Source organism: Monodelphis domestica, chromosome 3 (assembly GCF_027887165.1).
Source record: "Monodelphis domestica isolate mMonDom1 chromosome 3, mMonDom1.pri, whole genome shotgun sequence".
NCBI lineage: Eukaryota > Metazoa > Chordata > Mammalia > Didelphimorphia > Didelphidae > Monodelphis > Monodelphis domestica.
The window spans coordinates 62,386,484-62,454,540 of record NC_077229.1 but is presented as its reverse complement, the minus strand read 5'-3'; the positions used below and the strand labels follow the sequence as shown (position 1 = coordinate 62,454,540).

At 42.8% G+C, this 68,057-nt stretch overlaps 3 protein-coding genes across 6 annotated transcripts; all 3 read right to left on the bottom strand.

The window, feature by feature from the left end:
* Nucleotides 1-15,778: 15,778 nt before the first annotated feature.
* ACTL9 (actin like 9) lies at nt 15,779-17,237 on the bottom strand. Its single transcript, XM_001377210.4, has one exon. The coding sequence runs from the start codon at nt 17,096-17,098 to the stop codon at nt 15,842-15,844; it is 1,257 nt and encodes a 418-aa protein (XP_001377247.1). The 5' UTR covers nt 17,099-17,237; the 3' UTR covers nt 15,779-15,841.
* A 21,217-nt stretch (nt 17,238-38,454) lies between these two features.
* On the bottom strand, nt 38,455-45,076 carry TGFBR3L (transforming growth factor beta receptor 3 like). Its single transcript, XM_056820953.1, has 7 exons — nt 44,978-45,076; nt 41,411-41,522; nt 40,767-40,900; nt 40,008-40,307; nt 39,651-39,792; nt 39,298-39,444; nt 38,455-39,110 (listed from the first exon to the last, which is right to left on the bottom strand). The coding sequence occupies exons 1-7, from the start codon at nt 45,074-45,076 to the stop codon at nt 39,055-39,057; spliced, it is 990 nt and encodes a 329-aa protein (XP_056676931.1). The 3' UTR covers nt 38,455-39,054.
* MAP2K7 (mitogen-activated protein kinase kinase 7) lies at nt 42,481-58,289 on the bottom strand. Of its 4 annotated transcripts, none has more exons than XM_016432295.2 (12): nt 58,029-58,249; nt 56,668-56,715; nt 51,057-51,198; nt 50,643-50,709; nt 50,330-50,443; nt 49,980-50,099; nt 49,505-49,612; nt 48,988-49,167; nt 48,559-48,639; nt 47,964-48,120; nt 46,055-46,100; nt 42,481-45,957 (listed from the first exon to the last, which is right to left on the bottom strand). In XM_016432295.2, the coding sequence occupies exons 1-12, from the start codon at nt 58,150-58,152 to the stop codon at nt 45,852-45,854; spliced, it is 1,293 nt and encodes a 430-aa protein (XP_016287781.2). In that variant the 5' UTR covers nt 58,153-58,249; the 3' UTR covers nt 42,481-45,851. The 4 variants fall into 4 exon arrangements, with proteins under 4 accessions (XP_016287781.2, XP_001377259.3, XP_003340802.2 ...); XM_001377222.5 differs by having other exon boundaries at nt 47,964-48,106; nt 58,029-58,245; XM_003340754.4 differs by lacking the exon at nt 56,668-56,715 and having other exon boundaries at nt 47,964-48,106; nt 58,029-58,289.
* Between the last annotated feature and the right edge of the window lie 9,768 nt (nt 58,290-68,057).

The window sequence follows — 68,057 nt, the reverse complement described above, 5'->3', positions numbered from 1 at the left end:
TGGACACCAGGAGCCATTGCACATCAGAAACAAGAGACTAGGGACCAAGAGCTCTTTGTAGCCCTCCCATCAGACTCATGGTTCCCTCGTTCCAGGCCTCTCCTCTTCAAGGCTCTCCAGAAATGGTCTCCCCAAAGGCGCAGGCCCAGAAAACCTAAATAGATTGCTGAACATCGAAACGTCGTGATAAAAGCCTCGGACGCCCTTCTAGTGCCAATTGTGAGAGCTTCTCCGCCCTCCTGGTCCAGTCTAAACCCATCGAGACCCTTGGACCGGGTGTGACTGCCATCTGCTGGACAGAGTAGGAGCTGCCCGAGATCGGGAACTGGGACCCAGGCTCTGCGCCCCCCTCCCTCGCCAGCCAGGGCTAGGGCGCGAGTGTGTTCAGAAGTGCCGGAGCGGTGGGCACCTCTCTGGGGGGGACGCCATCATTCAAGGCGGGCTCCGTGTGGGAGTTGGAAGGGACCTTAGTGATCCCCCCGCCCAAATAATCCTAATGAGTCCATGGAGGAGGGGAGCGGGCGGGTAAGAAGAAAAGGCACGAGCGAGGATGGGTTTAATGCCCAACAGCCCCAATCGCTTGCGTAATAACTATTCCGTTAAACTGCTTTAGGGGAAATATTCACCTCAGGGGTTGGCTGTGTACCTCTGCTTCGTTTTATTTGTTAGGTCAAAACAACGTTTAGCAATAAAAGGGCAATCAGGAAATGAATGGGAAGCGTGCGTAAGGGGCACTCCCAGCCCCTCCGATTAGCGAAGCAGAAGGAAGAAGATGTAGGTTCTCCTCCTGACTCAGCCACTCCTGCCATGTGTCTGATCAAGTCCATTCACTCATCGGCTAGATGTTTGGATAGACCGATCTCTGTGGGCTGTGGCTCTCCTCTCTCAATTAGTCTCTGGTCCTCCTCATCCCAATGGTCCTCCTCAGTCAGTCAGTCACTCCGTAGGTACGCATTTGTGCCAGGTATGGTGCCAAACACTGGGGTCAGAGAGACAAAAACGGGCCAGTCTTTAAGGACACACGTCCATATGTAGACACATGTAAAATAGGTACCGGGTGTTGGGGAAGGAAGGCAGTAGGAGCCAGGATCAGGCCTGACAATATGTCATTGAAGGAAGCAGAAAGAGTTTGAGGAAAGCTAAGGTACCAAGCCAAGGGATGAGGATGATAAGGGAAAGGATAGAGCTATCCTTGGCCTCCTGGAACCAGGGAACCTATCGAGATGAGGGATTTCTTGAAGAACTTTCCAGGGGGCATTTCCAGGGGGCATTGAGAGCCAGACCTAGAGATGGGAGGTTCTGGGTTCAAGTCTGGTCTCAAACACTTCCTAGCTGGGTATCCCTGGGCAAGACACTTCACCCCCATTACCTAGCCCTTACTGTTCTTCTGCCTTAGAACCAATACATCATATTGATTCTAAGATAGAAGGTAAGGATTATTAAAAAAGAAAGAAAAAGAAGAGGGCAACTGGGTGGCTTAGTGGATTGAGAGCTAGACCTATATATGGGAGGTCCTGGGTTCAAATCTGATCTCAAACACTTCCTAGCTGGGTGTTCCTGGACAAGTCACTTTACCCCCATTGCCTAGCCCTTACCACTCTTCTGCCTTGGAACCAATACACAATATTGCTTCTAGAATAGAACATAAAGGTTAAAAGAAAGAACTTCTTTCCAGGATAGCACCAGTCCTCTTCTCTGACCCCACAATATACTTAAAGCTCATCTAATATTTCAGTACCTAAGTAGCCCAGAGAATAGAATGCCAGACTTCTCATTAGGAAGGACTCATCTTCCTGAGTTCTAGCCTCAGATTTGTGTGACCCTGGAAAATTCACTTAATCCTGTTTTGTTTTGTTTTGTTTTTAACCCTTACCCTCCGTCTTGGAGTCAATACTGTGTATTGGCTCCAAGGCAGAAGAGTGGTAAGGGCTAGGCAATGGGGGTTAAGTGACTTGCCCAGGGTCACACAGCTGGGAAGTGTCACTTAATCCTGTTTGCCTTAGTTTCCTCATCTGTAAATTGAGCAGGAGAAGGAAATGGCCAATCACTCTAGTATCTTTGTCAAGAAAACCCTAAATAGTGTCAAGAAGAGTCAGACACAACTGAAAACAACCAAACAACAAAAAACATTTCACCATTGATTTTCCAGACTCCAAGTCCTTTGTAGTCCTGGTTTCCAGATTAACCTGGAAAAACAAGGCTTATTCTGGAAAACAATTGGGAACTCTGTTCCAAATGCCATTAAAATGCACCAACACTTAGTATTGACTCCAAGATGGAAAATAAGAGTTTAAGAAGAAGGAGAAGAAAGGAGATGGTTTGGGAAAAACCTGGGAAGACATTGATGTAGAGTGAAGGGAGAAGAACCAAGAGAAGATGATAACAACAATATTGTAGAGATAATTAAATTTGAAAGATTTAGTAACTGATCAACCCAATCAACCCCCTTCATGATTCTAAAGGACTCCTGAGGACACATACTATCCCCTCCAGATAGAGTGCTGATGGACCCTAAGGGCACACTGAAGCATTTGGAAAAGTAGGGGGAGAATATGGTTAATTGAGGAATTTGTTTTGCTTGACTGTACATATTTATAATAAGTCTTAGTTGTTGGGTTTTTTCACCTTCCCAGTGAGTGGAAAATGGACAGAATTTGAAACTGAAAATAAAATTAAATCAAATTTAAAAAGAAAGAAAAACAACTCCTCTGTCCATAACCACTTTTCTACACTCTTCATGAAGTTCTAACATTGGCTGTGACTTGAGACAGGAATTGGCTATTGTATATTTGAGGTTGAAAGCTAGAGAAGAAGAAAAAAGAGAGATAAAAGACCAAGGACTAGAGACTAGAGACCAAACACTAAGAACTAGAAGCCAGGCAACAAAGACAGGAAACTGGGAATCTGGGGCCAAATACCACAGATAGAACAAAAAGCAAATATATGGTCACTGGGCAGCTAGATGGCTAAGTGGATATAGACCCAGGTGTGAAGATGGGAGGTCCTGGGTTCAAATGTGTCTAGGGAACTTCCTAGCTGTATAGCCCTGGGCAAGTTACTTAACTCCAGTTGCCTAGTCCTTACCACTCTTCTGCCTTGGAACCAAAATTTAGTATTGATTCTAAGACAGAAGGTAAGGGTTTAGGGGGAAAAAAGAAGAAAGAAAAGAGAGTAAATGGAAAGTGTTTTACAAAAACTGCTGGGAAAACTGGAAAGCAGTTTGGCAAAAACTAAGTATAGACCAGCATCTCACACCATATACCAAGATATGGTCAAAATGGGTATATGATTTAGACATAAAGGAGGTTGCCATAAGCAAATTGGGAGAGTATGTCAGATCTATGGTTAAGGGAAGAATTTGTGACCAAACATGAGTTAGAAAGCATTGTGAAATGAATAATTTTGAATATATTAAATTGAAGAATTTTTTGCATAAACAAGGCTAATACAGGCAAGATTAGAGGGAAAGCAGAAAGCTGGGGGAAATCTTTTATAGCAAATGTCTCTGATAAAGGCCTCATTTCTTAAATGTATAGAGAACTGAGCAAAATTTATAAGAATACAAATCATTTTCCATTGACAAATGTTCAAAGATATGAATAGGTAATTTTCAGATGAAGAAAGCAAAGTTATCTACATTCATATGATAAGATGTTCTAAATACCTATTGATTAGAGAAATGAAAAATTAAAACAACTCTGAGGTACCATATCTATCAAATTGGCTAGTATGACAAAAAAGGAAAATGACAAATGCCAGAGGAGATATGGGAAATTGGGACATCAACACATTGTTAGTGGAGTTGTGAACTGATGCAACCATTCTGGAAAGCAATTAGGAACTATGCCTAAAGGGCAACAAAACCATGTATACCTTTTGGCCCAGGAATACCATTATTAGGTCTACATCCCAAAGAGATTAAAAAGGAAAGGAAAAAGGGTGATGGAATACTATTGTGCCATAAGTAATGATGAACTGGAGGATTTCTATATGAATTGGAAGAACCTCCAGGAACTGATGCAGAGTGAAATGAGCAGAACCAAGAGAACCTTGTGCACAGAAATGAAACATTATGGAATAATCCAATGTAGTGGACTTTACTACTACAGGACAATCCCAAGGGACTTATGAGAAAGAAGGCTATCACTTATGACATCACTTGTTTATATGGGCACATGATTTTAGGTTTGGCTTTAAAAGATTGCTCTATTGCCAAAATGAATAATTTGGAAACAGATATAAGTAATAACATTTGTAAAACCCAATGGAAGTGCTTATTGGCTCCAGGAGGAGGGGAGGTAAGACAAGAGGGAAAGAAAATGAATCATGTAAACGTGGGGAAAAAAATTTTTTAAGGAAAAAGGACCTGTTTGGTTTTGTTTATCAAATATTATTTTTTCCAATTACACATAGGAACAATTTTTGATAATTGTTTCCTGACATTTTGTGATTCAGATTCTCTCTCTCCCTCCCTCCCTCCCTCTCTCCCTGGGGCAGTAAATAGTTTGATACAGATTATTCCAGTGTTTTCATGCAGTACATATTTCCATATTCTCCAGGTTATGACTGAATACATATATCACATATGCAATTAAAACTCTTGAAGGAAATAAAGTGGGAGATAGCATGTTTTGATCAACAATCCAATTCCAACAGTTCTTTCTCTGGCTATGGAGAGTATTTTTTTTCTCATGAGTCTCTTGGGGTTATCTTGAAACCTTATTTTGCTGATAGTTTAGTCCTTCCTCCATAGTTGATCATTGTACAATATTTCAGTTATTGCATACACTGTTCTCCTGGTTCTACTCACTTCACTTTGCACAATTTGTACAAATCTTTCTAGGTTTTTCTAAACTCATCCTGTTCATCATTTCTTATGATGTAATCATTTCCCGCAGCTTGTTCAGCCATTCCTCAACTAATGAACACTCCAACAGTTTCCAGTTCTTTGAAAAATATTTATTGTACAAAAATATTGTCTAATAAATATTTATAGAAACTCTTTCAGACAGACAGACAGACAGACAGAGACAGAGAGACAGAGATAGACAGAGAGATGAAAGATAAGCAGAATATGTGTCCCCAGGATGAGCCTCTGGCAACTGAAGGATGCCCCAGAAACATTTGCCTAGGATCCTCTAGGCTAGCCACCTTTTTCATCTTGCCCTCTACTCTCACCTTCCTTCTTTTGCTCCCCATTCCCTCTCAACAGTTTCTCAGGGCCCCAGTTATAGCCTTTTCTCCAACCCTATGCAAAAAATAGTTCCACTGAAGTTCCCCACCCACCTCCTGCTCTAGCCCCTGCCACCCTGACCCCCCCACACCCCACACCCACAAAGGTGTGTAGTAAAGTGAGTAGTTTATATTCTGTTTGCACCCTTGCTTAGAGCCCCACATTAAATGATAGAAGGAGGGAAATAGGGAGAGCTAAAATAAGGAGCTAGTTCTCACTCCTGGTCTAGAGCACTTTTTCTTCTTGTCATCACAAAATCATAGAATGGACAAGCTTAGAGATCATCTTGTCTCTCCTTTTCTTTTCTTTTCTTTTCTTTTCTTTTCTTTTCTTACTTCCTTTCTTCCTTCCTTTCTTCCTTCCTTCCTTCCTTCCTTCCTTCCCTCCTTCCCTCCTTCCCTCCTTCCCTCCTTCCCTCCTTCCTTCCTTCCTTCCTTCCTTCCTTCCTTCCTTCCTTCCTTCCTTCCTTCCTTTCTTTCTTTCTTTCTTTCTTTCTTTCTTTCTTTCTTTCTTTCTTTCTTTCTTTCTTTCTTTCTTTCTTTCTTTCTTTCTTTCTTTCTTTCTTTCTTTCTTTCTTTCTTTCTTCCTTCCTTCCTTCCTTCCTTCCTTTCTTTCTTTCTTTCTTTCTTTCTTTCTTTCTTTCTTTCTTTCTTTCTTTCTAGGAGGAACCTTGAGAAGGAGAAACCCTGAGGAGGGAAGAGAATGTTTCTCAGGGTCATCAAGTGAATCCACTGGAAAGCAGGAATTCAAGCTCAAGTCCTTGGATTCCAAATGGATTGTTGACTGAGTGGTGCAATGGAAAAAACACTAGCTCAGAAGTCAGAGGCCCTGAATTCCAATCCCCCCTTTGTTATTCATTGCCTCAGTGACATCCCTGAAATCATTTTGTTTCTCTGGGCTGAAATTTCTTCATCTCTATACTGAAGGAGTTGGCCCAGATGGCCTCTGAAATCATACTTCTAGAGTAATGATCCTCTTTATAACTTCCATCTGTGTCACCTTAGGAAAGTCCCTTGAGGCCATTTTCCTCATCTATAAAATGAGGGGGTTGGACTAAGTAGCCTCTAAAGTCCCTTCCAGTTCAAGTTATGATCTAGTGATATTTCATCCATAATGAAAGCAGAGAGATGGCCCCAAAGGGAAAAATGATTTGTATTTCAGTGTTCTTTTCATACAAATGTCAAAAGTAAGGTCATAACTAAGGCAGGGTGACTATAGCTTTGCCTTAGGGCACTGAATTTGGAGTGTTGATATAACTTGCAGTCTTCACCTGTATAAAAAAAAAGTAGAACTTAACACTTGGGAAACAAAAAATAATTAGGTAAAATAGAAAGCTATCATATGGAGGATTAGAGACAGACAGGGACAGAAACATGGAAACAGAAACTGGAAAAAAAGAGAAAATTGGAGAAAAGGAGAGATAGAGAATCCAGTCATCTCTTCACATCAGTCACTCCTTTATCTATCCTCAACTGAGAGCAAATTATGTGCTGCTATATTCAGTTACAAAAATTCCTAGTAGTAGCTTTGGTCAAAACAAGGGGATACCCGCATCAGTGACATTTTGCAGATTCTTCTGCAGAATTGTTAGAGGAGGTTGGCAAACTGTGGAACATTCTTTGAGCTGAGGAAAGCAGCTCCCCCACTCCACCCCCATAGCTGTCTGAGCAAGGCAGAGTGTGGAGGGGGAGGCAAATGTGACAGCCACTGGGGGCTGGAAACTTGCAAAACAGACATGAACTCAGTTATGAAGGGCAAGCAAGAAAATGTGCCCTAGAGACACCCCAGTCTGAGAGTTCACACCTGAATGAAGAATTTCAGATCTAGAAGATAGCTGGTCACCTAACCCAACCCACATCCACAGGATAACAACTACCCAAACAAATGACCCCTTCCTTAGTAACAAGAGAATCCTACCCACTTTTTACTCTCTTTATCTATCTTTAAAATGATCACATCTCCTTCCTTTACCTTAGTTATTCATTTACTATACTAGTTACTATATTTTCTTACAATAAAGCTTGTTTCCTTGAGATAGAGTCAATTTGAGCTATCAATCAATTCTTTGGATGAGACCCAATTAGCACCATTATTTCTGGACTCGGCAAGAGACCCAATCATGTTAACCATAACATAACCATAACCATAACAATACACACTATTGATTCTAAGATGTAAGATAAGGTTTAAAAAAAAAAAGAGCAAGCAAGATAGTCCCTGTCCTCAAGGAATTTACACTGGAATGGAGGGAAACATGATGTATGGGGTACTAGACTAAGGGAAAGGTATCTAAGCAGGGGCATGATTAGAAATTATTTGGAAAGTACCTAGAAGTCTGGCTCTAGAAAGAAAGGCAAAATCTCACCTCTGGAAGCCAAGTATAAAATCCAAGTTTCTGGTGGGGTAGAGGTAAAAGAAGAATAGAATCAGGGTGACAGGACATCTAGCCTCTGGCCACCATCTTCCTAGACCACTAATTCCACTGTGAGACAGCTCTCATCATTAGGAAACTTTTCCTGACATTAAGCTCTGATTGCCCTCATTGCACTTTCCATTCATTCCTTCTGGTTCTACCCTATGGGGCCAAGCAGAACAGGTCCAATCTATCTTCCAGGTGATTGCCTTCCAAATACTTGAAGACAAAACCTTCATTCTTTCCCTAAATCTTCTCTTCTCCTATCTAAGCATCCCCAATTCTTTTCAACAGATCCGCAATGACAAAATCTTTGTCTTTCACCATCCTTCATCCTCTCCTCAGGATAATCTCTGACTTATCAATGCTCTTCCTGAAGTGTTCAGAATTGAATTCACTGTTGGTGGAGCTGAGAACTGATCCAGCCATTTTGGAGAACAATCTAGAATTAAGCCCATAGAGTTATATAATTGTGTATACCCTTAGATCCAGCAGTACCACTATTGGACCTATTTTCCAAAGTGATCAGGGAAAAAGAAAAAGAACCTCTATGTTCTAAAATATTTAGAGCAGCTCTCTTGGTGGTGGCAAAGAACTGGAAATTAAAGGGATGCCCATCAATTGGGGAATGGCTGAACAAATTGTGGCATGTTAATATGATAGAATATTACTGCAATATTAGAACTGATGAGCAGGTTAACTAAAAATATATCTATGGAGAGACAACTAGGTGGCTCAGTGGATTGAGAGTCAGGCCTAAAGATGGGAAATCCTGGGTTCAAATCTGGCCTCAGACACTTCCTACCTGTGTGCAAGTCACTGACCGCCTATTGCTGACCCCTTACTGCTCTTCTGCCTTGGGATCAATATAGAGTATTGATTCTAAGACAGAGTGTAAGGGTTAAAAAAATGGAAAGACCTACATGAAACTGTGAAAAGCCAATGAGTAGAAACAAGAGAACATAATCTACAGCTAAAGAATTCTTCTTTGAATGACTTCTGAATGTTCACTCCCAGAGAAAGAAATGATAAATAGAAAGAGGAAAGACATCGTTTATATATATATAATGTTATTTTTGTCAAATGATTCCTTCTCTAGTGTGGAGAAAGGAAGGAGAGAGGAAGATATTTGGGAATTTTAATGTAACTAACAAACTAAATGGTAATACAAAAGAACTGAAGATGCTGCGTCAGCTATTGTCTGAGCAGGGGGGACTCCCAGTCCTGCTTCTTTTGATCACAAGAGCCCAAGATCACTCACACTCACAGCCTCGGCTGCCATAGGACACTATGGATTCATATTGATCATGCTCCTCACCCAGGCAGGATTATCTATGGGTGCCATGTCTGAAATGCTCTCCCTCCTTACCTCGTCTTTTAGAATCCCTTCAAAGCTCAAGTATTACCTTCCACGTTAATACGCAACAGAATACTCAAGACCAGGATACAAGGAACAGGCAAAAACCAACTCAGTTCAATTCACCTGGAATCAGTCAGCAAGAAATCTAATTTATTTATTTATTTATTAAGCCATTTATTAAGTGCTTACTGTATGCTGTGCCCTGTTCTGAGTATTAGAGATATTAAAGCAAAAGTGAAGCAGTCCTTGCCCTCGAAGAGCTTACAGTCTAAAGAGAGAGACAACACAAACACAAATGGGTCTTGCTTTCATGAATGAATGGTTTAGTGAATATATATATATATATATGCATATATATATGTATATAGTGAATAGTTGCTGAAAGGGGCAGATAAAGAACATTTGTTTAAGGAAAAATCACAACATCAGCTTGTGAAGAAACAACCTCTCAAATAAAATTTGGAGAGGTGCAAACCAAAGAATTGCCCCACCAATGACGGTAGACAGAGGACCTGTTTGAGAACAGAACAACGACTAAAGTAATACAAACTCCAGGGCATTGTGGTCTATCATTCATTCACATGTGACCATTTTTAGAGTTTTAAAAATTATAAATGGCAAAAATATGTCAAGAAACTGTTTGGGGGCTGTGTGAAGACTATTCAATATTATTATGTAGGAAGATTATGTAATAAATGTTGGATTCATACCTGAAAGAAAGATGGATTATTTGGGTTTTACTTCATAAGGTAAAGGTGAGTCACAAGACCATTAGGAGGCCCTGATGTGGAGTATTAGAAGCTGTGAAGGAGCCAGAAGAAGCTTGAAAGAGCTACTGTTAGAAGAAGAAGCAGGAAAGTAAACTGAGTCCAGGAGGAATCACAAGAAGTTAGGGCAGAAACCAGAAAGTTTCTCTCTATTGACATCTTGCACTAGATTCCTCATAGACATCTCGCCATATTCAAACAGAACTCATTATCCTTTTTCCCAAAGCCTCTCTTCTTCTTTTTTTTTTAAACCATTACTTTCCATCTTGGAATAAATACTCTATACAGGTTCCAAGGCAGAAGAGTGCTAAGGGCTAGGCAATGGGGGTCAAGTGACTTGCCCAGGGTCACCCAGCTGGGAAGTGTCTGAGGCCAAATTTGAACCCAGGACCTCCTGTCTCTAGGCCTGTAAACTAACTAGTTTAATTGAACTAAATCAACAAGTGAGCAGGGAGGTTGCAATGGGGAAAAGGGAAGCAGTAGCAGAACCCCAACAGTACCATTCCAGCAGGAGGCTGGAAAGGGTTAATAATATCCAGTCTCTGGGTTTATTAGCTCTGGTCTGAGACCATACCCATCAAACCAGTTTTCATTCACTGATCGGTGGACAGTCAATGAGAGGCTGCTTTGCCCAGTGGAAGAGTGGCAAGAATCAAAAGGAGAGCAGTTAGCAGAGAGACAGCTTCCTATGGGGCGGCTTGGCTCCTGAAGGGACCAAGAAATGAGGGCTTTCAGCCCAGAGTTGTGAATAAACGTGTGTGCAAGTTTCTCCCCTCATGCTAGGTTTCGGGGGTGCCCACTCTCCCCAGCTGACCCCGGGTGCCATTTTGGGAGAGTATGATCTAGATTTCTTGGTAGACTGTGACATCCATCCTGCTCTAGTCTTCTGTTGAATAAATGCCCCGATAAGTCTTCCTTATGCCTTTCTCTCTTAGTGAATATTTTCTGTTTAAGGATGGTGGGAATAGCCAGGGGAGTCAGTGGCACCTCCTTCATTGGTCTCCTGTTAATGCAATTCTGGTATGCTTACTGTGTGCGAGTCTGCTTTGAACTGGCTCCTGAAATTTTCCACTGAAGCAGCACACTTACCATTCTACCTTTCCCCTCCTGCTTCATTTGTTGAGGACACTTTCGCCTTTTGTTACTGGTCCACACCCCTGACTCCCATATTTAATTTAATCTAATTGCTGAGCCTTCACCCAAGGGTGTATCCCAGTGTGCATCCAGGCTACCTCAGATAGCCTAGAGGTGGATGCAACTCTATCCCTAACCCAATGGCTATTCACTTGTACATTCCTTCCTATCCCATACCTAATGAGGACAGCAATAAACCAATCCTCATGTGATGGGACAATTTAGTTGAACTCCATTCTAAACTGGCAGGATGCGGGGTAATGTTGGGTAATTGTGTAGAAATGGGAAGCACAGTATCATTCTCAACTCCTGTCTCTTACCCCCAATCTGTCAATATCACAGTTATCTTTCAGATGTAAGATTTAAAATTAATATCAATAGGGGCAGCTGGGTAGCTCAGTGGATGGAGAGCCAGGCCTAGAGATGGGAGGTCCTGGGTTCCAATCTGGCCTCAGACACTTCCCAACTATGTGACCTTGGGCAAGTCACTTAACCCCCATTGCTGAGCCCTTACCACTCTTCTGCCTTGGAACCAATGCACAGCATTGGTGAGGGTTTAAAAAAATTAATATCAATATCTCCTGAAACTGGCTTTCACAGATCTCTCAAATACGCCCTCCCCCCCCCATTGTCATCTCCTATCTGGACTATTGCAATAGCTGCTGGTCCATCTGCCTGCTTCCAGAATCTCCAGTCCAGTCTCCAGTCAGCCACCAAAGTGATTTCCCTAAAGCAAAGAAAGGTAGAATCTGTCACTCGCCTTCTCCATAAACTGCAGTGGTTCCCTAGCACCTCCAGGTTTGCTGTTCAGAGCCCTTCATAAGCTGGCAAACCCACCCACATCCTAATCTTTTGAGTCTTTTTACACTTTACTCCCAAACATCTACTCTTTAATCTAATGACTCTGGCCAGGTTGCTCCACAAACAAGAAGCTTTATCTCTCTGCTCCAGGCATGCCTGACATGCTCTCTTGCCTTATCTCAGCTTCTTGGCTTCCCAGGCTTCCTTCAAGTACCAAATGAAATCCTTTCTTCTAAAGGAAGACTTTTAGGGCAGCTGGGTAGCTCAGTGGATTGAGAGCCAGGTTTAGAGACAGGAGGTCCTAGGTTCAAGTCTAGCCTCAGACACTTCCTAGCTGGGAGACCCTGGGCAAGTCACTTAACCCCCATTGGCTAGCCCTTACCACTCTTCTACCTTGGAACCAATACACAGTATTAATTCCAAGATGGAAGGTAAGGAAAAAATAAAGGCTTTTCCAATTCCTCTTAATTTTAATACCTTCCCTCTTTTAATTATTCCTTATTTATCCTGTACATATTTGTCTGCCTGCTGACTCCATTATTAGATTGTGAGTTCCTTGAGGGCCAGTGCTGTCTTTTGCCTCTTAACACAGTGTCTGACACATAGTAGGTACTCAATAAATTTTATTATATGAGAACTTATTTTTCATATTCTATATTAATTTCTATGTAAGGGCTGTGAATGAGAGAGAATTACTATGTATTTCTGCCTGGGTTCTGGGTCAGACTCTCTGCTTTTTTTCATTTTCTTTGACCTTAGGAATTTCAATGAATGTCTTCCTTTTATTTTTTTTGTCAGAACAAATTTATTATCAAATTTATTCTATTTCAGTCAAAGACTGTGTATTTTACCTCCAATTAACACTATTTATTTGTTGTAGTTCCATTAAATGGAAGGTATGATATGAAAATTTAATTCCCAGGGATCATATACACCTAATGTATAACAGTACCACACTCTTTAAGTCCTGCCTCCTTCCTTTATTTTTTTCTCCTTCCTTTTATTTTTTTCAATTACTTGTAGAAACAATTTTTTAACAATTGCTTTCTGACCTTCTACAATCCAAATTCTCTCTTACTTCCCCCTGCTTGCTATCCCAGTGTTGTCATGCTTATTCCTCATGTCATGAAAGATATACATTATACAAGTAAGAAAAAACTCATGAAGGAAATAAAGTCAGAAATGGCACGGTTTGATCTGCATTCCCACTCTGACAGTTCCTTCTATGGCTGTGGACAGCACTTTCCACCAAGAGATCCTTGGGGTTGTCCTACTAATAGTTTAACATAGTTTAATAGTTTGCAGGATTGTCTTCCTTTTGCCAGCATTTGGTTAATAGAAAAGTGAGACAAGGATTCTCCTTCTGTTGATGTGACCTTCATCATGTGGAGACGAGGAGGGTTTGATGGACCACCTCCTAATTGGCTCTTTACCAATTAAAGATGTCTTGGGATGTTCAGGGGAGGGACCAAAACTCTATTTATAGATCTGCCTGATGGAGTTTTTTTTGGAAACTGGTCTTCTATGGGAAGATCACCTAACCCTGTCTGCCTCAGTTTCCTCATCTGTCAAATGAACTGGAAAAGGAAATGGCAAACCATTCCAGGATCTTTGCCAAGAAAACTCCAAATGAGGTCATAAAGAGTCAGACACAACAGAAAAAACAACAAAGCAGCAAAAAAGCCATATACATGTTGTCTCCCCTTACGGAATGTAAACACTCTGAGGGCATTTTTATCTGTGAAATCCAAATTCTTAGCATAGTGTCTGGAAAATAGTAGGCATTAAATAAATTCTTATTGACTGATTAGCATTGAGCCCTAACTACTTCCTTATTTTTTTAGTCAGGCATACTTCTTTTTTCTTTCATCAAGAATGTTTAGAAGTCCTTCATTCAAATAAAAGTTCACATTCTCTCTCTGTAGGACAATGATCAGCTTTGCAGGACAAGTTATTTATGGTGATAAGTCTTTATCTTTTGCTTATTGTAATACTGCATTCCAAGATCTCCTTTGTTTTTAGTAGTAGATACTAGGTCTTGTGTGATTCTGACAGTGATCTCTTGATACCTGAACTGTTGTTTGTTTTGTTTTGTTTTTTTGGGTACTTAGTACTTTTTCCTTTGATAAGGGAGCTTTAGATTTTTAACTCTGATATTCCTGGAATTTTTTCTTTTTCTTTTTGCATTTTCTTTCAAGAAATAATTTGTAAATTCCATCTTTATATTTTTCTCTGATCTAATAGATTGGGAAGTTTTCATTATCCTTTTTTAATCATGGCTTTCAACAACTCCAATGATTTTTGGGTTAACTTTCCTTGACCCATTTCCCAGGTAAACAAACTTTTTAATCACTAATTTCTTTCATTAAAAAAATTTAATAGATATTTTTTTTACCAATTACATACAATAACCATTTTTCATATAAATTTTCTGAAATTATATGGTTCAGATTGTCTCCTTCCCTCCCAGAGATGGCAAGCAATCTGATCTGGGCTACATACATACCATCAAGGCATGCTTCTTAATTGACCTTTCCAAGAGAAGCCATGGAAACAGAGATATAAAACTGAGCTGAAAAAGATAAGTCACTAGATTATCATTTGTTTTTGCTCTGCCAATGAACCGAGGGACTAGAGGCATCCCTTTCAGACAAGGAGTTCCAACGATGACAAGAACTTCAAAACAGGCTATGGTTTGCCTCGAGAGAAACTGAAGGCATAAAGATAGATTCTGGGAAAAAATAGCACCATATATCAAGTCCATGTAACTGCTAGGGAGATCGGGCTTGGACATGAGCTTGAAACCACACCTGAGAAAGAGGGAAGAACTTTCTGGGAAGGGCATAGTGAGCCCTAATGATAGGCTTGTGTGAATGTGCTCCAAATAAAAAAAATTCAGAGAGAAATGGGGGCCTTGGGGTAGAGTGGATTTGGAGTCAGATGAACTGAGTTCAGATCCTAGATGTTATACCACAGCTGTATGACTTCAGGCAAGTCCTTCCCTTCAAGTCTGAGTGTTCAAATATGTAAAGTGGGAATGGAGATGGGAGGGAATGAACTAGATCAGTGATGGCAAACCTTTTAGAGACCAAGTGCCCAAACGGTAACCCTGATGCTGCATGTGAGCCCCCCATGTTATCCCAGACAGGGGAGGGAGGAAGTATTCTCACTAGTCTGCTTGGCAGAGGGATGGGTGATATGAGAAATGTCCTCAGGTGTGGTAGAGGGCGGGGCAGCTCCCTCTGGCACATATGCCATAGGTTCACCAATACAGGACTAGATAATCATTAAGGTCCCTTCCAGTTTTAAATCTACAATCCTAGTGTGATGAGGCTAATGCATTCCATGCAACTTGTAACTGAGTGCTCCCATGTCACTTCCAGGAACACATGTGCTCAAGACTTGAAGGACTTGGGGATGATGAAGAAATCTTAAGATGGCAACAGGGAGAAGATGTTGTACCAAAGCAGGTCAGTCACCAAACCTAGAAGAGCAGTCCACTGAGCAGACCTTAAAAGGGGACTCTACCCTCTGGTGCTCTCTCTTCCTGTCTATCCAATGTGCTGGCACTCTGAGGAGGCTCTCTCTTAGACTTCACATGATTAGAGAGACGACTCCTGCCTACCTCTAGTACCAACTTGCTCAGGACATCAAGTGTATATGCTGGCTAGAGGATCCTGAAACTGTCATTCAAAGCCCTGGCTGTCTCTTCAGCTTTGTTTTTCTTCCCTGGAGCACGGGTGACTAAACAGAGATTCTGAGATGGGTGTTTCCAGCCTTGAAGGCATCCTTGCGAATTCCAGAGGTCAGGAGCTCCTGGGTCCCTCAGTCAGACGAGACCCTAAGAGGTTAAGCAATTTACCCAAGGTCATTCAAGAAGTAACCAAGGCAGGATTCAAACCTGGATCCTCTTACTCCAAATTCAGTGCCCTTTCCAGCATACCAAGCTGCCTCTCTGAGACAGAAGCCTGTGCTTCTGAGGGCAGAGGAGCAATAAGAGGAGGATATGAAGAGAATAGAAAAGTCTGGGGACAGAGGTACAATATGAGGGGACAGAGCAGGGGCTTGGCTTGGGACGCATAGAGCTTCTTCCTTTATTGCTTCCTTGTTACCCACCCGAATACCCGCTGGCGTCAATAACACTTCTGATAGACAATGTATGGTCCTTGCTCCTCATACTGGTTCCGCTGGATCCAGCAAGATTGAAAAGCCCGGAGAGAAGCAAGGATGGAGCCTCCGATCCATACGGAATAGTTCCTCAGGGGCTGGGCACACACAGACTTGAAGGTCTGGGGAGGTGCCCCCTGGAGTAGCTCCTTGGAGAAGCGCTGCTCTAGTCCTGGGAAGAGGGAAGAGCCGCCGCACAGCAGGACATTCTGGGAAATGTCTTCACGAGCCTCACTGGGGACCTTCCTCAGGCTTTCTTTGGCCATGTCAGGGATGCCCAATGGCACCAGGCCCGGCATCTCTGGGGGGTTGAAGAGCAGCTCAGGGCACTGGAAACGCTCTTTGCCAAGGCTGATGACCTTACCGTCAGGCAGCCGGAAGTTCTCTCGGATGGCCTTGGTAGGCAGGTTCTGCTCGGCGACGAAGTCATCGGCCACGTAGCAGCACTGGTGTTTGATGCTTTCTAGAATCAAGGTGTCCCGCTCCCCGAAGGGGTAGCCGGCGCCCCGAAGCATCTCTGCCAGGAAGGCCGTCAGGTGGGACCCAGCCAAATCCAGGCGCTCGGTGGCGTGGGGCAGGTTATAGCCCTGGTACACGGGGACAGTGTGCGTCACGCCGTGGCCCGAATCCACCACCAGCCCGCTGACCAGCCCGTGGGCATAGACGGACAGCACCGACTGGTAGGCCACGTACATGCCCGGGGAGTGAAGGGACTCGAACACCACCTCCACCAGTTTTTCCCGATTGGTGGTGGGGCTAAACGGTGGGTCAGAGAGGAGGAGAGGGTGATCCTCGGGAGCCACCCCCAGGTCATTATAGAAGACGTAGTGCCAAAGGGTCTCTGCCGCCTCCCAGTCCACGATGATGCCGTTCCTCAAAGGCTGGATGAGGCTGAGGCCTGGGTGCCCTCGAGCGCATTCCCCAATGAACGTGGGGAGCTGGGGGCGGCTCGCCGTCGAAGCCTTTTCCGGCAAGTGCCCCAGCACCGTGGCCACAGTGGACACGGGCTTCGCCTGTCCGGCAAAGCCGGACTTGCACGTCCCCGTGCCCATGTCGATGACCACAGCCCCCGTCTTCTCGATGAGCCCGTCTCCCAGCACAAAGGGCATCTCTATGTCCACCGGCAAGCTCACGTCATCTAGTATGGTGCTGGTCTGGGGGTGTCCCTTGTGGAATCTGGGAGCGTGGCCGATAACCGGGGACTCATTGCAGTGCACGTCCATGGCTGCCGGAGGCACTCGGCAACCGAGCCAGGACTGGGGTAGTGTTTGGGCTTATCTGGGCCGGAGCTGGAGGAGAACAGGCCAAAGCCGTGGAAGACTAAGGAGGAAGGAATTAAGGACAGTTTTCATACTATTGCGGAATTATGACATCACTCCCACCCACCCCTCCCCCGCTTCTCTTCACAATGGGAAGGGGCCACCTCTCTCTCTTCCCCCCTGCCGTTGGGCTTCTCAAACTCTGAGCCTCTCTTCCTGTGGCATCTTGCCACCCAGTGGCTGCCAGTCAAAGGCTAATGACCTAAGCAATGACATCATTGGGGGAAGCAGTGTGGGAGGGTGTCTTGTGTGGGCACCGTCCAGGCCCCGTCTCTTCCACTTAACTCTCCGTGTGACTCAGTTTCTCCCTCTGTAAAATGTTGGATTAGTTGGCCTCAGACATCCCTTTTGGCGCTAAATCTGTGATTCTAGAACTTGAGTGTGCTGGGGAGAGAATAGACGAAAGCCCGCTCACAGCCATCTCAGAACTCCTGAGTAATACAGCCATGCTTCATTTTATTGAGATTTGCTTTATGGCGCTTTAAAGATACTGTGCTTTTAACAAATGGAGGGTTTGTGGCAGCCCTGCTTCAAACAACTCTATTAGCACTATCTTTTCCTTTCTTTTTTAAACCTTGCCTTTCGTCTTGGAATCAATCCTGGGTATTGGTTCCAAGGTAGAAGAGGGGTAAGGGCTAGGCAATGAGGGTTAAGTGACTTGCCCAGAGTCTCCCAGCTAGGAAGTATCTGAGGCCAGATTGGAACCCAGGACCTCCCGTCTCTAGGCCTGGCTCTCCATCTACTGAGTTACCCAGCTGCCCTCAGAACTATCTTTTCAACAGCATGCACTCTATAATAATGAAAATCAATATAAATAAATAATATTTAATAAATAAATAAATAAATAAATAAATAAAATTAATAAAATTAATTTAAATGCTACATGTAATATTTAGAAATTGTTTTGTTAAATAATATTAGTAAAAAAATGGTTGTGGTCGCCATTTATAAAATTAACTTAAGTCTGGAGGATGATAGCAGCTTTTTTTTTTTTTTAAACCCTTACCTTCCGTCTTGGAGTCAATACTGTGTATTGGCTCCAAGGCAGAAGAGTGGTAAGGGCTAGGCAATGGGGGTCAAGTGACTTGCCCAGGGTCACACAGCTGGGAAGTGGCTGAGGCCAGTTTTGAACCTAGGACCTCCCGTCTCTAGGACTGGCTCTTAATCCACTGAGCTACCCAGCTGCCCCGATAGCAGCTTTTAACAATTTAATTTACTATAAATATAGTATAAAAATGAAATAAGGAAGGAAGTAGAACATTTATTCCCTAGCCTTTCACTCTAAAGTCTGGTCCAGAGAATTTCAGCTTGCTCCCCAACAAGGTTCTGATCTCCACGTGGAAGTCTCTTCAGAGCAAAAGTCTTACCAGCCCACAAAGATGTCTTCCACCTGGGCCACCACTGCCAAATGGAATAGAAGAATCAATCCCAGAAAACTCACACCAAAAACCAGATCGCCTCTACGGTCTCATCTTTTATAGGCCTTTTCTCCACTTCACTTCCTGTCTCTCTGAGCTGGTCTATTACATCTCAGGAACCAATCAAAGTCTCTCTGCCCCTTAGTTCCGGGTCATGTTCCTGGAGCTCCTAACCTGTGACCTCTGTTTGGATTGGTCCAGCCACACTAATGGGATGGGTCAGAGGAGAAGAAAGTTCACGACCCTGGGAGGAAGGGGGTTCCCTTTACACAGCTCACAGCGTGTCTCTTTGCCCTTTGGTAATTCTCACAATATTTCAGACTTCGTCAGCATTATTATTATTATATCTGTTGTGGTGATGTGATTGGCGATCTCTGATGTTACTATTGTCATTGTTTTGGGACACCATGAGCCTTGTTCATATTAAATGGAGAATTTATTTATTTTATTATTTATTTCTTAAAATATGTTTCCATGCATGTAAAACCCAGTGGAAATGCCCGTTGGCTACGGGAAGGGGTGGAGGGAAGGGAAGGGAAGGAAAGAATATGATTCTTGTAACCAAGGAATAATGTTCTAAACTGACTAAATAAATTTTTCAAAAAATAAAAAATAAAATGTTTCCATAGTTACATGATTCATGTTCTCTCCCTCCCCTCTTCCCTCCCCCATCCCAGAACTGACAAGCAGTTCCACTGGGTTATACATGTATTATCATTCAACACCTATTTCCATATTATTCATTTTTACAATAGAGCCATCTTTTAAAACCAGAACCCCAGACCCTATACCCATATTAACAAGTGTTTTCTTCAGCGTTTCTCTTCCCACAGTTCTTCCTCTTGATGTGGACGACGTTCTTTCTCCTAAGTCCCTTGGGATTGTTCTGGATCACTGCATTGCTGCTAGTAGCAAAACAAGATGGAGAATTTAATCAATAAATTTTGGATGTCATCTGACTGCTCCACCCACCAGTGGTTCCCAGTCTTCCTCTTCTCAGGTCTCCTATTCTCTGAGACACAATATTGAAATTGAACCAATTAATAAACCTACAATGACATCTAAGTGTTCTCGTGAAAGGAAGATTCAACCGATGTGATAAATTTCATTATTGTCTTATTTTTTAAATTGTCACAGTCACTCCAGCCTTCAGCTGTCACCACACTAATCAGTCAGCAGCCATCGATATGGAGGCAAGACCCTCCTCCAAGAAAAATGTTATGATTCACTGAAGGCTCAGATGATGGGTAACATTTTTTAGCAATAAAGTGTTTTTTTTTTAATTAAAAATATTCTTTTTTTTTTAAACCCTCACCTTTCGTCTTGGAATTAATATTGTGCATTGTGTTTTGTGCAATTGTGCATTGGTTCCAAGGCAGAAGAACGGTAAGGGCTAGGCAGTGGGGGGTCAAGTGACTTGCCCAGGGTCACACAGCTGGGAAGTGTCTGAGGTCAGATTTGAACCCAAGACCTCCCATCTCTAGGCCTGGCTCTCCATCCATTGAGCTACCCAGCTGCCCCCTATATATATATTTATATACTTATATATATATACTTAATATATATTAATATATACTTATATATATAATATATACTTATATATACTTAATATATATTAATATATACTTATATATAATATATACATATATATACTTAATATATATTAATATATACTTATATATATAATATATACTTATATATATATAATATATACTTTAAAAAAAAGATATAACACTATTGAACTGGGAATTGGGAGGCTATCCATCAACTGGGAAATAGCTGCACAAGTTTTAGTGTATGATTGTGATAAATACTACTGCTCTGTAAGAAATGAAGAGTAGGTTAATTTTTTTTTAATTTGGAAAGATCTATTTGAAATAATGAAGAGTGAGATGAGTAGAACCAAAAAGGCTTTATACAGAGCTACAGAATTAATGTTTGAAGAATAATCTGTAAGGGCAGCTAGGTGTCTTAATGGACTAAGAGCTTCATCTAGATGGAAAGTCCTGGGCTTAAATTTGTCCTTGGATACTTCTTAGCTGTGTGGCCTTGGGCAAGTCACAATCTCCATTGTCTAGTTCTTATATTCCTCAGCCTTAGAACCAGTACAAAGTATTGATTCTAAGATGGAAGGTAAAGGTATAAAAAAAGAAACAAACTCAGAAATGTCCACCTCCAGGGAAAGAACTGATAAAGAGAAACACAAAAGATATAACGTTTATACATATTTTTTGGTTGGTTGATGCCTTCTATGGTGTGGGAAAAGGGTGAGGGCCTGAGAGGCCTGGGAATTAACTTTTTGAAATCATCTCACTTATCATTCCTTATAGCACAATAGTATTCCATCACCAACATGTACCACAATTTGTCCAGCCATTCCCAATTGATGAACATCCCTTTGATTCCCAATTTTTTACCACTACAAAAAAGAACTGTGATTGTTTTTTTTTTTAACATTAAAGACATTTGCAGAAGAAAAAAATATTTTTTTATTATCTCTTTGGGATACAGACCCAGTAGTAGTAGTACTACAGGATCAAACGGTATGCCCCGTTTTATGGTCCTTTGGGCATAGCTCCAAATTGCCCTCCAAAATGATTGGATCAGGAATTAATTTTTTACAGTATAAATAATTTTTTTAAAAGATCTAACCCTATCACACACCTAATAGACTACAGTAGAGTGGAAACATCACTTTAATATGCACTGGGAAGCCCAGAAATTCGTGTCACTTGCTTTATTGTGATATTCACCTTATTGCAGTGATCCGGAACCAGTCTTGCAACATCTCTGAGGAATGCCTGTAGAATGAAATTCTTCATAGCCTGGCCCTTCCTAAGCAGTCTTCCTGCCTTCTTGGACATTAGATTGCATGTATTCCATCGTCCATTGCTGTTCTCACACAGGATCCCAATTCTGCACCTTTTTGCTGACTGTCCCCCATGAGCAGAATTTCTCCCTCTAGGATTCTCTGGCTTCCAACCAGTCTTAGCTCAAAAGCAACCTTTGCAAGAGGACACCTTTGGTCTCCCTGGAAGGTCTGCCTTTCCTCTGCTATTACCTTCCTTTTCTTCTGCAGATGTCTTGTAGGTACATAGTTGTTTTCACGGTCTCTCCACGGTTAGAATGGAAGCTTCTAGAAGACAGGAGAGTGATTTTTGTTTTTCTTCCGTCCCTATCCTTAGCTCAGTGCATAGCCCATAGGAGGTATTTAATAGTTCTTGTTAGACAATCAGCTGGTGCAGGTCTGGAATAAAAAAAGACCTGAATTCTTCAGATACTTTCTCCTGACCAAGTCATTTTACCTGTCTGCCTCAGTTTTCTCATATGTAAAATGGGGCTATAAACAGTACTTATCTCCCAGGGTTGTAGTGAGGCTCAACTGAGATAATATTTGTAAAGTACTTTGCCAAATAAATGCGAGTGATTACTATTCTTTTTACATGTAACTAATAAGCATTTATTATAATTGCAGATTAAGCTATTTAAAGTCACCAAAGTTTTAATTTTAGACTCTTATTGTATTGCCTGGAGGAATTGCAGGGTGGTTACTTAATGTTCACTATCACTTTCTATCCTCCATATCTAAAGTATGCCAATCCTTTAGCACTGTATTGTAACAACAAGTGGAATACAGAATTTCTCAGAACGTAATTGCTACAAATGGAAACACTCAAAATAACCTTAAATATATTCCTTCAAAGTTAATATAGGATGTATTAATAGGTCTACTTATGCTTAAGAAAGAGAGTATGTGAATTTTATGGAACTATTATGGGAAATCCCTTGGGCAACCAATATTTAGGGACAACCCAAAGTGTTATGAAAAAATCTTTCCATTTTAATTTTTGTGAATATATCCATGTCGTCATCTGCATGATGCATGAAAAAACCTATGAGGCTTTTGATGAGATCATATACGCAAAGTTGTTTTTTTTTAAACCCTTATCTTCTATCTTGGATTAGTACTGTGTATTGGTTCCAAGGCAGAAGAGTGGTAAGGGCTAGGCAAGGGTCAAGTGACTTGCCCAGAGTCACACAGCTGGGAAGTGTCCGAGGTCAGATTTGAACCCAACACCTCCCGTCTCTCCCATGGCTCTCAAACCATTGGGCTACCCAGCTGCCCCCATATACAAAGTTTTTAGTCCTTCAAAAGAACTTGATCTAAGGATACATGTAATACCCAGTGGAATTGAGCGTCAGCTATGGGAAGGGGGAGGGGGAGGGGAGGGAGGAATAGAATATGATTTTTGTAACCAAGTAATAATGTTTGAAATTGACCAAATAAAATTAAAAATTAAAAATTAAAAAAGAGCTTGATCTCTATAGCTAACTTATAATTACTAAGTATTTCATTATAAATCTTTATAGCTAACTTATAACTACTAAGTAATTATAAGTCTTTATAGCTAACTTATAACTACTAAGTAATTATAAGTCTTTATAGCTAAATTATAACTACTAAGTAATCAAAAATCTTTGTAGCTAATTGTATAATTACTAAGTATTTCATTAGGGCAGTTAAATGGCACAGTGGCTAGAATGCTGGGCCCACAATCAGAAAAACTCAGCTTCATGAGTTCAAATGTGACTTCAGACACTTATTAGCTGTGTGACCTTGCACAAATCACTTAACCTGTTTATATCAGTTTCCTCATCTGTAAAAAGAGCTGGAGAAAAAAATGGGAAACCACTCCAGGAATCTTTGCCAAGAAAACCCTAAATGGGATCATGAAGAATCAGACATAAGTGGAAAAGGACTGAATAACAAGTATTTCATTGAAACCAAAATAATTTACTAAAAACTCCTATAAATGAAAACTCCAACAAACTAAGGACAGTAAATAATTAACATCATTATTCAGAAAATTATGGTTGTTTCTTAAGGAGTAAAAGTTCAGCACCAAATATAATCTTTTTATATTCATTTATACATAATTCCACTGAATTTCCTCATCTAAGCATAGTCAGGGCAGCTAGTTGGATATTTCCTATCTGTGTGACCCTGAGCAAGATACTTAACCCTAATTTTCTTTTCCCTTAGAACACATACTCGGTTTTGATTTTAAGACAGAAATTAAGGGTTTGTTTTTTTTTAATAGCCTTTACACAGATAAAAAATATAGAAATGTTTTTAAAATCGTCTTTAAAAAATTTTTTTTAAATAGTCTTTTTTTTAAACCCTTACCTTCCATCTTGGAATCAATACTGTGTATTGGTTCCAAGGCAGAAGAGTGGTAAGGGCTAGGCAATGGGGGTCAAGTGACTTGCCCAGGGTCACACAGCTGGGAAATGTTGGAGGCCAGATTTGAACCTAGGACCTTGACTCTCAATCCACTGAGCCACCCAGCTGCCCCCTAAAATAGTCTTTTTTGATCACCCTAGTGCAAATATTAATAATAAGGAAATGGGTCTTGATTGATGGCACATTTTAAATCCAGTGGGATTTGTGGCAGATACAGGGGGGGGGGGTAGGAGGAAGGGAGGGAAAGAACACGAGTCTTGTAACCATGGAAAATTATTCTAAATCATCTAATTAAATTAAAAAAAAATTTAATAGTCTTTTTTAAACTAACAGATCATATTCCATGAGCTACCTTAGAAATAGGTTCTTGTATATAGAATCATTTCACCTTGTAGTTTTTGCATGCACTTAACTAGATCGAGTCTATCGTACATAATCTTTGGAGCTCACTAGAATGTAAGAATGCTGGGCTTGAAGTAAAAAAAAAAATTACCTTCCTGAGTTCAAATCCAACTTCAGATCTGATGTGCCAAGAATGACATCTTAAGACCCAGTATAAGCCATGATGCTACATGAAGAAACATGATGCAAACCAAAGAAAACATAGATAAGATATTCTGAAACTACAAGAGGATCGTACAGTGGATTGGTCCATTTATTGGCCATTTTCTCAGCTCTGTCTGACTTTATTATCCTGTGGACCATACTGTTCATGAGGTTTTCTTGGCAAAGGTACTGCAGTGGCTTGCCATTTCCTTCTTGGATTGGTCTCTGGCATTCTTGCAATCAGTCTTCAGGTCATCAAAAGCCATCATGGACCAGATGGTGAAGAAGATGAGCACCACAGTGAGCAAGAACGCCAGTGTGTTGCAGAAGGCTGTAGATGTGAATACCTTGGCTCAGAGGAGAGAAAAGGTGTGATAATTGTTGACTTCTTCTATGACCATCATACTCCCACCTCTTCCTCTCCTAGTCCAGAATACAGAGTCATCTAAGTGAAAACCCTCTCCCCCAAACTACTGGCCACATCTTTATCCCCTGCCACCTCTGCTTTCTGTCTTACTCAGTCCTCCCCTTCTCTCGAAGTCAGTCTCTATCTTCTGCCGTCTATAGTTACAAACTTCCCTTAATCTCAGACCTTTTCTTCCTAGGTTCCTTCCATATTCTTTAGTTTATTTACATTACTTTTATTTTTCCTTACACAGTTACTAGGTATTATAATTCTCAATTCACAGGATGACTTACACCTTTTGATATTCTCCTATCATTTGAAAACACTTAAAAATATTTTAGGGGGCAGCTGGGTAGCTCAGTGGATGGAGAGCCAGGCCCAGAAACAGGAGGGCTTGGGTTCAAATCTGACCTCAGACACTTCCTAGCTGTGTGACCCTGGGCAAGTCACTTGACCCCCATTGCCTAGCCCTTATCGCTCTTCTACCTTGGAACCAATACGCAGTATTAATTCCAAGATGGAAGGTAAGGGTTTTAAAAAAATCTTTTATAAATCAACTAGGTGCCCAAATATACAGGTGTGCTACTGAAAACTTTCTTATAACTCAAGGTTGAGAAACAGCTTCTTGACATTGGGGAAAATCCTGAGTTCTTGAGGCTTGGATTTCACTTATTCCTGCTAGGGTGGTAGGTAGCAAGATGTAACTTTTATGTAGTAAACTCTAATCTGCCAGAGGGGGGAAACTCTGGGTGAGCTCTTTTAAATTTTTAATTGAAAATCTTTATTTAATTAATTAATTTAGATTATGTTTCCATGGTTACACATTTCATGTTCTTTACTTTGTTGAAGGGAAAGGTGGGAAAGTCCAGAGATGTTGATACAATGATTAGTGAGGAGTTGGTGATCTGACCCCCATATCTAGTCAGAGAGCCAATGGCTGCCCAAGGAAATGCAGAGGTTTGTACCAGGTTAGGGAACAGCACAGGAGTGGAGAAATGGTGGATGGTTAGGTATTTGGAGAAACCTAACCCTCCTCCATGTCCCTTCTGGTCAAACCCCTGGCCAGGATCTGGCTTAACCTGGGATCTAATAGACATCTCCTCCCAATGACCCTTCTCCCACTAGTCTTCCTTCACCCTCTTGATAACTGATCTCACTGCGTTTGGTCTTTAGTTGAAATGGGGTTTAATACTGAATAACAAGCAAAGGTTGGGAAAGAGGGATGAGGGGTCCCTAACTAGAATGAAGATCAAGCAGTTCAACCCTTTCCAGGGCCAGCTAAAAGCCAAGGTTTGTCTGGCCCTCTCTTCCTAAAGATGGAACTGCCTTGCTCTTTTAAGCTAGCTAAGAAAAATGGTGGTAGTCTCTAGGGAAGCAGGCCCAAGAAGAGAGAGACCAATCTTCAGTGGTCCCAGTGCCCCTCTGGGTAAAACCCCTTGAGAAGCTGGCTACTGATCACTTCACACGCATCCATCCCCCTTCAGTCTGAAGCAAGATGGTCAGGCTGCTGGGTTCACTGAGGTATTGGGAAACATGGCTAGGAAACAAGTCTGCTCTTCCAGGAAATCTTCTCTGGTGGCTCCTGTTCCAACAGAAGCCAAGAACAGACCCCCAGATTGTCCATTGGGTTCCCACAACAGCCCCTTCCTCAGGATTCTAATGATCTTTAGCCTTTTCCACAGTTCTCTTGCTCTCATGGCTTCCTCCGTGTGAATTCCATTCCTCCCTCCCCACCCCCACCCCCGTAACTGACACACAATTCCACTGGGTTTTACATGTGTAATTGATCAAGACCTATTTCCATATTATTAATATTTGCACTAGAGTGATTATTTAGAGTCTGCATCCCCAATCATATCCCCATAGAACCATGTGATCAAGCTGTTGTTTTTCTTCTGGGTTTCTACTCCCACAGTTCTTTCTCTGGATGTGGATAGTGTTCTTTCTCATAAGTTCCTCAGAATTGCCCTGGATCATTGCATTGCTGCTAGTAGAGAAGTCCATTATGTTCAATAGTGCCACAATGTATCCATCTCTGTGTATAAGGTTCTCCTGGTTCTGCTCCTCTTCACTCTGCATCAATTCCTGGAGGTCTTTCCAGTTCACATGGAATCCTTCCACTTTATTATTCCTTTGAACACCAACATATACCACAATTTGTTCAGTCATTCCCCAATTGAAGGGCAGCCCCTCATTTTCCATATTTTTTGCCACCACAAAGAGTGCAGCTATAAATATTTTTGTACAAGTCTTTTCCCTTATTATTGGTGAACTCTTTTAAATGCTGGAAATCTGATTTATAGATATCCTCTATAGAGCTGGTGCTTTATACTGACATTTTAAAGGATACATTTCTTTTTGAAAAAGGCTTATTCCAGTTTCATGAGGCTAACAAGAGAAGTATATTTGCTTGGGCAAATTTGTACTTGGTGAATTCTCATGCAGTAAATTCTTCACACCTGCTGGCCATTAATTTAGGAGCATTTGTGATGGACAAAGGATAGGTAAGACCCATCATATACTTGCTTGGTGATTCATATCCATTGGAAAATGAAGAGAGGAACCAGAATGGAGTCACCAATCCAGATATAATACTTATGTTCAGAAGCAGCAACGGTCTTAATTTTTATTGTGTGGCATACCAGGACTGAGATTTCTTTCTATGTTCTGTCAATAATACCACAGTACATGTTAGTACAATCAGAATAAGAGATCAAATCAGTAGCAGTTCAACAATCTAAAAATTATGTTGCCATTAGGTCCTTTTGGACACAAACATTACACTTGGTGATAGATTGATTTTTTTAAAAATTCTATTTTACTTTATTCTTAGTTCCGGATTATCTCTCCCCCTCCTCTCATTCCCTCACTCACTGAGAGGGAAAGAAAAACAATCAATTACATATATACATATATATATATATATACATATATATATATATATAGTCACGCAAAACAAATTTCAATTTTAGCCAATAAAGAATTAACAAAGAAACAAAGAGAAATAAATAAAGAGAAGAAAGTATGCTTCATTCTGTACTCTGAATCCATCAGCACTCTTTATGGAGATGAACAGTTCATACAAGTCTTCCCAAGTTTTTCTAAAACCATCCCCTTCATCACTTTTTACACCACAATAATATTCCATTGCATTCATATACCATAACTTATTCAGTCAAACCCCAAACAATGGACATTCCCTCATTTTCCAATTCTATGCCACCACAAAGAGCTGCTATAAATATTTTTGTCCTTGATCTCCTTGGAGTATAGCCCTGATAATAGGAATACTGGACTATGAGTTTTAAAATCAATATCTAATAACTATTTTATTTTAAGAGTTTTATTAATAATAACTAAAGTAAAAGGAAGTACCTGAACTCAGCCTGGTTGTGAGTAAAAGAGAGCATGGGAGGAGTTACCACTCACTTAAATACCATCACACAAAACAGGAGGATGCAGGAAAAGGGATAAGGATTCTAGGTAATATAGAAAAAAATTTTGGATGATGCATTTTAGGAGTTCAAAAATTTCTAACTATACAGGATCAAATATTATATATAGTTTACTAGCTTTTAGGGCATAGTTACAAGTTGCTTACTAGTTCATAGTTTCAGCAACAGTATATTAGTGTACCTGTTTTCCCACATTGCCTCTGGTATTTGTCATTTCATTTATTTATTTATTTGTTTATTTTGGTCATCTCAGCAGTCCAAAGGGCATGAGATGGTACTTTAGAGTTGCTTTAGTTTGCATTTTTCTAGATATTAGTGATTTACAACATTTTTTTCATATGGCTTTGGATAGCTTGGATTTCTTCCTCTGGAAACTACATATTCATATCCTTTGAGCATTTATATTTGGAAAATAACTCTTCTTGTAAATTTGATTTTGTTTCCTATATATCTTAGAAATGAGACTTTTATCAGAGAAACTCACTCTAAAGATTTTCCCCCCGTTTTCTGCTTTCCTTCTAATCTTGGCACCATTGGTTTTGTTTGGGTAAAAATGATTTAATTTTATATAATTAAAATTATCCATTTTACCTCTTGTGAATTATTTTGTTTCTTGTTTGACCATGAGATCTTCCCTTGTGCTGAGATGGTAATTTCTTCCATGGGCCACTAATTTGCTTATGATATCATTCTTTATGTCTACATCGTGTGCCCATTTTGAGCTTTTCTTGGTATATATTGTGAGATACTGGTCTATGTCTAGTTTCTGCCAGACTACTTTTCAGTTTGTTTAGTAGTGAGTTCTTGCCTGAGTAGTGAGGATCTTTGAGTTTATCCAACACTAGGTTACTGGACTCCTTGCTTCTATATATTATATGCCTAATCTATTTCCCACTACCAGATTATTTTGACAGTTACAGTTTTTAGTATAGATTCCTATCTTTCTCATTTTAAAATTTGATTTCTTTGTTATTTTTGACCTTTTGTTCTTCCAGATGAATTTTGTTATTACTTTTTTCAAGCTTTTTGAAGTAATTCTTTTGTAGTTTTATTAGTAATTAGTTTTATCAGTAAATTGAGGCAGCATTGTCATTGTTATATTCATTCAGCCAATCCATAAACAATGAATATTTCTTCAATTATTTAGATCTATTTTTATTTGTGCAGAGAGTTTTATAACTGTATTCATATAATTCTTGTGTGTGACTTGTCAGGTTGACTCCCAAGTATTTTATAATGATATTTTAAATTGTTTTAAATAGAATTTCTTTTTCTATCATTTCCTGTTGGATTTTGTTGATAACATACTAATGTATGTGGATTTATTTTATATCCTTTAATTTTTCTGAAGTTGTTAATTATTTCAATTAGTTTTGTAGTTGATTCTCTAGGGTTCTTTAAACCATCATATCATCTACAAAGAGTGAGTTTTGTTTCTTCTTTACTTGTGCCTATTTCTTCTATTTCTTTTTCTTTTTTATTGCCATAGTTATCCCCTCTTTTACAATATTTTATAGTGGAGGGCTGTGGCTACATGGCTCAGTGAATTAAGAGCCAATTCTAGAGATGGGAGGTTCCAAGTTCAAATCTGACCTTAGATACTTAGTTGTGTGACACTGGGGAAGTCACTTAACCCCCTGCTCTTCTGCCTTATAACCAAAGCACAATATTGATTCTAAGATGGATGGTAAAGGATTTTTTGTTTGTTTGTTTGTTTTTAATAGTAGTGGTGTTCAAGGACATTGTTACTTCATACCTGATCTGGAAAGGGTTCTAACTTTTCCCTATTACAGATTTTTGCTGTTGGTTTTTGGGTAGATACTACAAATCATTTTATAGAAATTTCAATTTATTACTATACTTTTTAGTGTTTGTGCTTATTTTAAAGAGAAATGGGTGTTGTTTTGTCAAAATATTTTCTTCATTTATTGAAATAACTTTATTATTTTTGTTATGAATATGACCAATTATGATTGTGGTTTTCCTAATAATGAACCAATCCCATATTCCTGGAAAAATACAGTCTGCTCATACCACATAATCTTTGTAATATATTGTTGTAATCTCTTTGCTAACATTTCCTTAAATTTTTTTGCATCAATATTCATTAGGGAAATTGATCCATGACTTCCTTTCTCTGTTTTGACTCTCCCTGGTTTAGGTATCAAGACCATATATGTGCATAGAGAGAATTTAAAGCATACCTTTACTCATTCTTAAAAAGCAGTTTCTGTAGTATTAGAATTAATTATCCTTTAAGCGTTTACTGGAATTAACTTTTAAATCCATCTGATCTTGTTTTTGTTTTTGTTTTTCCTTAAGGAAAACAATTTATGTTTCCAATATAGGATTATTTAAGTAATTTATTTCCTGTTCTGTTCATGTAGGTAATTTATATTTTTGCAAATATTCAGCCACTTCATTCAAATTATCAAATTTATTGACACATATTTGGGTAAAATAACTCCTAATAATTACTTTTATTTCTTCTTCATTGGATGTGATTTCACCTTTTTAATTTTTTGACACTGGTAATTAGGTTTTCTTATTTCTCCCCATTTCCTCCATCAAATTGGTCAATGGCCAATCTATTTTTATTTTCTGTGGATTCCCAACTCCCCCCAAAAAAATCAGTTTCTGGTTTTATTTAGTAATTCATTGTTGTTGTTGTTGTTAACTTTCAATTTTGTTCATCTCTCCTTTGATTTTCAGGATTTCTACTTTGGCATTTTATTAGGTGATTTTAAGTTATTGGTTTTCTAGAATTTTTAGTTGGATGCCCAACTTGTTTATCTGCTCTTTCTTTATTTTATTGATGGAAGAATTTAAAGATATAGATTCTCCCTATGTACCGCTATGGCTATATCTCACAATTTGTGGAATTTTATCTCATTGTCATTATTGTTAATGAAATTATTGATTATTTCTATGATTTTTTCTTTGTCCCATTTATTCTTTAGAATTATTTGGTTTCTAATTAAATTTTAATATGTGCTTCAAAGGCCCTTTGTTGAATGCAATTTTCATTGGGTTATCATCAGAAAAAAACATTTAATATTTCTGCTTTTCTGCAATTGTTTATGAGGTTTCACTGTTCTAATACATGATCAATTTTTGTGATGGTTCCATGCACAATTGATAAATAAAAAGATAGATTAAAAATAATTTCTGTTGCCATTCAATATTCTCCAAAGTTCTATCATATCTAACTCTTCTAAAATTCTATTAATATCCTTAACTTTTTTATTATTTTTTGTTAAATTTATATAGGTCTGAGAAGGTAAATTGAGGCCCCATTACTATTATATTTTTACTGACTATTTTCTCCTGTAACTTATTTAGATTTTCCTTTAAGAATTTAGTACCAAACTGCAGTTTGGTACATGTGTTTAGTATTTCTATTAATTTATTGTCTATAGTACCTTTTATAAAAAGGTAGTTCTCTTGGTTATCTCTTTTAACTAGGTTTTCTTTTTTTTTTTGCTTTTGCTTTATTTGAGGCCATGGCTGCTACTCCTACCTTTTTTTTTAACTTCAGATGAAGTATAATAGCTGAAGTATAATAATCTTCTCTAGCCCCCTATTTTAATTCTATGTGTAACTTTGTTTCATGTGTCTCTTATAAACAATGTATTGTTAGATTCTTGTTCCTAAGCAATTCTGCTTTTCCCTTCCATTTTATGAATGAGTTTGTCCTATTTGCATGCAATTATGACTGTTAATTGTATTTGCCTGTGTAAACCTCAAAATTTCTTAGACTTATAAATGTTGGAAATTTCACCATTGGGAAATTTCATACTTGAAAAATTTCCTATTGATAGTGGGTCTTGGCTATTGGAATGTGAACCCCATTGGCATGAGAGTTTCCTCCTCTTCCCTTCTTAAGATTACTTTAGGACAGAAACCTTTTGCTGAACAATGGAAAGGACTTTGACCGATGCTTAAGCATAGAACAGGAATTTCTTTGAGTCATGATTGATTTTAGAATTGATACAATGGAGATACTTGGAATCAATCTCCACCCTATTCAGTCCTAACAGGATTGAGTAAGGGCTGCAGCCTAGATAAAAATTTAATTATTCCAATCTCTACCCTACTCAGGTTAACAGGATTTAGAAAGGGCTGTAGCAAAGGATCAAAGATTTAATTATTTGAAAATATGACCTTCAACAGACATGTGCAAAGCCAGAGACCTCTGGGCGGTCCTGGGTTAAGCTAGAGCCTCCATTGGCACAGGGAAATTGATGGACGGGTGATTGGTAGATGTGAGGACTGAGGGGAGGGAACTTGGATGGTTTCCTTAAGGATAGGGGGGTCTGGAGACTGGAGGTGGTTGGAGGAGTTTGTCAGAGTGGTTGCGGTGTGCTCTGAGAAGCTTGCGCTGAAGGAAGCTGAAGGTGGGGCCCCGGAGACTGTTTCTCCATTTTTGGTCACGTGAGTAATAGGGACTGATCTCCTTTCATTGCCCCAGCTATCTAAGGGCTTGAGCCTTTTGGCCCAGCCTAAACAGAAGGGGTATTTAAGCCCTATTCCCTTCTCTCCCCTTTCTCTCTCCCTCTATCTCTCTATCTCTAATTCCTTTCTTCCTCCTGTTTGTAATTAAAACTCCATAAAAGGTTGACGGCTGACTTGAGTTTTCATTAAGGAATTACATAGCTGAATTCCTTGGCGACCTTAAATTAATATATATCAGTCTTTTAAAAGTGATTTCCATGTCACACCTGTATCCTCTTCTATTATCTTCTTTTCCCTATCTTCTCTTTAATAGTCTATTTTCTTCTGTCCACTGCTGCTCCTAATCTACTCTCTCTTTTCCACCTCCTTTCTTCTAATCTCTTTCCCTTCTCTTCTCTTCTGGGAAAGATGAATTTTTGTACCCTATTTTGTGTATATGCTATTCTTCCTTCCTTTAACCAGTTCAGCAGAGACTAGATTTCAGATGTTTCCTGCTTCCCACCCCCTCTCAGCCTTCCCTATTGTATAAAATCTTCTTTGAATGATTCTTTTTTTTAAGCCTTAATATCTGTCAGAATCACTACTGTGTATTGGTTCCAAGGCAGAAAAGCAGTAAGGGCTAGGCATTGGGAGTTAAGTGACTTGTCCAGGGTCACACAGCTGGGAAGCATCTGAAGCCAGATTAGAATTTAGGACCTCCTGTCTCTAGGCCTGGCTCTTAATCCACTGAGCCACCTAGCTGCCCCCCGAATGACTCTTTTGTGCAAAATAATTTTCCTTGATTGTTCTTATCTTCCATTCTTCTTTTGAGATCATCCAAATTTAATAGAATTATACTTATACTCTCTAGTTAATTACTACAAGGTACTTGGTAATGATAAAGTTCTGAGGGGTTACATGTATCATTTCCCCATATAAGAAGATAAAAAGATTAACCTTATTTGACTTCTCACTCAGTGCTTCTCTTGAGTCCTGTGTTTGAATGTTAAATTTTCTATCTAGCTTTGGTTTTTACTTTAAGAATGTTTGAAAAAAACCTCTATTTTATTAAAGACCCACTTGAAAATTATACTGTTTTGTGGGTAGTATATTCTTGGTTGTAATCCTAGATCCTTTGCTTTCTGGAAATAATATTCTAAGCTCTCCATTCCTTTAAATGGTGGCTGTTAAATCTTTTGTAAAAAATAAGGGGGATTCTTATTTTTTATTGAAGGGTTTGATGGTTGGTTTCACTGGTTAAGATGTAGTACCAGTGGAGAGTTGAGAAGAATGTGTAGGATTCCAAAGCCTTCCTTGCCAATCCCAACAGGTTCCTTGGTACTTAAATTCTTTCTTTTTGGCTGATTGTACTATGTTATTATTTTTCTTGACTTGGGAGCTGAAGGTTTTGGCTCTAATATTCTCATGGGTTTTCATTTTGGAGTTTCTTTCATTTTGGAATTTCAGGTGGACCAGTGGATTATTTCAATTTCTACTTTACTCCCAAGCTCTAAGAGTATATATATCTGGGCAGTTTTCTTTTTATAATTTCTTGAAATATGATGTTTAGACTTTTTTCTAATCATGGTTTTCAGGAAGTACAAAAATTCTTACATTATTTCTCCTGGATCTGTTTTCTAAGTCAGCTATTTTTTTCTATAAAATATTTTACATTTTCTTCAATTTTTTTCAGTCTTTTGACTTTGCTTTATTATTTCTTTTTTTTAAAGGCCTTATCTTCTGCATTAGAATCAATACTTAATTCTAAGGCAGAAAAGTGGCAAGGTCTAGTCAATGGAGGTTAAAGTAATCCTAAATTTGGGAAATCCCAAGAGTAAGAGTTAGGACCCCAGTCTGAGAAGAAGAAGGCTCCCTCAACAAAAGTATGTTTTTTTAGAAGAAAGAGAATTGGGGCAGCTGGGTAATTCAGTGTATTAAGACCCAGGCCTAGAGATGAGAGGTCATAAATTCAAATCTGACTTCAGACACTTCTCAGCTGCATGACCCTGGGCAAGTCATTTAACCCCTATTGCCTAGCCCTTACTGCTCTTCTGCCTTGTAACTAATATATGCTATTGATTCTAAGATGAAGGTAAGGTGATTTTTTAAATAATAAAAACAAATATAAAAAAAGAAGAAAGAGGATCACCAATTAGCTGGAGAATTGGAGTCAGGTCAGGAGATCTGGATCTTACCAACCCCTACTCCTTATCATGCAGAGTTGCTCAGAGAATACAGGATCTGGCTAAGGTCCTGAGAGTCTTTATCCATCAAGGGGGATTAAATAGACTATTAGTATTTTATTTTTAGGCATTTGTTTCAGGGTTCCAATGCATCCTTTTCTTTTTAGTGAGGAGGAAGGATGGCCTGAAAGGTTGTCTTGTACTCAGTAGCCATACTGTACAATGAGTGTATACATGGGAGTTGGGATCTGTTACCCACATTTAGGGAAATCCAGACATAAACTGTACTTAAATTTCATTTTGCAGATTTTCCTAGAGCCAAACTTTGGGGTACAGCTATAATGAGCCAGAGGTCTCTTTAATTTTTTCTATTTTTGGTGTGATATTTAATAACTCCTTGGCTTGAATTCAGAACTCAGGTCAACGAGTGTTGTTTTTGTTTTTCCCTTGGCAAATCCCTTTTGAAACCAGTGGCTTGGCAATTTGCTGCCTGTGCAAAGAAAGAGAGACACCTTTTGCACATGCATCAAAATGACCACGATAAGACCACTAGGCTAGTGGTTGTAGTGTACCACTTGGTGGGTAAAATTATAAACTGCATTCTTCCCTTAGTTGTTAACTGATGAGTAAGTGACACTTTATCTTTATCTAGATTTTGTTGATATTGTTGATACTGAAGCAGGTCAGGTATCAACTGGAACACTGATTAAATGCACACACCAATGACTGTACCAGTACCACTGTAAAATTATTATTATTTTAAATAGCAAAGTTTACATTCCTTGAGAGAGAAATTCCAGAAACTGAACTGTTTGGAGAAGATACCATGAAGATGCCTCCACAGATCACAAGATGCATGAGAAGATCAAGAATGAACTTTGGGTGTGGTTGATTGAACATTTATTTGTATGTATACTTTCATGTCAAAGGGGACTGCCCCCAACTGTTTTTTTGTCAATGTGTCTAGCAATTATTGGTTTTGTTCTCTTTTCCTCTTATCCTCAAATTGTTATAATTTCAAAGTTGGTATGTTATAAGACCCAGCAGAGAGACTAGTCTTCCCCAGGCCTCCGGGGGGAATGTAAAATGGAGATTTGAACCCTGGACTTCAATCCCCAGAAGTCCTTGGTATTTCCCAGAATTCCCTATAATCTCACCTGAGTCTCCACCTGGGCGAGATCACAATTTAGTATTTAACTGGCTCTCTGCCTCCCACTTCTCTCTGCTAGGCCATTTGCAAGATGTAGTAAGTAAGCTTTGAATGGGCTAATCAGCGCTAGGCACAGGTTTTCTTATTTTGTTTGTATTACTTTATTCCTTGATTTCTAATAATCTTTAATAAACCTCATAAAATATAATATTTCTATTACTAGATACTAATTTAATTTTTACATCACCCAGGAGATTTCTTTTCTGGAATGTGAAGTTATGGGACAGTGGCATACAATGAGTTAAGACAACTTGTCTGGACTTCCACTTAGATTGTCCTGTGTATTGTAGGGATCCATTTGGGGAAGTTGATTTTTTGTTCAGAATAGTTTGGTTCTTTACTTCGGAATGAAGGGTCAATTTCCAGCAGATCCAAAGTAGTCCCTGATGAGGAGTCACACTTGTCTTGTGAGATCAGCTGGAACTAGATTTCTTCTCTAAGGCAGAAAAGTGTTCTTTCATCTATTTTTGTTATTTCTAGCCATTTTCGTTTAAAATTTTTATTTTTTCCCCTAATTGTTTAGATTGAGATAGTCCTTTGCAAAAGCCAAGACAGATGATAACCAATGACAGGGGCATGCAAAACATGACTTGCTTTTTTGAATTTGCATAACAATCCTGGAAGGAGGACATCAAAGAGAAGACAATGCCTGGACTTCCCCAGATCCCAGAGAACTATTTAGAATGGAGGATTATTTCTCAATGTGCACCAAAGCACCCTAGTTTGATTTTCTGGGACAGCTAAGGTGATAAGAAGAATCCATGATCAATTTAATGAATTCTTTAATTAACTGGAGAAGATTCAGCCTTTGCCTGTAGGCATCTAAAAGGCACTTCCAGGGTGGGCTGACAAGTACTTGGCACCTTGCCAAAGACCCAAAGAGTGCCTCTGATTAGGTCTCCATGAATAAAGCTGATTCCAAGATGGCAGGTCTCAAGTTAGAGAGACTAAATGGTTGATTGATGAACTGTGCCCTCTTCCACCATGATCTATAAAGCAAACTGAGCTGTCCCACTCTTCAGAACTCCCTCTTTTCTCATTTCCTTGTGCCTTATTTTTGAGTGCAAAAGATGAATAAATTCCTTCCCTTCTTTCCCTTTTATAGGAGTAAAAATGAACAAATATTCCTAGTATTTAAAAATATATAGGATTTTAAAATAATAAATCAAAAGAGAGGGAAAAGAAAAAAGGTTCTTTCAGTCAAGTGAGCAGAGCAAAGAGAGCCAGAGACTCACATTTGCAGTATTTTACCAAAGGCACAAGCTCCAAAAAAGAGCCAAGTAGTGAGGGTCTCAGCCAAATTTATCTCTCAACCATCCTTATGTAAAATAAGGACATAACTTAAAAGGATGCTGGGAATGTAGCTCAGGTGTTGCAAATTTTCCATCTATACACTCTCCAACTCTGTAGCAGCTAATGCTGCCTTGCAGGAGAAGAACCTGGAGGAGGTAGGTAGGTAGGTAGGTAGGTAGGTAGGTAGGTAGGTAGGTACACAGGGATGCTTAGCTGACAGGGGCATGTATGGACAATGTTCATGAACCCCAAACTCCTCTGCAAAAGAGGAGTGATTTTTAATTACTTAAGAAGCATATTCCTCTAGATCAGTGATTGCAAACCTTTTTGAGGGGCAGATGATGAGAAATGTCCTCAGGCACATGTGGAGAGTGGGAGGGGAGCAGCCCTGCCCTCATCCCTCTGACTTTCTAATAACTGTTCTCTGGTGAACTCTGTGCTGTGGTGATGGCTACATGCCCACAGAGAGAGCTCTGAGGGCCCCCTCTGGCACATGTGCCATAGGTTTGCCACCATGACTCTAGATTCGGGCCTTCAAGAGATTTTTTTTTCTACATCAACTTCAGAAATTGTCCTATGTCCACTTTTGGGGAAACCAAGTCATGAGCCAAATCTAAGTTTTAGTTTAAATATTTCTCTACAGATAGAAACAGGAAGACCTAGCTTTAAGTCCCACCTTTCACCCGCATCGGTTCTCCTCTAAAATGTAAGCTCCAGACTAGACACCTTTTCTTACAAACCCAAGGTTTTAGCAGAAGGAGGGAGGGGGGGACTTTGGATTACAGGTTACATATGTGTCTTCCTCCTTAATAGAGTGCAAATTCACTGAGGGGAGAAGACTGTTCTGTTCTTGTCTGTGCATCCTTAATATATCTAGTACACAGCAAATGCTCATTTCATTCTTGCTGAACTGAATTGAGAAGGGAAATGAGTTTGCACAAGGCCTCTGAGGTGGCATGTGGCAGAGCCAATCCTGGGAAGCACCCAGTGACTTTCTGGCTGGTATGACCCCTAACCTTTCTTACGTATACCCATGGCCTGTCACTGCACAAAGGAGCAGGGTCCACAGCTGCAGGAAATTCAGGTTTATTTTTCAAGTTTGGAGATCTCAGGTAGAGAGAGCCATGGAGGTAGTAGTGCTTCTACCAGGGAAGGAGAGGAACTTGGCTCCTGCCAGGCTTTGTAGGACCAGGACTTGGCAGCAGAGCTATCATAGAATGACAGGATTTAGAAGTGAATTAGGGGCCCAGTGGATAGACAGCCAGGCCTGGTGTACAGAGGACCTGGGTTCAAATTTGACCTCAAGACTCTTCCTGGCTGTGTGATCCTGGGCAAGTCACTTAACCCCAGTTGCCTAGCCCTTGTCACTCTTTATTCTTAGACTTGATACGAAGGACCGAAGGTAAGGCAATTTTGTAAATGGATTAGAGATCAGTAACGGAAGCCCTTCGTTTTACAGTGAATAAGGTTCTGAAAAAGGATCCCGCTAATACGTGGAAGGGCTGGAACGTGGACCCACAGCGCCTGACTCAAAGCTCCTTCCACCCCGTTCGTTACCAAAGGCTTCTCTCAGGACCACCTCCTCATCAAGCCACAGACTAAATGCACCAGAACCGGGGCTCCTTCCCCCCAAGTCGTGTCCCCCAGATACCTGCTCTCCCTGGGGCCTCCTAGGCTGGGGAGGGGCTTGGAGATCCGCTGGGGGCTGCCCTGGGTGGAGGCGGAGCTGCGAGAGAGAAGGAAGGCTTGATTTGGGGGAGGGGAATCTTCAGAGCAGAGCCCCCCCGGGTGAGGATAGGAAAGGCAGTCTCCCTTGGTAAGGACAAGCCAATGGCAGGAGTCCCAGCAAATACACCTGTTGGCCGTTCAGGGAGCCTCCGGAGGGGCAGCCCAGGAAGGAAGGGCCCTCGTACCTGTGTGGACATAGATCAGCCCCAAGCCGGCAGTGAGGGCAGCCCCCAAGACGAAGGCAGACACAGCGATGGCCACAACCGGGGCCGGGTCCAGCCCCCCGCAAGCCGGGGCTTGCGGCTCGGGATGAAGGATTCTGGGCAGCTGATCTTAGGAGAGGAGCAGGCAGGCTCTGAGCTAGATGCTGCAAGTCCCAGAGGCCGCCGCTGCTCTTTAGCCCAGGTGTGCAGTCCCTAGTATTCTTCCCCGGGGGACCCAGGCAGCTAAACTCTCCTCGGGATTCAGAAATGCAGCTTTTCCTCACCCCCTCACCCCCCCCCCCCGCAAGAAGGGGCGTGGGGCTAAAGAGTCTCACTGGGGGGAATTCGAGGGGGTCTGTGGAGGGGCCGCGGCACAGTGACAATGATGGGCTGGGACAGGGTGTGGATATGGGGGCTTTCCCCAACGACCTCTTCTCTGCTCCCGCTGCCCGTGCAGGCTTCGTCCTGGGAGAGACACTGAGACCCAGAGGGAGTGAGGGCAGTTGGGGTCCCCCTTCCATCTTCCTCTCCTTCCCACCTGTGCCCCTTGGCTCCACACCAACGCAAAGACCCAGACATCCTATGCTCTCCTGAAACCCCCATCAATCCCCAAACCTAATCCCTCCCCTCCCCTGCTCCCTTCGAGGACCAGGGTATTGCCCGCCCCCCGCCCCCACCCCCACTTCACAGACCCGAGGGGGCTGGTCGGCACTTCGAGGGCCTCTCCGTGGGGCGCCCCGTCGGCGGCAGAGTCCCAGTTGGCAATGTAGGAACTGCACAGAGGCGTTGAAGATAGGGCGCAGGCGGAAGCTGAGCCTGGTTTGGGGCAGGGACCCAGGGGGTGGGGGGTGGAAGGAGACAGAGGATTCAGCTGGGCAGCCTCCTCTTAGTAGCAGCAGGAGTGGAGAACCCTGGGTCGGGTCGGAGGAGGGTGACAGGGAGCATCGGTGCAAAAAAAGACCCCATCGGGAAGAGGGCTGAGCCAAGGAGGCCTGAAGAACAGGAAGCTGGGAGTCAGCTGGCAAGGTGGGCCCACTGCTGGGCTCCCAACTTCCATTCCTGGCCATCTTACCAACCCACAGTTCATAGACTTGTCTATGCTGGGGTCGTGGAAATCGAATCCACCCTCCTCGCTTTACATCTCATAGGATCGCAGTTAGAAATAGGTGATTCTCCCCACTCCTCCCCCACCATCCAGTCCAACTCCTCCAACTTACAGATGGGAAGACTGAGGTCCAGAGGGGTTGACACACGAGGCAGGGTTCGAACCCCTCTCCTCTGAACCTGCAGCACTCTCCTGGCTGCCGCTTTAGATGGCTTTGAACCATAACCCAGAGCAGTGAAATAAAGGGGAAATGGAATTCAAACCCAGAGCCTTGGATTCCTATCTAGCATTAAAACTAAAACCATCCCACGATCCTTGGATTCAAGTTCTCAGCCCTCCCCATCACCTCCACAAACACAGGGCTGTTGGCAGGCACCACGCATGGCCCTGGGAACCTCCGGAATGTGTCTGAGCTGGAGACAACCAAGTTGAAGGGTGGGCGCCGGGGTCCAGGGTCTGGCAGAGCAGGAGGCGGGCAAACTGGCCACAGAGAAAACCTACATGATGGCTGGCTCTGGGGAACCCACCAGGCGCCAGCTGCGTCCCACCTCTATAACCGCCTTCCCTCCAAATATTCCCAGCAAGGAAGTGGCCAAATCTTTCAGAGACCTCAGTTGTGCCCATTTCTTAATTCTGTGCCTTTGGAGCAAACCTCAGCCCTCTGGGTGGGAACAAGGACCCCCCACCCGGCAAGTGGGGGGGGGGGGTAGATTTAAGAGCATAGCAGTGGGTGAAGCCAAGCTTAGTCAGGTAGAAAAGACCCGAATGGAAACATAAGACTCGAATTTTGGCAGAGCTGTTGTCTTGAGCAAGTACTTCCCTCTCCCTGGACTCTAATTTGCCCTCTAAAAATGAGGCAGATCATCTCTGTTCATCCAAGAGGCCCCAGCAGGTGCCCAAGGTGTGGGGTCACTTGGGAGCCCCAGGGGTAGGAATGCCCTAATCCTGAGCAGATGCCACCTCCTCCCTCGACAAAACACCCCTACTCACGTTCATGCCGGATTCTACCTGCCCCAGGGCTGTCCTGGGAGCAACGGAGAGAGGATTCCGAGAGACCTGGGAGGGGAAGGGGAAGCTGTCCTCTTAGGAAAAATAGCCAATGCTAGCTTCCCTTCTGGGGCGATGGTAGGCTCCCCAGCCCTCCCTTTGTCATACTAAACCCTTCAGTAACTGGAGATAAGATAAGCCTTCCAGCATGAAGAATGGGTTTTCATTGGATGAGCCCCAGAAGCATCTCCAGGAGAGGGTGGTGTCAGATGGGAAGTCAAGAACCAACTGAATGAAGGATGAGAGGTCCCCTGGAGAGACAGGGCAAGCTAAGATGAGGGGGTGAGATCCCCATCCCATTGGCACCTACCCACTCTAGCTGGGAGAGGTGTGGGAGCCTGCAGGAGGAGGGGAAGGAAGAAAGCGGCCCATCCCACCATATTGCTTCCAAGGGAGCCTAGGAGTGTCCTTGGAGTCTGTGCTGGAGAAGGGAGAAGCTGGTCTCACAAGCTCCTGGGTCAGGATTAAGACCCACCCAGTACTAGTGCTGACGTGGAATGGGGGCAGTGAGGCCTGTTGGGATTGAGCCTACAGTACTCAGGGGAGCACTGGGAACACAGGCTCCCCCCCCCCCCCATGCAGAAGAGGCACCCATTGGTAGGGCTACAGATCCAGGCAGATGGGTGGGTGGTGCAGGGAGGGGAGTTATCTGGTCAGGGCCATCTCCTGGTCGGGACACCCGAGCTGAGCATGTTGACGCAGGGAAGGGCAGCTCAAGGCCCTAGTCCCTACCTTGGGAGAGATGGGCTCGAGGTCAGTCTCAGCCAACCTGCCTGCATCACCACAGTCCAACACTACATCTAGGCTCCCACTGAGGCCCCAGGCCCAGGCTCTAGGGTCAGCCCATATGGCAGACCACCCTGTCCCAAGTCCAGAGGCAAGGGGGAAATGGGCAGTCTTCTCTAACTTGCCTGTTTCTCTTCTTACCATGCCCAGAGAACAAGCTCTATTGCCTGTCCCCCCTCTCCCCACCCCAGCCTTTCTCCACTATGGACACAGCACAGGAAAAGGGATTTTTTTTTGGTGGTGGTTTTTTTATTATTGTTGTTGTTTGTTTTTAATTTTTTTTTATTTTCAAGCTTCTAAGAAGGGTTTACAAACAAGGGCATTTTGTTTTTGAAAAAGGGACAATGGGGCAATACTGCTGGCCCAGGTGCACCCCAGTAGGCACCCACCCCCAACCCCTATAAGGGAGAGGGCACACACATGCTTCCACCACTGCCTTCAGCCACGAGGTACAAAGCTGATTTGGGCCACAAGCTTGGGGGTGGGGAAAGCTAGGCCCCAGGTCCACTCAAGTCTCTTCCCACCCTGCTCCCACCTGTAGCCCTATGCTAGCTCTCCTGGCTTCCTCCTAGTGGGATCGGCCAGGGTCTCAGGACAGGTCCTGAGAAGGAAGAGGGTTTGGGGTGGCTCAGGCATCTAGCTAACCAGCCTAGGAATCAGCTCAGCTGGAGGGGAGGAAAGAGGGACAGGACTAACAACTAGGGCTCTGGGAAGGCTGGCTGGCTGGCTGGCTGGCTGGTGGGAGTGGGTGGCACATGTTCATTTAACACTGAAATGAGGGCTGGGCCCAGGGGAAAGGAAAGAGCACACATGCTCACAAAACAGAAAATAGTTAAATTAAAATAAAGTTGGACAGTTACAAGAGGTCCAAGCTGGCCCTGCCACTGAGCAGATAACCTTCCCCCTCAGTGAGGGCTTTGGAGGAATAGGTATTGGCTGCCCAGATAGGGAAGGAGAGCTGGGTTCAAGTTGAGAACTTGGGGCCCAGACAGAAAAGGGGAGGGAGAATGTCTGTTTACTGCTGGCACAAAGGGACCCCCAGCCTGCCTTCTGGAGGTGAGGGTGGGAAGGACACAACCCCCAAATCCCTTTCTGCTGGCAGTTTGGCCAGGCACAGGGAAAGATGGTGCCCATGTCCCTCTGGAGAGAGAAAAAAGGTAACTCCTCTAGTTTGAACATGCGGCCTTCTGCAAATATATCAATGATAACATAGACTACGGAGACTACAGGGAGATCGATGCTAAAGCCTATACTGAGCCAGTGAAGTCCATCAAGCTGTGCTGTCCTTCCCTTTGGCCTTGGTTCCTTTGTTTGGGGGAAAGGAGGGGGCCCTTCTGGGTCTGAGTGCGAATGTACGTGTGTAAGACAGACAGAGAGAGTGAGAGTGTGAGTGTGTGTGTGTGTGTGTGTGTGGTGTTTGCCATTTGATCTGCATGCATCATCAAGAAAAAAAAGAAATACCTCTTCCTCTTCCCTCCCTCCCTCCCTACCTCCCTCCCTCCCCACCTGCCCACCACCTGAAGGCTCCAGAGAGGCCAAGGCAGGGGGCAAGGGGTGGCCAAGAACCACCTCTATTCACGCATCAAATGTAAATAATAATAATAATAATAATAATAATAATAACAATAATTAAGAAACAATGCAATAAAACTGCATTTGCCTTTTCTCTGGGGACCTGCCAAGGCAAGAGCCAAGGTGGGCCAGGCAGCCATGGGGACTGATTCATCTCCTATCTTCTTTGTTCAAGGGGTCTGATAAACTCAGCCTAGATGCTATCCAGGGTCCTGCCCTGTCTCCTTTCCTGGGGAGGGGTGAGAAGACAGCCCCGCTTATGTTAGCCTTGGGGCAGACGGTGCCCCAAAGGTCAGTCTTGTGAGGAGGCAGAAAGACACAGGGCACTAAGCCTAGGTCTGCCTATGGGCCTGGAGAATGGAGGTTAAGCTCAAGGGATGAGTTGAAGGAAGCCCTGGGTGGCTGCTGGGACCAGGAATCTGTAGCCACTACCTTCCCTTGCCCTTCCATACTTCTTCACCCTCTGCTACTAGGCTTGCCCACCCTTCCTAAATGCCCTGATCCACTCTAAGATTTCTCTTCCACTTCCTACCTCTGTCCCCAATTCACATCCTCAGACCATCTCTTCCAACCAATCTTCCTCTGTATGAAGTCCCCAAGGGGAACCCTGTGGCTTTCTGGGCTCCTCTGCACCCTCAGCCCACTGTCCTAACCTGCACTGGCCTTCATTCCTCCTCTTGCCCTCTCTCCAAGCACCACCAGCCCACTTGCTAGCCCTGCTCACCATTTCTCTGTCCCTGCCACACTGATGCCCATTGCCTTCTGATGGGTGGATGCCAAACCCCTGCTCCTACCTAGACCCTAGGGGCTACAGCTTCTCCAAACCCTGGCCCCAGGAGAAAAGTCCAGTTTGGAACCCACAGAGCAGACATCTAAGATCTTCAACTCACCCCAGAGATGGAAGCTAGGTCCCTCCATGTTTGGGACAAAGCAACCCTTCGGGGCTGACTTAGGGCTAGATGACTGGGGAGGGGCTGGAATCTGTTAAGTTCCTCATGAGCAAGCATGAGAAGGAAGAAGCAAAGGAAGATGCCAGGCCTCTAGTAATGGACCCTCAGGCCACCACCCCTGGAAACAAAGACCCAAAGTCTCTGCCCCTATCTACTCTTTCTGCTGCCAAAGCACAGATTTAAATGAGTCCCCACCACCTGCCTGCTGCTGAACCACTGCCACAAGCAGCCAAACACGACTTTGGTTAAAGTTTCTGAAGGTACGGACACCCTCATGTAAGATTCGCCCCCCACCCCCCATATCCCCCAAATAAAATAAAATAAAACTCCATAAAGGACCCCCTGAGATCAACAAGAGAAAAACTGACCCACTGCAGGCCACCTGACCCCCCCACCCCACCCCCAGCTGGCCGGACGCGCTCCTCCCCTGCCCCTACCACATCCCCAGGGACAAAAACCATGGGAGTGACACCCACAGAGCAGCAAGCAACCCCTCCCAGGCCACCCTACCCCAGCCCTTGTGGCTTACAAATTGAATCCTCAAGCCAAAAGAGTGGACAGGAGAGAGGGCAAAGAGAGTAAAGATTCAGGCAGCTCTCTCCTGGGCTTCCAGGAGCCCACCCAAGCCCAGAGGTTACAACTGAATAAATAGAGTCTAATGGTGGACCTGTCTTCCATCTTCTGTTCACAGTGTCGGGGGGAGGTGGGGCATTCAGCTCTCCCCCAGGAAAAAAGCCGGAGGCCCGATTGGTGCCAGTTTGTCCTCAGCTGAAAGGCAGGGGGTGGGAGGAGGCGGGTCTGGAGGGCCCCCCACTTTGTCTTCAGCTCTCTGTGGCTGTCCATGTTTTCATACTCCCTCCCCAGCTCCATGTGACATCTGGCCCGCCAGCATGGGGGGAGGCAAGTGGAAGACTGGTACGTCTTGGGGCCAGGGTGGCAAAGCCCCTACTGCAGCTGGAGTTGGGGGAGGAGCAGGCTGACTGGCCATTTGTCTTGCCCCCTTCTCCCCCAGCCCCTGCTGACCCTCCCAGGCTGGTCACCTCTTGGCTACCTGAAGAAGGGAAGGTGATGTTGGCTCAAGATGCTGCTAGTCCGGGGGGACTCTGTCTTCGCCATGACATCCTTGAACCAGGATGCCACATCCACTTCCAACATTTCGTATCGTTTGATGAAGCTGTGTTCCTAGAAGGGACAGAAGACAGGGTCAGACCTAGGAACCATAACTCCAGAACTGTCTCCTCCCTTCCCAGCCCCAAGGAAACAGGTAACATGTACTCACAAGTAGCTTATTGTACTTTGGTCTCTTCCTGTGATCTTTAGTAAGGCTAGGAAATAAAAAGAGACGTATGAGCATGTGACATAGGAGCCCATTCCCCTTCTCAGAGTAGGGTAGGTGAGAGGGGATAAAACAGACATGGGAGGTGGGGGAAGAGTAGGAGTGACTTGTTCTTCAAGTCAGTCTAGCCTGTCCTATCCTTCTAAGAACTAAGGACCCCAAAAGGTTGCCATGTAACAGGTATACTCAAGCCCCTCCCCCCCACCCCCACCTCAAGAAATCTATGAAGTGACAGCTCATGCTTTCAGAGGAGAGGAATCCCAACTTTCTAGCCTCCAATATGAGTCATCAGAGCCTGGATGGAACATCTAAGAATGATTGAATGAGGGCTCCTGGAAGGAGTTCTTGCTCTTTATCCCAAGAATGGGAACCTTGCTAGGGTAAGAAGGAAACTCACCCTAAGATGAAAGGAAAATGGCATAACTGTCAAAACTTAGGGCCAAAAAAGCCAGAATTGGGCTTAGCAATGTGTTTTGGATCAGAGATGGCTGTCCCACCCTAAATTGGTCAAGCCTTTTTTCCTTCTCTCTCTACATCATGCCTCATACCGCTCCCACTGTCATGTCTAAAAGATACAGCTCTGCAAATGGCATCTCTAGCCCTGATCTTGTGTGTATATGTTCTTCTTAAAACATGCTGCTCAACACTAATCTGAACATTCAAGATAGTCTGCCCAGGGCACAGTCTGATAAGCCTTGAGCCTCTTATCTCTCTTAGAGTAGTATAGAGCATCACTATCTCTGGCGGTCTTGAAGTACCACAGAGCTAAATCACACTGAGTCTAGTCTACAAAACCCCCTAGATCTTTTTCACTTGAGCCAGGGTCTTGCTTTCCTCCTTCTGTTAAAAGGAGAATTGATTTTTGAAACACAACCTGGAACTTCACACTTATCCTCACTAGATTTCACATTATTTGTTTGAACCCACTACTATGGCCTAGCAAGAGCTTTCTAAACCCTAACTCTATCATTTAGCCTTCCTATCTTCATCTCATTTCCAAAATGTATCCAACATGCAAAAAAGCATCACCGCCTCTTATCCTTAGGGCATTTGCTTCCTGGAGACCTCCCTCTAAACCTACATCCCCCAACCATGACCACTCTTTGGGTAGGGTGATTCAAGCAGGTCCAAATCTACCTCTTATTTTCTTCTCCTCCCTTCATTTAAAAGCAGTACCCACAGGATCAAGTCCTAGTTCCTAAGCCTTGTGGTTAAGAACCTCTAAAATATAGCCCCATCATTTCCCAACTGTCCTCAACAAGCACTATCCACTCCAAGCCAAGCAGGCCTTTTCAACGTCCACTCCTCCACACTCATGGCAATACCCGCTAGTGCTCTTGCCAGTAATGTCATTTCCTCTTCTTCCTACCATCCCGTCCTGAATACTCCAAACCCACAATGATCTTTGCCTCCTCAAAAAAAGTTACACAGATTTTTATATTCTGAAACAAACACATTAGATAAAAACTTGTACAGGGTGTCCCAAAAGTTGATGTGACATTTTAAGTTTATTAAAACTTTAAAGCACCTCTTATTAATAAGCTTTAATAAACTTAAAATAGCACTGACTTTTGGGATATCCTGTATTTCAATGGGAGAATCAGTCCACTCTCCAACTTGACTGTCAACTCCTTGAGAGAGAAACTAGGTCTTCACCCTCTTTTGTATCCCCTCTAAGAGTTTAGAACAGGCTCTCTAGTTCCCCTTTACCATAAGCCTTACCCTGGTCTCTAAGCCCATACAGGCCACAGTTCTGCTAAATTAGTAAATTGAAGAGTAGGCATTTGAGGAGTTGAGGGAAAAAATGGGGAGAACTGAAGAACAGGGAGTACAAAAAAAGGAGAGGACTCACCAGTCTTTAACAAAGGACTGAAAGTCCACCGAGAAGCCCATATTACTGGGCAGAAGGGGTGGTTCTTCCTGCAGGACCTTGGTGAGGACCTCAAAATCAGTCTTGCAGTTCTTGTAGGGGAACTGCCCAGTTGCCAGCTCCACCTAGGTGAAAAGGGCTGAGAATGTGGTCACCTTCCCTGCTTCCTTTCCCTTTTCCTGCCCTCTCTCTAACCCCCTCTAGTCAGGTCTTTTTTGCTCTAAATTCCCTATCCTGCACACTTTAATAGAATTTCAAAGTTGGTAGTTATCTCAAAGATCATCCAAATCCAATCTGACCCTGAACAAGACTTCTCTCTACAATACACCTGACAAGTAGTCATCCAACATCTGCTTGAAGACCGGCAGTGCTGGAGAATCTAACTATCTCTCAAGGCAGCCCAATCCACTTTGGGAATTCTCTCCCAGTTTCAAATTCACCTGAAGGCTCTCAAAGTCCTGCTAACTTCATCACCTTCACACTTGTTTCATTTCTGTTTTGCAAGGTCTCCAGCCCTCGATAGGTACTACTTGGCCTCCCCTGTGCTGGGGATCTGGCCTTGCTCTGTTTGGCTCACCAGTGAGATTCCCAGGCTCCATACATCTGCTCGGATGTCATAATCAGGCTTGGTAGGATCTGGAGGGTCTATCCGCTCCGGCTGGTAAGAAGGAAGATATAAACAATTTCTCCCAACAGTTCTCACAGACATACTCATGAGGATAGGTTAAAACATACATCCCAGGACACACCTGGGAGGGTTACCTAGAGACCAGAGGACCAGCCCAGGGTCAGTAACATGGAGATGAAACAATCACTCTGGAATTTCACAACATCCCTCCCATTTTCCCTCAATGCCAACCCTGAAAAGAACAACCCAGTTCATGATGATTTTTAAGAAGTCTATGAAGGTGTAACCCAGAGTTAGGTGATGACCCCCTACACTGTTATGATGCCTGGGCCTGGTAAGGGTCTGTTTCCCGCCTCTTGCCCATTCTATAGAGCTTACCGCCATGTAAGCTGCACAGCCAGCACTTCTCGTCTTGGCTTTGGAGTCTACCAGACGGCCACTGATACCAAAGTCACAGAGCTTGATCTGGCCCCGATCATCAAGTAGGATGTTGGAGGGCTTCACATCTCTGTGGATCACACCATGCTTCTCCTTCAGGTAATAGAGCGCCTTAACAATCTGCAACCACACCCAAGACTCTCTCACTGCTAGGTGGTTGAACAGGCACCCCTACTGCCCTAGCTCCCAGCTATCTGTTCTGTTTAAAGGCCCCCCCCTTCCAGAACTCAGTATTCTTCTTACAGTACCTATCATGCTCATGGAGCCTAAGAAGAAAAGTTTTGGCCCTCTTCCCCAAGCCTAAGCAGGAGGCAGAACACTACAAGTCTCAACAGTGTAAGGTTCAAGGTCAACTCCTTCTCCTTCTAGCACCCATGGGTGAAGGGAAAGCTCTGAAGGCCAGTATCAAAAGGAAGAGGTCCCTAATGGTACCTACAATCCATCTCCACATACTTACAGCCACAGTCATCTTGCCTAAGATCCGCTCTGGGATGGGCCCTTGAATTCTCTTCTTTAGTTTTTCAGCACAGGTGCCCATAAGTTCCATGGCAATGAAGACGTCTGTCTGTGGAGGGAACAAGGGGGAAATAGCTAGGAGAGTGGAAAAGACCTCCCCACTTCCATCATCTTGTCTGTCCCTGGGATGGCATATTTACAGATATTGTGAAACCATGGGAATACAGAGTTTGGGGAAGGAAGGGAACAGAGGAAAGTAGACAATATTCTTTAGCATCTTTATAAATCTAAAGTCATTCCATTAAATTACAAACCAAGAATGAACTCTGTTTAAATCAATTTGCTTATAAAGGTATGTAAGGAATTAGGGAAAGGGAATGGCAAGGGAGTTGAGAATCGAAAATGTTTTATAGATTTCCTCTACCTCAGACCACAAAGCAGAGTGCTTTCTACCCAACCTTGCCTTGGTCACTCACATTTGTGATGAACGTCCCAAAGCATTGAACAATGTATGGACAGTCATGGCTCTTGAGCACCACATCCAGGTCCATGAGAATTCGTTTGTTCTCTTCCTTGTTTCCAGAGCGTCGCATTTGCTGCAGAAGATCAGAGGAGCTGCAAGGTCTGGGAAGGAAGGCGATGGGGGTGGGGAGTGCCTCACCTGGATTGGGACAATGTGACCTGCCTTCTTAAAGGGCCCTTTCTCAATCTAAGAAAGGCAAAGGAGAGGGTTCTCACCCTAGATCCACAGATAAAAGAGTGGGAGAACTTTGATCAACAGGTACAAGAAAGGAAGACAGGGTAGGAGATAGGGCTGGTGTCTCACCTTGACAGCAAGGATGTGGCCTGTCTTCTTGAATCGCATCTTCCAGACCTGGCCACATGTGCCACTGCCCATCTCACCCAGGTTCTCCAGGTCATTAATCTCTGCCTGGTACCTCTGGGGAAAGTCGGGGAACAAGGTAATTCCCATCACCAAATACTGTTCCCATCTTTGCCCCCCCCCCCCCCCCGTCCCCTGCCCAGGAATTTCTAGAAAGCTCTACCCCAAGGCTCAACTATTCATACACACATCCTTTTCAGATCCCTATTTCTGCTTCCGAGGCAACAGATAATGGATAACAGACAGCTATTCTCACCTGGCCTCCAATGGTCAGGTATCCTGTCTGTTTCATGATTTCCTGTAGTTTCTGGTCAATTTCTATGCTGGAGGGAAGAGAGATTAAGGAGTGGTGACCCTGAGGAATAGATGCTTAGCCTCTGGTAGCCCCCAAAACAATTTCACCCAATTGCAAACTTCATCGATTTTTCCTACCCTAATGGGGACACCTAGAATAATTCCTTATTTTTCCTATTCCAAAATTCCTCTCTGATTTCTTCCCCATCCCCCATTGCCCCACAGCTTCTTATCTTCCAACCCTGCCAAATCACAGAGTTTTCCCTAAAGCCAAAGATCAACAATATCCCCTTCCATCCTCTGATGCTTGCCCTTCTGTCTAAATTCCCACTCAGACTCCTAAACCACAGGCCATCTTCTTACCCTTTCTACTCACCTCTCCATGCTACGTGGCATGAACAGTGGTGGTGGGAGCCCCAACATATGCCGGGGACGAGCTGGTGGGGTGGGTTGCTGAGGGGAGCTGTCAGAGGATGGCGATCGGCTACCCCCATCATTGGCCAGAGGGAGCTGCAGAGCTGTGAGAAGAGGAGTGAGGAAAGGAACAGCCAGGGGTGTAAAGGGAGAAGAAGAAAGGTCAGCTTTTCAAGGACAGTCCACCTTCCAGGCCCCACAAGAGTGCACAGAGCTTCTCCATTCACTAAGGAATCCTAGGAGATGCTCAGAAAGCACCTCCAAGAGAGGGTCTTGCCATTACCCACTTCCCCAAAGTGGCAGAATAAACCCAGGGTATCAGCCATCTGGTTCTGGGCCAGATATCAGTGACCTGTCTGCAGGTCACCCCTTCTCCTATAATGAATGGATAGAGAGAACACTCAGTCATGCCCTGTTTTAAACCTATTTGACTCCCAGCTTTCACCAAGTAGCCCCATCATTCAGTCCTGAATGTCAGGAAAGATAATCCCAACTCCCTGCCCTCTCCTCAAGGAAAATCACCCCCAAGTTTTAAGGCAATAGTAGCTGAAGGTCATTCAAAGATTGAACAACCAGGGACACCCACCTCTCCTTTTCCCTCCCAATTCCCAGACAGGTCAAAGGTTAGCTTTCAGTTAGCTGCAAGTACTAGCTATTGCAGATCTTAAAGTTAAAGAATACCCAAGTATTGACTTGTATATCACTTTGGCCTCGGGAAGGGACTAGCTTCTCTTTCTCACATTCTTCAGATTATGGTGGAAGAAACTAAGAAGGGATAAGATACTCTAGAACTCCAACTAGAGGTTGTCTTTGCCACTCCAAAAGAAAAAGGTCTGTGTTAAGTTGGGCACATCTGCACCTAGATAGAGAAGGGGTCTGGGAAAGGGAGCAAAGAAGACTTGATTTCCTGACACCCTTGAGACCCCCAGGCTTCCCCAGGAACATTCTATCCTCCACTGGAAGTTTCAGCACCCCCGCCCAATTCCCAGAGCCTAAAAGAAAGCAGATGGTGGGTTAAGGAAAACCACAAAACTCTAAGCAGTAGAAGGGACCTGAGGGACTATAGCTGACCCCCTAATTTTACGGATGAAAAAAGTGAGGCCTAAAGTGGGCAAACCACTTGACCAAAATCATGCTGTTAAGTAGGACAGGGCTGGGCCTATTATCTGAGACTCCAGAAACTTCCAAGGACAGGGCTCTTTTCTCATCTCAATGCAAAGGAAACAAGCCTTTAAATGTGCTTCACAGTTCCCAGGGTCTGGCTTCTGATATGATAAGGGAGGTCCCAAGCCTTGGTGAGAAGACATGTGGAGCCCATTTGCAAAGCCAATCCAAGTTCATGCCCTCTCCTTGGAAGGGGAAAGCTGAGAACAAACTAAACATGAGTCCTAGGCACCCAGCTGTCCAACCTTCCACTGTCAGTTCCTTACTATGGTTAGGCATAGGGTAGGCTTCTAGTGGGCCTTTTCCTGATGCCCATCCAGCCCCATAGCAAAGGGAGAGATGGAAGCCAAAGGGCTGGGAGGGGCAGGTTCCCAGGAAATCAAAGGAAACTCAGGAGTCCAGCATCCTCTTCAGTGGACTCCCCCTGAGAAGCAAACTGAGGTGGAATAGGGAAGATCAGACCTCCTGACAGCCTATCAAATGATATCACATCAAGCAGCCTGCATGCAGGAGAGCTGGCCCCTTCATGCAACTAACAGCCCCCAGGAGGGGCAGGACATGCTGCAGGCAGGCAGGCAGGCAGCCACTCTGGGTGGAATGGAGGATGGGGATGAGGATGAAGAAAAAGGAGTAACACTCAAGAGTTAATGGAGAAAGACGAGTAAGAGGCCAGGAAAGAAAGATAGATTTTAAACATGTAAACATAGGAATTAGAATTGCCACGAGGAGAATGTTGGAAGGAGAAAGAAAGACACTGAGATTCAGTTGAGGAAAGCTGTCGAAGTCCTATTACTCTGCTAATTAGGGTCATAAGGGGAGAGAATGGGAGCAAGAGGGGTCATGAAGGAAGTCTCTCTCAGCATGTGCCACTAGTGGTAGTCGGCTGCTGAGGGCAGGGCAGGAGCTGCTAAACAGAGACAGAGGCGGCTTAAAATAAGTGGAAAAGATGAGATGGACTGATTGGAGAAAACAGAATAGTGAAAAGGGGGAAAAAGAACCCTTCCAAGACTATTCTATCCTGGCTTAGTGGGAAACTTTCCTTAGAAAATTTTCTGACCTTGTCCAAAATCTTCAGCATTAACAGGTAGGGAGTGTGAAGGCAAATACCACTGGTTCTTCTGATTGAGAGAAGGGGAGTCCATTCCACTTAGGTCCCTCAAGAAGTATATTTAAGTCTCATATGTCTTCCCCAAATAGGTGGGGCACAAAAATGACAAAATAATGATTCCCAAGTCAATCTTCCATTAAATAGGGTCTAAGATAGCTCCTCTCTCTTGGAAGACAGGTCTGTCTCTAGGGAGAACAATTCCCCTGAGGAAACATATGGGTAGTTCTCTAGAATCAATGTCTTTTAGTTATTTCAACAGGAGAAGTCAGTTCAATTAGTCTGAAAGACTGGAATAGTTGTTCTACCCTCCACCCTACAGGTTTCTCGGGTATAAAGGTTTCTCTTGCTTAATCCTGAATGAATTAAATTAAGAGGAAAAGGTTTTGTCCACTGAGGCTGCTCAGGAGGTTTGGGCATCCCAGAGGCCTGTCAAAGAACAGTTCTATAATACATGTTTATTGAGCTGGTGGCAATAAAGAAAAAGCCTCAGTTACAAACTAAGGAAAATCTTGTGGAAAGGTGATCTGAGATTGTTTTAAATGCCGCTCCTCTTCCCACCTCAATTATTTCTATGTGGTCACCACTTACTCATATATTCTTTGTGCTGCTATTTTATTGTAAAAGCTTTCCTCCATGCCACCTTAACTACTCTTGTTCTTGAGATGACTGCCCATATACCTCAACCTCCTGGAGACTGCCCCACTTCTTGTCTGTACCACTTGTACTAGGGCCAGCCTAGTCCATTAGCCTCTTACCATCTTGCTACTGGAATTCCTGTCTGGCCATTAAGGCCACCTTAAGCACTTCACTATGAAATGAGAATCAATGGCTCAGAGCCTTGGGAACAGGGGACTACAATAGGGGAAACAAAAAGGTCAGAGTATTATCCATAACTGGGAGGGACTTGAGAGACTCTTTACACCAACAAAGAAAGACTATTCCCAAGGCTGTATTTTCTTGTCATTGAAACTTCCAAAAGTGGGTGACATTAGAGCTGAGGAGGCCTTAGATTGTCTAGTTCAATTCCCTCCCTTATTCAGAAAGGAACCATACCAGTTCAGACTCTGACTCCCTGGTTCAATTCTGCCTGTCCACATTGTCAAAGGACAGACAGAGGAGAAGCTTGAAAGGCTGGAGAATGTGAAACAAAATTCCCAGCAACTTCTTCTAGATAGCTTCCTGGTCTCCTCACTCTCACCTCCCCCATATCCAAACTACAGCTAAATCCTATCAATTCTACCTTGACAACAACTCTCACATCTGTCACCACCTCTCCTTTGACACTGCCATCATCCTGTCATAGGGCCTCATCATTTTGTGCCTGGACTATTGTAATAGTGCTGGTTGGTTTTCCTGCTCCAACTCTTTCCTCATTCTAAATTATCTTTAACTTAACTATCAAAGTGATCTTCCTAAAAGTGAAGGCCTGGCTATGTCACTCTCCTATTCCATAAACTCCAGTTGCTTCCTATTGTTCTCAGGATAAAATATAAGTCACTCAGTTTGGCATGTAAAGTCCTTCATAAGCAAATCCCTTCTTATTACATATTTACTTTTCTCCTTGCTGTTCATTGCTCAAGATACTCCATCTCCCTCTCTGTCTTTTAAAATGATATCTAGCATTTGTATAGCACTTTAAGGTTTGCCATGCATTTTACAAACATCCCATTTTGTTGCCACAATAACCCTAGAAGATAGGTGCTATTATTATTCCCATTTTGCAGATGAGGAAAGTGAGGTAGAAAGAGATTTGCCCAGGGCCACATAGGAAGGAAGTAAGTGTCTAAGGCTAAATTTGAACTCAAGTCTTCCTGACTGGATTCTGTGCTCTACCTGGGATTGTGCCACCTGAATGCCTTTTCTTTAAAAACAACAAAACAATCCTTCCCTTCTTAAAAAACAAAGTATTAGTTCTAAGGCAGAAGAATGGTTAAGAGCTAGGTAACTGAGGTTAAGTGACTTGCCCAGGGTCACACAACTAGGAAGTGTCTAAAGCCAAATCTGAACTCGGGGACCTCTTATCTCCAGGCCTGGCTCTCTATCCACTGAGCCACCTAGCTACCCTGACTACCTTTTCAATGTCTGTCCTCCATGCCTGGAATTCTTTTCTTCCTCACTTCTGCCTCCTGCCTTCCTTCACGGTTTAGCTAAAACCTCAGATTCTCCAAGAAGTCTTTCCTCTGAGATTTTCTACAATTTATCTTGTATGTATCATTTATACATATCTATATACAGACAAATCTTGCCTGCGTGTTGTTTCCCCTACCAGACTGGGAGCTCCTTGTGGGCAAAAATCTCTTCTGCTTTTCTTTGTATTCCTATGGCTTAGCATAGTCCCTGGTGCATAGGTGTTAACAAATGCTGACTTGACATGGAAGATGGGAACTGAGAGATAGGGAGGCCTCCATCACTCTCTACATCAGTTAGCTGACTCTGCTTCTAGGTCCTGTATGGATATTCGGCTTCATCTCAAGCAGCTGCATAGAAACTGGACTCTGTAAGCAGAAGACGGTGGGGTAGTTGGTCAACCAGGTCAACTGGAAGACAGGCAAAATATCACACTAGGCATTATGTTTGAGTCAATTTCAGGATGGAACAGGACTGGAATCATCAGGCCTCAGGAGAGTCCCACCACTAAGCAGTGGGATTACTCCTCCAATTCAGATAGTGACTCAGGGGCAAGAAGCAAGGGAAAATTGAGGAGGAAGATCCTATTCTTGGTAAGTGCTGACTCGGGGGGAAAAAACCTAAGTGGCTGAGGGCTACATAATGGACAAGAATGGAATAGCAAGATTCTAATTCTCTGGGTCTCCTGGATTTAACCTGGAGCACTGTTTGGGCTATGGCCCTAAAAGTACTAAATAACAGTGGGAGCTGAGGTACAAAACTAATCAGGAAAGGGCTTTAAGATAAATAATCAGAACTCTCTCTGTGTCTGTCTCTGTCTCTCTCATAAAGTCAATCAGCAAGAAGCACATAACATACCACGGTCAAAGACTAAGACATACATACTTTTTTGGATATAAAAAAGAGCTATCCACGCCTGCACTCAATCTTGGAGAGGCCAAAAAGTCAAAGGCTGACAGAGACTATACATCAATCTACAAAGAAAGACATGGTGAGCAGAACAAAGAGGCAAAGAGAGCCAGGAACAGGTGGACAAACACACTGGCTCAGGTAGAGAAAGAGAAAGATAGTCAGACAGGGATAACTGAACACATAGCGGTTCTATGCGGGCTGAAGGCAGCAAGTTAAGTCAATGATGCAGAAATCCAAGCGGTGATGATAAAAAGGCTGGTACCTGCTCGTTGGGACGGGGCAGGAGCAGGGCTTAGAGTGATCACAATAACTGGATGGGGAAAAGGAAGAAAAAAAACAACACCACAATAAATAACAGAAACTACCAATTCATCCAAAGGAAAGAAATCAAATCATAACAAAGAAGAAAGGGGAAGGGGAGGCATCAAATCAATTTGAGGGGAAGAAATGAGGAGAAAACCAGCAGAGATGGGAGAATGGAATGGAACCAACAATGAATGCAGACACCTGAAGGGGAACCCCCTACCCCAATAATTTTCTTTCTCTGATTAAAGGGGACCAGTCCCACCCCTCACCAATCCAATCCAGTGTCAACTGCACTTCCTGGGAACTCATAGCTGACCCCCTATATGTCCAGCATTAGCTGGGCACAGGCAAATATCTAAATAGTGGTCTAGAGCAAATGGTATTATTCAACCATCTGGAAGACTGTCCCAATGGTTTCCTGCCTTCTACTCCCCCCCCCCCCCAATAGTGGCCTTAACAGGTGAGGGACTTGGGCACTCTCAGTTAGAAAGGAAAGGAGAAGACTGGAATCCCAGAATCAATTGGGGGAGGGGGGCAGGTAGAGGGTTGTGGGAGCTCAGGTAGCAACTGGGTAAGAAGGCCCAGGTTCCCAAACCCAAGATTTTCTCTCCTTGTTGGAAAATAAGGACCTCTTTCCTGTCTCTACAAAATGCTGGGGGAGGGATGGTCTCCTTCCTTAGGCCATCACTGGAAAAACTGTTGAAATTCCTGCAGAAAGGTAATCCTTTGCTCCCCTCCTCCAAAAACTGAGTCAATTCCTTCTTGGCTCTGGGGGAATCCTAACATCAGATGAGGAAGGAGAATGTGCTATTTATTTATAAATGCTTGGGAGTGGAATGGGAAGTGATGGGGAACCAAAAGTCCCCCCCCCCCAAGTCTGGGGAGAGGGAGAAGAGGAGGGAGGGGAGAAAGAAGACTCCTTTCCCCAAGAGTTTAGGAGAGGAGGTGGGTAGAATTCTTCCCTCCTCACTAACCCCAAGGGGATTTGGAGAGGAGGAAGGAAGAAGCGGGCGAAAGAGGGAGGAAGTGTGGGGAGGGGCTCGCGAGTTTCTCGAACCCCCCCCCACGTCAGGAAAGAGGGGACCGGAAGTCTTTCCCCTCCTCCAGGCTTGGAATACGGCCCTGGGTCAGGGTGACCCTCTCTACCCGTCAGGAGAGGGAGGGAGAGTATCAGAAGGGAGGGGAGCCTAGAGGGAAAAAGCGAAGGGGTTCCGGAAATCGAAGGCGGAGCTTACACTCCGGGGGAGGAGTCTCATGTCCTGACGCCCCGCCCACCTCCCCTCCCCCTCCCCCTCCCCCCCTTGCAGACTTCCTTACTCGGCCTGGGCCGCTGCGGACTGATCTCCAGGTTGAGGTCGATCCTCCGCCGGGCCTCGCGGTTTTCCTGCTTCAGCTTCGCCTCCAGGCGGGATAGCTTCTGTTCCAGGGAGGACGCCGCCATCTTTCCCACCACCGCCGCCGCCGCCGCCGCCGCCGCCACCGCGCACCTCCCGCCCGTCCGACCCTCAGACAAACACCGCACTGCGCTTGCGCTAAAATGACCCCACCAGGCCTCCGTCCCGCCCCATACTGCGCATGTCTGTATCTGTCACCGCCCGCCCTTCCCTTTCGGAGTTCACTGCGCCTGTGCTCTCCCCCTTCCTCCCGCCCCTATCCCCGCTACTTGTTCCCCGAAGGCCAACGATGCGCAAGCGTGGCAGGAAGGCTCGCGCCACCTAGGGATCGCCTCCGGCCACGGAGAGGAATACGTACTACGCCTGCGCGGGGACGCCCATGGCCTCCGGAGGAGAGCGGAGAATCTTATGGCTACGGGGACCGCTTTCAGGCCAAGAGAAGGAGGGATCCCTGGGCGCAAGCGCGAGCTGGCTCGGCTGGTGTTGGGGAAAGGACTCCGCGGCGCGTGCGCTCTGGGGGGGCGGGGCCAGCTTCTTACGGTCGCGGGGCGTTAACGTTTGATTCCTGATGTCGTTCTGGATTACTTGGGGTACTCTTAGGAGTTGAGTCTCAGAAAAGTGGGACCTGTGACCCAAAAATTTTGAGACTCTTGAAGGGGTTGAACCCGCTTCCTGGTTCCCATTTATCCTGCTTTGGCTGGCATACCCCCTAGGGCGATGTTTTTATTGTCTAATTAATACATTTAGGGCTTGATTACTCCTCACTAATTGAAACCCAGGTTAATTAATATACTCAGGGCTTGATTACTCCTCACTAATTGAGACCCAAGGTTAATGCCCAACCCTCAGTTGGACCATTAAGGGCCTGGGATTATAGCTGGATTCGTTGAGCTGGAAGGTACCTGGGAAAACATCATTTGTTGGAGGAAACTGAGGCACGGAGAGAGGGGAAGGAGATTTACTAGAGGCCTTCCTTTGCAACCAGGTGGTACCAGAGCTGGACCTTCCAGGGTTCCTCCTGATTACTTAGGACAAGTGCTTTTTCTAGAACAGAATGCTGGCCTTTCGGGGGCCCAGGCAACCACCTGGCAAATTTAGGCCAGTGGACAGTGACCAACTGCTAGCATGAAAGACCAATTCTATATTCTTTTGATGGCCAGTGAAGAATATTAGGACATTTACTAAGGAAATGTTTGAACTGGAAAGCTTGTGTGAGTACAAGGGTCAATAAGATGAGATCCCAGCTGTGGAGATAGATAACACATTGAAGACATTGGAGGAGGACTCGAAGCAGCATAAAAGAGACCCCTATTCTTATACAAGAATCTCTGGAGTAATGAGTAGACTGGCCTGAAGCTTCTCTTGCCTTGACCAAGAAGGAGGGTTGAGAGCCCTACTATTTTATGCTAGGACCCAATCTTTTATTTATCCCTCCCCTCTTTCCCTCATGAATCATGTCTTAGCGTTTAGAGGTAGGCTTTGGGCCTGATTTTTGGGTCAGTTGCTGTGTCCATCAAAATATGGATGCCTACTACCTAAGCTTTGTTTTGTGTGTATGTGTGTATGTTTTAAGATTGTTTTGTATTTGGAGAATTTTTTTTCCAAAAAGATTATTTAAATTGTCTTATTTAAATTAAAAGCAATTTTTTAAAAAACCTCTTAATATCAGTTCTAAGACATAAGGTCATATCAGTGAATTGAGACTAAGAGAATTCTCCTGATTACTCAGTCTAGATATTGTACCACCCTGTTTGAACAATGACAATTTGATTTCAATAAGAGCAACACTGCATTCATTTCCATTCTCTACATTTTGTAAGAATGAATACAGTCCCATAATTAGAATCTTCTCAAGAGCCACTGTAGGTTGCTTTAACTACTATTTATCCTATCCCTGGGCCTAAGATCTGTGTAATTTTTAGAGACATGTTGGTGACTAACGGACCTTTCTGACTGGGTCCAGCACAAATTTGTTGCATAACCTCAACTGGGCCTTCATTGCTGCTAGGCATTCCTTCTACACTTTCCTAATCAACTTTACACTATACTATCCCACTAACCATATTCATTCTTTGAAACCTTTTCATCCCTTAAATATCTCATGGTTTCCCCTATTATCATCCTCTTGGCTAAGAACTTTGCATCACATTTTAGTGAAAAAACTGCAACCATTTGCCAAGAACTCCTTCCTCTCACTCAGATACCCTCTGTCACCTATTTCTTTACCTGTCTCATATAAAGAGCATGTTTCCCTTCTAGCCAAGACAATCCCCCTCTACCTGCACAAGTGAGTTTGTGCATTCCATTTCCTCTAGCAGACTGCTTCTATCATCCCTGTTCTCTCCCTTGTCTTCAATTTCTCCCTGCCTTTATCATCCCCACTCTCTACAATCTAATAGGGGAGATGACATGCTGGCTCCTTCCCTACTGCTTATAAACATGTCCATGTATCCCCAAACCTCAAAAACCATCGACACCCTGCCCACATCATCTTCCCCTTTTCCTCTCTTAACATTGTAAACTTTTTTACTTGGCCTGGGCCATTGTAGGCTCGTCTCCAGGTTGAGCTTAGTCCTCTGCTGGGCCTCCTACTTCTCCTGTTTCAGCTTCCCCTCTGGGTTGAATAGCTTCTACTCCAGGGAGTACACAGTCACCTCCACCCCCAACCCATCACATATCTCTCCTTTGGGACCAAATTCCTTGAGAAGTACAGCTACAATGGGTGCCTCAAGTGACCCTCTTATCACTCTTAACTTCACAGTCTAGATTCTGAACTCATCCTTGAATAGAAACTGCCCTCTCCAGAGTTACCACTGATCATTTAATTGCCATATCCAATGAACTTTTCCTCAATCCTTATCCTTCTTTACCTTTGCAGGCCTTTGACACTATTGCTCACCATCCTCTTCTTGATACTTTCTTCTCGCTAGTTTTTTTTAAGACACTTTTCCCTCCAGGTTCTCATCCTGACTTTTCAGTCTGCTGGATCTTTAAGTCACACCCACTAAACATGGATGTCCCATAAAGCTCTCTTGGATTCTCTTTTTCCTCTCTTCATTTTGTAATTTTATCAGCTCTTATGGATGCAATTCAATCTCTATTCAGATGGTGCTTATATGTACCTCTCTAGATCTTACCTCTCTACTAACTTCTATTCTCACATCTCCAATGGCCTTTCAATCATCTCCAAATGGATCTCCTTTAGATGTTTTAGACTAAAAATGTCCAAACTAAACTCTATCTTTCCCTGCCAAATCCTTCCCTCTTCCAAAATAGTCTCTCAGGCTGGCCACCTAGGTGTCTTCCTGGACTCTCCACTATCTTTCAACCCCTCCCCCAACATCCAGTCTATTGCCAAAACCTTTGTAACATCTCTTGAACGCAATTCCCTTCTCTTCTTTGATGCTGCCACCACCCTGGTATTCATTTCTTCACACATGAACTATTGCAAATAGCCTACTTGTCATTCTGTCTGTTACAAATTTCTGCTCACTCCAGGCTATCCTCCAACTGCCAGAATGATTTTCCTGAAGTTCAGGTCACACCATTTCACCAGCCCCAACTCCCTATCATCTTTATCTGATCTAGGGTCAAATATAAAATCCATAGTTTAGTGTTCAAAGACCCACATTACCTAGATCCCCTCATGCACATTTCTCAGTTTTCTTGCACCTTACAGCCTCCCACACATATGCTCTTAGGTCCAGTGACTGGCCTCCTTACTTTTCTTTGAACAAGATATTCTATCTTTTGGCTTCAGGAATTTTCTCTGGCTCTCCTTTATGCCTAGAATTCCCTCTTTACTTTCCCCTACCAAACAATCATAGAAATTTCTAAAACTTTTTTTCAGATTTGGGGGTTCATCCCTGCAATTCTGGTATCAGAAGTGAGTTTATAGAACTGAAGGCTCTCTAAGAACATGGAAGCTATGTAAGTCTCTGTTATTTGGGGATTGAGCACAAACAGGACCCAATCAACACTGGATCAAATCAAACACAAGAGTGAGATTAGGATTAACCCTGGATTTTAAATAGCTGGGGGGGGGGGAGAACTAGTTTAAATTTGTCTGTGGTAGATCTTTTTCTTTTCCTTTATCTTTTTGTTTCTTTTCCTGTCTTTCTCCTTCACCCCCACCCCCTCCTCTACCCAATCTGACTGGTCAGTAGCTGCCCCAATATCCAGGTGAACATGGAATTGTGATCCAGAACTCAAAAGCAAGGGCCACCAGTTCAACCTTGTGAAGATCCTAGATTAGTGAAGGAAACTTCTATGTCTATGAAATCAAGTGGACTTTAACAGGGTTTTCACTTCAGAGGTTCTCTGGCACACACAGGTCTTTTTTTTTTTTTAATTTTGGAGGACTTAGTGAATGTTTGCTATTTGAGATAAAACTTCAACAGTAGTTTAAAATTGTTCTGGATTTTGATTTCAGGGAGGGTTGTCTGAATTATCATTAAGCCATCATTTAAGCAAAATGTAATATAGGGTCTGAGAACTGCTATATATAGATGTCTCTGACTGGGAAAGTTGAGGGAACAACCTTGTGTAAGCAAAGATTCTTGACTCGGTTTCCCCAGTGTGCTATTTCCTTTCTGAACAGGAAATTTTCCTACCTAGTTAATTCCAAGCCTGGCTATAATACTCTGTGAATAATGTGAACTTTACCACATGATTGGCTGCTAACTTCCATTAAATTCCATTTAATGTTGTTTAAAATCCAACAGGGAAAAAAGAACTTTTCCCCTTGTTATGCTTATGTCAGGTCAGTTTGTGCCCTAGAAGGGACAATCTTGATATTGTTATGACTATTTCCCTCCTTTTCCCTTCATAGCAAATTTCTATGATCAGGCCAGGGTGACCTGTTAAAGTTTTTGTCATTATAAAATATTTTTGGGTTACTGTAATAGGATGCAAGTATGAAAGATATTAGTGTATTTAAGCTGAATTTGAGGTCAACTTCCTGTCCTGCATAGTTAAGTGAACGAGTTCTTATGCTTCCCATCCCTTTACTAATAGATATGTCGATATAGATACATTCACATTTAAGATTAATTTCATTTTCTTATAACCTCAAAAGAGAGGGGATAGGGGGCAGCTGGGTAGCTCAGTGGATTGAGAGCCAGGCCTAGAGATGGAGATCCTGGGCTCAAATCTGGCTTCACACACTTCCCAGCTGGGTGACCCTGGGCAAGTTACTTAACCCCCATTTCCTAGCTCTTACCACTCTTCTGCCTTGGAACCAAAACATAGTATTGAGTCTAAGATGGAAGGTAAGGGTTTAAAAAGGGGGGGGGGGGTAATAGAATAAAGATGTAAAAATTTTAAATTTACTAGAATAGTAAACTTCCCTTTGAGAATCAAATAAGATAGAGAGATAGAGAGAGAGAGAGAGAGAGAGAGAGAGAGAGATATGATAGGCTTTCAAGTGTTTCTAGTGAGATAAATAGACTTGAGTAGGAATCAGCTCTCAAAACTGAATTAAGGATTTTACATATAACATCATACTAATAATTGTATTAATACTAATAATTGTTTTAAAGTCTCTTTCTGACAACATCGTTAAACAGATGGGCTCATTTTATAAGACAGGTCTTCATGGATCTTTTTTAGGGTTCTTCTTTTAGACCACTGACGGCAGTGCCCATAGTAGGAACAGGGTTCAAGAAAGAAAGAACAAATGGTATGTAAAAACTTAAATTCTCTGAAGTTTCAGGTGAATTATGGATTCCTAATTTGATGTTCTTCTGATAGCTCTGCTGTCAATAGGATTAGTTCCATAAAGTTTGAACTGGCTTTCACCACATGAACTAGTTACTGGAAAACCAGATTTAGGAGGCTGTATGAAATTGTGTTAAGTTCTTGTTACTGGCAGGATTTAGCCACATTACAGGTGATCTCTGCAAATGTCTTGGAACCAGAAAAGCAGATCTGCTCAAAGAAACCCCCTCCAGAGCTGCCCTGAAAATGAGGCCTAATCCAGAATTTCCAAGGGAAGATGTTTCCTGGGACCATGATATATCTGGGACTCAATATGAAGAATGCTGATTAAATTACTATTGGGAGTAGATTTCCAGGAATAAGAAAACTTGATGTTCATTATTATTATTTTTTTAAACCCTTACCTTCTGTCTTGGAATCAATGCTGTATATTGATTCCAAGGCAGAAGAGTGGTAAGGGCTAGGCAAATGGGGTTAAGTGACTTGCCCAGGGTCACACAGCTGGGAAGTGTCTAAGGCCAGATTTGAACCTAGGACCTCGGTCTCTAGGACTGGCTCTTAATCCACTGAGCTACCCAGCTGCCCCCAGCACTATCTTTTCAACAACATGCACTCTATAATGATGAAAATAAATGTAAATAAATAATATTTAATAATTAAAATAATTAAAATGCTACATGTAATATTTATAAATTGGTTTTGTTAAATAATATTAGTAAAAAAAACGGTCGTGGTCACCTTTTATAAAATTAACTCTTAAGTCACGAGGAAGATAATAGTTTTTAACAATTTTATTTACGATAAATATAGTATAAAAAAGGGTCCAGCTCTCAATCCACCAAGCTACCCAGCTGCCTCCCTTGATGTTCATTATTGTATTACTCTGGCTTTAATGTTTCATGGTATTTATATTTGCCTGCAAAAGGGGTATACACAAATTCCTTTATTGTTTGCGGATCAGGGCCATTCCTCCCACAGCTTTTCTTCTGTTTATATTAATCTCACCTGACCAAAACTTGACATATGGAATACTATTATTAACTGCTTGATGTGCTTCATGTAGAAACCAAATGGACAGTTGAGTTCCCTAAAATGAGTTAGTTATTTTCCTAGATAACTGTATTAAGATTTCCCTAACCCTAGTTTTCTTGGTTACCTTGGTGATAATGTAAAATTTCCCTCATAATTAGTCCATTGAGAGCTCTCTAAATGTAGTTAAATTTGTAACATGACTTAATTTACCTTTAGAATTTTTTTTAACCTTCTGACTTAGAATCAATACTGTTTATTGGTTCCAAGTGTAAAAATTAAATTGGTCTCTAGTAATAAAAAGTATTATATTTTATGAGGTTTATTAAAGATTATTAGAAATCAAGCAGGGGGCAGCTGGGTAACTCAGTGGATTGAGAGCCAGTCCTACAGACAGGAGGTCCTAGGTTCAAATCTGACCTCAGACACTTCCCAGCTGTGTGACCCTGGGCAAGTCACTTGACCCCCCATTGCCTAAAAATAAATAAAATAAAAAGAAATCAAGGATACAAAATAATAACTCACGTGCCTAGGACCGATTAGCCCATTCACATTTTACTCACTACATCTTGCCATGTCCAAGTAGAGGAATAGAGAGGCCTAAGTAGGCATTACAGCCAGTTTAAATACAAATTGTGATCTCACCCAGGTGGGGACTCAGGTGAGATTATAGGGAATTCTGGGAATTACCAAGGACTTCTGGGGATTGAAGTCTGTTGTTCAAATCTCCATTTTACACAAGGCAGAAGAATGGTAAAGGCTAGGCAATGGGGGTTAAGTTACTTTGCTTAGGATTACATATCTAGGAAGTGTCTGAGGTCACATTTGAACCCATCTCTAGGCCTGGCTCTCTATCCACTGAACCACTTAACTGCCTTTTAGACTAACCAAGTTTAAGTTTTATCATATTGAAGGAAACATGGGGTAGTGATTTTTATGATACTTATAACCCGTGTATTTATTTCCTAGTGTCACTTCAAACCCCGACTTACAGCCACTGAGACTTATTCAAATTGATACCTCTAACAATGAAACATTGAGAAAAATTTGTCAGCAATTTGGCCCTTATCCCCTCCTCAAAGAAATTCTATGAAGCTCTAGATGAGATCGGGAGTAAGGAGGATGTTATTGAGTTGGGTTTTCAAGAATTCCCTTGGAAATCCTAGCCCAGCTTTGTCCCTTTGTAATTATGCTTCCACTTGTATAAGAATATTTGGCTTTAATAAGACCAAGATAGGGAAATTATGGAAAAAATTTTACTGCATTGTTTGGAAAACATTATTATACTGTTTAAATCTAACTTTTTTTCTGAATAGAAATTGTTTGAAAGCAGTCACCCTGACCTTAGGAACCCTCCAGGAATGCCAGAGATGGCTACAAGCAATTTCAATTTCCCTTATGTCCTGGATATACCCCAAATATTTATATTTTGGGTCCACTCACCCATATCTTGTTTTGGTTCCACCTAAGCTTGTGTTGTGGCTTCACCCAAATTTTATTGAATGTTTATTGAATAGCCATTTCAATCTAACTTACTTTCAAGCTTGCATATGTGGTTTGTTGGTCAGTCCTTTCAGTTGTGTGGTTTGCCATTTCCTTCTCCAGCTCATTTTACAGTGGAAGAAAGTGAGGCCAACAGAGTTAAGTGACTAGCCCAGGGTCACACAATTAGTAGATATCTGAGACTAGGCTTGAACATAGGAAGAAGAGTCTTTCTGACCTCAGGTGGGGCACTCTATCTGCTGTGCCACTTAGCTATTTGTGTGTAAGTATCATTTTTAAAATTCTTTATACAATGTAAACTTCCCAGATAGATTTTCAGAGCTTAGACAAGATGGAGCCACACCCTCTCCAGCTCACTTTCCCCCAACAAATGACCAAATAAATGTCTACATTTCTAAAAACTATTTCAGATCTCAATAATGTGTTCTCAATAATGACAATCTCCAACTCCTGCCTTATTTTAAGTTTCAGTTAAAATACTACCTTTTACAGGCAGGCTTTTGCACTCTCTAAATTCTAGTGCCTTCTCTATATTTATTTCCTATTTCTCCTATATATAACTTGTTCGTATATAGTTGTTCCTGTTGTCACCTCCATTGGTTTGCAAGCTCTTGAGAGACTGTCTTTTGCCTTTCTTTATATCTTAACATTTAGCCTAGTGCCTAGTACATAGTTACTTAATATATGTTTATTGACCTACTGATTAGACCTGGAGGCTGCTAGGTGAAGCAAGACTTGGTGAAGATGCCAGCAGTGGCCAAAGAAAAAAAGACACTTCCTCCATTGCCCTTCTCTGTCCCCTCCCACTAGTCCCCATCCAATCTCATCCTTCATACAACAGAAATACCCTGATTAGGGACCTTGGGAAAGAGAGGGAAGCTTCCTTGATCTACAAAGCTGATCAGGGCTCATTGACCAGTAACCAAACTGAAAAGTGAAAAAAGGAAATTTCACAATGGATGAGGGAAAATTTAAAAAGAGCTATAGGCAGGGAAGCTATGTGATTCAATGGAATAAGAGCCAGGCCCAGAGATGGAGGATCCTGAGTTCACATCTGGCTTCAAATACTTCCTAGATGTGTGACCCTGGGCAAGTCACTTAATTCCCATTGCCTAGCTTATTGCTCTAGTACCTCGGAACCAATACACAGTATTGATTCTAACATGAAAGATAAATAAATTTTAAATAAAAAGATAAAGGAATAGGGGAGGGAAGAAGTATAGAAGGAATCCATAGGGATTAGGAGAGCATTGATTTAGAATTGGAAAGAAATTTCAATGTCATCTAATCCACCTTTCCCTTTACAGTTTAGGAAACCCGAGGCACAGGGCAGTCACATCCTGCCGAAGGCCACATAAATGACAAAACCAATATTTAAACTTGGGTCCTACAACTTTGAATCCAGGACCTTTTCCAATGTACCAAGGAAAGAAGAAGGCAGAAAATTAGGATGATCTGGAGGTAAGAGCAAGGTAAATCCCATCTCCTGACAGAATATCACTGCCTTTGTTAGCTTGGTTTCAGTAAAAGAAGTTTAAAATCACAGATTTTGTTTTTGGGTTTGTGACTGCTATTTCAATGTTGGCTCATATTTAGTTTATAGTTCATTCGAACCCTAAAGTTTGTCCCATGAACTATTATCTAGCCACATCGCCTAGTTTTCTGAGGGATTGGATAAGAAACAGAGACCACAGCATGAAAT

What these genes read in the sequence shown, in the direction of transcription:
- ACTL9 (XM_001377210.4), bottom strand. Translation starts at nt 17,098, where the DNA reads ATGGACGTGCACTGCAATGAGTCCCCGGTTATCGGCCACGCTCCCAGA.
- TGFBR3L (XM_056820953.1), bottom strand. Translation starts at nt 45,076, where the DNA reads ATGGGGGGTGGGGGGCGAATCTTACATGAGGGTGTCCGTACCTTCAGA. An exon ending in TGGCAGTGGTTCAGCAGCAG is followed by an intron (nt 41,523 to 44,977) that starts GCAGGTGGTGGG and finishes AAGGGAAGCTAG; the next exon opens with CATTGGCTATTTTTCCTAAG. An exon ending in GCTGATCTATGTCCACACAG is followed by an intron (nt 39,111 to 39,297) that starts GTACGAGGGCCC and finishes TCTCTCTCGCAG; the next exon opens with CTCCGCCTCCACCCAGGGCA.
- MAP2K7 (XM_001377222.5), bottom strand. Translation starts at nt 58,152, where the DNA reads ATGGCGGCGTCCTCCCTGGAACAGAAGCTATCCCGCCTGGAGGCGAAG. An exon ending in GCTGTGCAGCTTACATGGCG is followed by an intron (nt 48,640 to 48,987) that starts GTAAGCTCTATA and finishes CCTTCTTACCAG; the next exon opens with CCGGAGCGGATAGACCCTCC. An exon ending in CAGTCCTTTGTTAAAGACTG is followed by an intron (nt 46,101 to 47,963) that starts GTGAGTCCTCTC and finishes TTTATTTCCTAG; the next exon opens with CCTTACTAAAGATCACAGGA.